The sequence below is a fragment of the Silene latifolia genome, chromosome 7, assembly GCF_048544455.1.
Source record: "Silene latifolia isolate original U9 population chromosome 7, ASM4854445v1, whole genome shotgun sequence".
Classification (NCBI taxonomy): Eukaryota; Viridiplantae; Streptophyta; class Magnoliopsida; order Caryophyllales; family Caryophyllaceae; genus Silene; species Silene latifolia.
The window spans coordinates 124,820,320-124,889,700 of NC_133532.1; the positions used below are offsets into that span (position 1 = coordinate 124,820,320).

The 69,381-nt window shown below is 38.2% G+C and overlaps 9 protein-coding genes and 1 pseudogene across 13 annotated transcripts; 7 read left to right on the forward strand and 3 right to left on the reverse strand.

The window, feature by feature from the left end:
- The first annotated feature begins 4,299 nt into the window (after positions 1-4,299).
- Positions 4,300-6,074, forward strand: LOC141592975 (uncharacterized). The gene has a single exon (XM_074413883.1). It carries the CDS (start codon positions 4,445-4,447, stop codon positions 5,825-5,827), a length of 1,383 nt encoding a protein of 460 aa, XP_074269984.1. The 5' UTR covers positions 4,300-4,444; the 3' UTR covers positions 5,828-6,074.
- Positions 6,075-7,910: 1,836 nt separating this feature from the next.
- Positions 7,911-10,882, reverse strand: LOC141592971 (E3 ubiquitin-protein ligase CSU1). The gene is made up of 2 exons (XM_074413879.1): positions 10,445-10,882; positions 7,911-8,812 (listed from the first exon to the last, which is right to left on the reverse strand). The coding sequence occupies exons 1-2, from the start codon at positions 10,681-10,683 to the stop codon at positions 8,137-8,139; spliced, it is 915 nt and encodes a 304-aa protein (XP_074269980.1). The 5' UTR covers positions 10,684-10,882; the 3' UTR covers positions 7,911-8,136.
- A 4,257-nt stretch (positions 10,883-15,139) lies between these two features.
- LOC141590704 (calcium-binding protein PBP1-like) lies at positions 15,140-15,511 on the forward strand. The gene has a single exon (XM_074411271.1). It carries the CDS (start codon positions 15,140-15,142, stop codon positions 15,509-15,511), a length of 372 nt encoding a protein of 123 aa, XP_074267372.1.
- Positions 15,512-16,285: 774 nt separating this feature from the next.
- LOC141592978 (G-type lectin S-receptor-like serine/threonine-protein kinase At1g11300) lies at positions 16,286-20,236 on the reverse strand. The gene is made up of 8 exons (XM_074413888.1): positions 19,959-20,236; positions 18,655-19,860; positions 18,429-18,548; positions 18,170-18,345; positions 17,878-18,088; positions 17,549-17,789; positions 17,297-17,444; positions 16,286-16,922 (listed from the first exon to the last, which is right to left on the reverse strand). The coding sequence occupies exons 1-8, from the start codon at positions 20,017-20,019 to the stop codon at positions 16,638-16,640; spliced, it is 2,448 nt and encodes an 815-aa protein (XP_074269989.1). The 5' UTR covers positions 20,020-20,236; the 3' UTR covers positions 16,286-16,637.
- Positions 20,237-21,050: 814 nt separating this feature from the next.
- LOC141592977 (G-type lectin S-receptor-like serine/threonine-protein kinase At1g11300) lies at positions 21,051-41,312 on the reverse strand. 4 transcript variants are annotated; one of them, XM_074413886.1, is made up of 11 exons: positions 41,068-41,312; positions 35,506-35,580; positions 31,334-31,397; positions 25,931-26,007; positions 23,626-24,651; positions 23,338-23,466; positions 23,069-23,244; positions 22,688-22,898; positions 22,327-22,564; positions 22,055-22,202; positions 21,084-21,792 (listed from the first exon to the last, which is right to left on the reverse strand). In XM_074413886.1, the coding sequence occupies exons 4-11, from the start codon at positions 25,953-25,955 to the stop codon at positions 21,487-21,489; spliced, it is 2,259 nt and encodes a 752-aa protein (XP_074269987.1). In that variant the 5' UTR covers positions 25,956-26,007; positions 31,334-31,397; positions 35,506-35,580; positions 41,068-41,312; the 3' UTR covers positions 21,084-21,486. The 4 variants fall into 4 exon arrangements, with proteins under 4 accessions (XP_074269985.1, XP_074269987.1, XP_074269988.1 ...); XM_074413887.1 differs by lacking the exon at positions 31,334-31,397; XM_074413885.1 differs by lacking the exons at positions 31,334-31,397; positions 35,506-35,580; positions 41,068-41,312 and adding an exon at positions 27,951-28,027.
- Positions 26,720-30,287, forward strand: LOC141592984 (G-type lectin S-receptor-like serine/threonine-protein kinase SD1-13). Of its 2 annotated transcripts, XM_074413893.1 has the most exons (7): positions 26,722-28,222; positions 28,490-28,597; positions 28,683-28,831; positions 28,908-29,118; positions 29,206-29,443; positions 29,552-29,696; positions 29,788-30,287. In XM_074413893.1, the coding sequence occupies exons 1-7, from the start codon at positions 26,974-26,976 to the stop codon at positions 30,094-30,096; spliced, it is 2,409 nt and encodes an 802-aa protein (XP_074269994.1). In that variant the 5' UTR covers positions 26,722-26,973; the 3' UTR covers positions 30,097-30,287. The 2 variants fall into 2 exon arrangements, with proteins under 2 accessions (XP_074269995.1, XP_074269994.1); XM_074413894.1 differs by lacking the exon at positions 29,788-30,287 and having other exon boundaries at positions 26,720-28,222; positions 29,519-29,598.
- Positions 31,404-35,157, forward strand: LOC141590705 (G-type lectin S-receptor-like serine/threonine-protein kinase At1g11330; annotated as a pseudogene).
- LOC141592980 (G-type lectin S-receptor-like serine/threonine-protein kinase SD1-13) lies at positions 36,165-39,895 on the forward strand. The gene is made up of 7 exons (XM_074413890.1): positions 36,165-37,550; positions 38,033-38,137; positions 38,239-38,399; positions 38,482-38,692; positions 38,823-39,060; positions 39,190-39,334; positions 39,418-39,895. Exons 1-7 carry the CDS (start codon positions 36,296-36,298, stop codon positions 39,721-39,723), a joined length of 2,421 nt encoding a protein of 806 aa, XP_074269991.1. The 5' UTR covers positions 36,165-36,295; the 3' UTR covers positions 39,724-39,895.
- A 10,125-nt stretch (positions 41,313-51,437) lies between the features above and the next one.
- LOC141592982 (G-type lectin S-receptor-like serine/threonine-protein kinase SD1-13) lies at positions 51,438-55,189 on the forward strand. Its single transcript, XM_074413891.1, has 7 exons — positions 51,438-52,926; positions 53,391-53,495; positions 53,612-53,772; positions 53,855-54,065; positions 54,191-54,428; positions 54,557-54,701; positions 54,784-55,189. Exons 1-7 carry the CDS (start codon positions 51,672-51,674, stop codon positions 55,087-55,089), a joined length of 2,421 nt encoding a protein of 806 aa, XP_074269992.1. The 5' UTR covers positions 51,438-51,671; the 3' UTR covers positions 55,090-55,189.
- Positions 55,190-61,416: 6,227 nt separating this feature from the next.
- Positions 61,417-65,148, forward strand: LOC141592983 (G-type lectin S-receptor-like serine/threonine-protein kinase SD1-13). Its single transcript, XM_074413892.1, has 7 exons — positions 61,417-62,733; positions 63,202-63,306; positions 63,423-63,583; positions 63,666-63,876; positions 64,003-64,240; positions 64,357-64,501; positions 64,577-65,148. Exons 1-7 carry the CDS (start codon positions 61,479-61,481, stop codon positions 64,880-64,882), a joined length of 2,421 nt encoding a protein of 806 aa, XP_074269993.1. The 5' UTR covers positions 61,417-61,478; the 3' UTR covers positions 64,883-65,148.
- The last annotated feature ends 4,233 nt before the right edge of the window (positions 65,149-69,381 follow it).

Consider the following 69,381-nt stretch of genomic DNA (forward strand, 5'->3'; position numbering starts at 1 on the left):
ATCGTATATGATCTCTTTTAGGATAACTTAATACAGAGTATTTTATTTGCGTTAACAAGTTGATATGTTCTCATATACATTTATCATAAATGGTGTATTGTATTTGAGCCATTTGAGGATAACTTTATACGGAGTATTTTATTTGCGTTAACAAAGTTGATATGTTTCCATATATATTTATCATAAACGATGTATCGTATTTGAGCCATTTAAGGATAACTTAATACAGAGTATGTTATTTGCGTTAACAAGTTGATATGTTCTTATATACATCTATCGTAAACGGTTGTAACATAGTTCTATCGATAGTAGCAGTTTAATGATAATCGTAATTAAATTATTTCATACTGCTTTCGTTTCGGTCAATTATTTACCTTTAGTTTTAATACAAAAGCCAACGAAAGTCGAAAGGGAAGGGTAGTAATAGCGTCAAATTATAAATTACTTAACTAAAATTCGTATGTATGTAGTGTCTAATACTATTGAAAGGGTTTTATAATTAATAATGATCGAATAATTTTAATAAACGAGATCACACTTAGGCTGATAATTAATAGTTATACAAAATTGGACCGACCAAATAGACACTTTAATAAACATATTATAAAGGAATTTAAATGTAAATGGTCAGCCATATATGTGTAGTCTTGATAAATGGGTATTTTTATATTTTTTCATTATATGTGAGCGTGAGCTTACCCCAATTACTTTCACCACCATAGGTTCATAAAAAGTAATGTATATCCTAAATAAAATATTTAGCATAGTGAGTACACATTTTAAATTCTAAACTATTTAATTCCTGTATCCAATGATAGCGTCTGCTACTATAACAATACGACCCGTGCATTTTTTGCACGGGTTTAAAACTAGTTTTGAACAAAAACGTACTATGATTTTCTTTAGTCCTTGTTTGTTCCTAAATTTAATACTCCTACTTGATTAATTAAACAACTTCTTGAATCAAATCCAACTCTCCCAATTAGGAAAACCAAGCTATAAAATGTTTAATTTAGAAGTACGATTACTTTTGTTTGAATGCAATATAGATCTATCGTGCATGTTCTACGTTAGCACGTCACCATGCAGTGGCGGAACTAAGAAAGGAGAACTAATTATGCCCACAATACTGGAAAAAAAATACAAAAATGAATTTCTTAGTTAATATTTTCGATATAGTTTTCAGATTTTTTGAATAATGAGTTATACCGCAAAATGTTAACCTTACACTGTTACACATGTTATTGACAACATAAAAATATATACTCCGTATTACAAATATATACCGCAAAATCTGTTTACTTTTTTTCTAATTATTATTTGTACGCGCTATTTTAATCAAAGATAAACAAATGATCGAGATAGATGGAATATCTTTATTCACCACCGAATTAAATTTGATTAATTACAAATTTTCTTTTGTTTTACTTTATATAATAAGTATCAAATTAGTGCCGAAATTAATTATTATTATTATAGTGCAAAAATCAAGAGTATATTTGTGATATTCCGATGCCGCCCCCTAATCAGCAAGATTGGGACATATGCTGATTCATCAACAAACGTTAAAATTGAATTAATTATTAGTTAAAATTAAAACATGATTATTCTAAGTACGGTTAAGCCTGTGTAATAATTAACACTCGATATTGGATCAACCAGCTCAGCAGTCAGCATTTGGATTGGAAGCTAATGTTTTAATTTGGCATGCTCAAAGCAAGTGCATTTATAAAACACAAATTCTCATTTGTGACGGGTATATCCATCGCAAGCTTGCGATATCAGTACGGACCAAATACAACTCATATGGGCAGATAAGACAAAAGCAAATTGTCTAGGGAGTAGCATTTTGTTTTGTCTTATCTACCCCATATGGATAATATTTAACCCGTTGTAAGTTTGTGACGGATATACTCGTTGTCATAAGGAGACTTCTTGTTTATATAATGACTTGGGAGTAGTTGTCCTAGCTAGGAACTAGCTCATTAGGTTAGGGGGTAATAATTACGCCTATTTTTCTGGCAATTAGTCTTGCTGAAAATTGGTCGGAGCAAATGACGGATAATGTCACTCACAAAACGAATAGGGGGGACAAGGTGGGGGCACCCCTATGTGCTTCCCTCTCTCCTCTATTTGGGTCATTTGTGAGGGAAAATGGTGTCCGTCACTCCAAAGTGACAGATACGTGTCGTCACAAATAAGATTTTGTGTTTTCTTGGTCTATACCATTTGATTTAGTTTAGATTCGGATTCGTAGGAACTAGCTCTGCTTCATGTGTTTTAGTAACACTATTGCGGTTTTAGAATTCTAACTCGTGACCTCTATAATTAGGCTAGAACAACCACTTACCATCTATAAGCATTAGATCAACTTAGATTAACTGATAAGGGGCTGTTCTAGGTTTATACATGTCATGGATTCGAGTTCTGAAAATGCAGTAATGCTAAAACACATGTGGCTGAGCTTAGTGATGTGATCATCTCGACATCTCTAAACTCACAACCCGTTTATGGTCGACTCGATATTTGAGGGCTTACAGTGGTGTTTACAGATCATCTACCAACATGCCTAAATTTTATCTCAATAAAAATCGAACTCCTGTTCAATCTCAAAGTCAGAAATTAGACTCTTTACCATTAGGGAATCAACCCTTAAAGCCGTTATTGGTAGTTGAACACTTGAACTTATAAGACCATATAATACACATTATATGGTACTCGTTCAGTCCTAATTAAATTTGAATTGTGTAGGTTCGGATTAAATTACTTTTTGTTATTACTTCTCCCATTTATCAGCAAGTCTCATTGAAGACGGACACATCCGTCACAAGCTGAAAACGGGTCAAGTAATATCCAAGTGGGTAGATAAGACAAAAGCAAAATGTCTAGGGAGTAGCATTCTACGTTTGTCTTATCTATCCATTTAGGTATTACTTAACCCGTCTTCAGCTTATGACGGATATATCCGTCTTCAATGAGAATTTGTGCCCATTTATATTACAATTAGACCAATCTATGATTTAATTTTAATAAATTTAAAATTTGTGTTAGTTAGGTGACTAGCTATCTACATCATGATTCATAGTCAGAAACATACAATAATAATGAAGCCGTTTATAAAAAGAACAATTTGTCTCCCTTGTGACGGGTTATCATTTGTGACGGATATTTTGTGAGATAAAATGGTAATAAAATGGGTTAGTGGAAAAAAGGGACCATATAAATAGTGTTGCAGAGAGAGAAAAAGTAGGTACATTGTGAGATAAAATGGTATCCATCTTCAGCTTATGACATATATGTCATGTCTTCAATGAAAATTTGTGTAAAAAGAATGTATACCAAAACATTTAGGTACCCCTCCCACCGACCCTGACGTCCACAGCCCCACCTCTTCTATTCAAAAATGATTACACAAAAGAATCCTCACAAAGTCACAAATCCTATTCATCACACACACAAAAAATACAGTATAATATCACCACAATCAACGAATAAAATCAAAATCACAATCACAATCACAATCACAATCACAATCACAATTAATTACTAACCATAATAATATTCACTTCCCTAAACCTACTCTAATACATACCTTAAGCACCTCATCTTGTCACCGAACGTGCCACCCAATCTCTTTGCTCTATATCTAGGGCCTAGGGGTGATTAGTGATTACCGGTCCGAGTTAGAGGTTCGGACCACTTTTAAAACCAAATTTTTTATTTGGTGTGGAGCGGAATGAACCAAATATAGGCTTATACATTATGGAAAAAATAAACAAAATTATTTGAGTGACCATTTCTGACTAAATTATTTAAAAATTAGTTTACAATTTGTTAAAAATGAGGTACTAAAATAGGGAAATATAATAAGATAGACACGAACAGTGGCAGAGTCACGATTCCGTTAGGAGGGAAAATGAGTAATTTTAAAAAGGAAATTTGAAAAAAGTTAGAAAATTTAACGGAGTTTTAGGAGCCATTTTTTTTAACACTCTTTGGTATCAATATTGGTAGTACTTATATCCCAAAAAAATTTAAAAAATTGTAAACTAACCGTAGTCATCATCGTATAACTCATTTCTATAAAACTATTTTACGAATGTTATTATAAAACGAGTGATAATTTACTTAGGTGATTCTTTAAAATAACTTTTACCAGCCAGTGCTTTTCATGATAGGAGCATCAACATCTTTGTAATATATTTTTTTTGTTCTATTATAAAACTGTTTTACACTTTTAGAAGAAACCGTATTTAATTTCTTTTCGATATAATTATATAAAAATCTCACAATAATTTCATCGTATATAAAAGGTCTCACAATAATCTTATCATAACACTTAAATTAAGACACTTATAAATAAATAAATCCCCAAAAAACCAACATCCACATTCCACACCTATCAATCAACCAATTCATTCTCTTCATTCGTAACCTTTCAATCATGGAGGTCGACTCGGGAGCAGACTCAGTGAGTTCAACTCCACGAGCCACCAACAAACTCGCTAACGACGACAACAAATCAATAGTACGTCTCATGTGCAGCTTCGGTGGCAAAATCGTTCCTAGACCTCACGACAATCAACTCCGTTACGTCGGCGGCGATACTCGTATCGTCGCCGTTCATCGTACCACGACATACAACGCACTCATCGCTAAATTATCGAAACTCGTAAACGGTATCGATTTTACGGTCAAATACCAATTACCTAATGAAGACCTTGATGCTCTTATCACTGTATCAAATGATGAGGATATTGATAATATGTTAGACGAATTCGACCGTCTAACTATTACCACTACTACTACCGCTGCTACTATTACGTCGAATAATAACATTAATAATAATAATATTAATAATAGTAGCAGCGGTAGTAGTAATAATAATAGGGTTGTGAGGTTAAGGTTGTTTTTATTTCCTACGTCTCTCAGTCGCGAAACGAGTGAAATTGATACTAATTCGAGGACGAGTAGTATCGCGTCGTTGTTAGACGGTTCGAAGAAGCGAGAAAATTGGTTTCTCGACGCGTTGAATGGCGGAGGTGCGGCGTTGGAGAGGCGGAGGTCTGAAGCGTCTTCGATTGTGTCTGAGGTTCCGGATTATTTATTCGGGTTGGATAATTCGGATGATACGGATAAAAGGGTGAAAAGTCGGACCGGGTTGGGTGATGGTGTTCCCGGTTCGGACCCGGGTTCGCCTGCTTTTGGGTCAACTTCTTCTGCCTCGCAATTGCCTACTTTGCCTCCTGTTAAAACTAAGTTGGAGGGTCCGAACCCGGGTCTGAATCCCGGTTTGAGTTCGGGTTGGGGTCCGGGGTCGAACCCGGGTTCGCCGTATCCAGTTCATCATCAACCTCAACCGGGTGTGCAGAGTATTCCGGTTTATTATGTCCCAGCCGGTCCAGGTCAAGGTCCGGGTGTGGTCCCACAAAGGAATTCACATCTTCAACCGGTGCCAGTCCCGGTCCAAGTTCAAGTTCCAGTTCCGGGTCATTTTGTTCAACAATATGGTCCAGGTCCGGTTCAAGTCCCGGTTGGGTATTCAGGTCCTGGACCGGTGTATGGTGCTGGACCGTTTCGGCCCGTTGAAGGGATGGATCCTTTTGTCATGCAAATGCAAGGGAACATGGGTCCAGGTCTAGGTCCGGGTTTGGGTCAGGTTCAAGGGTCAAGTGGCGTGAGTCAACCTTTATTCTACGCGGTAAATAAGCCGGGTATGGATGCAAATTATCCTCCGGGTATGATTCTCCCGGTGTCGGGAGAGGAAATGGGTGGATATGGACAACCCGGGTTGGATGCACCAAAGGGGAGGACTATGCAACCTTAGCATGCACCAGCCGACCATGACCGAAACTAAGATTTAATACTAGAGTCTACTTAAGTCGAATGGTAATAATATTTTGTTTTTTTGGTCAAACAATTAAAAATGTGAAGTGTGTAATAATTTTTTTTTTTTTGCATTTTTTTTTTCTTATTTTGTTTTAATTTTTCTTGTAATTTTGAAGAAAAGAATATAATGTGTAAACAAGGTTTTGATAAAGTTACCTATTGAAGAGAATAATGGCCTTTTGCTCTTTTTGGATGAAATTGGCAAATAAAAAAACAAAGTGAAAATGTATAAAGTGGTTGGAAATTAAAGTAAGTCCAACAAGAATGGTATCATATGAGAGATTGTTAGGTAAAGTAATGTTGTGGTGAGTCATTACTTGCTAGTCACTAACATAACATGCCCCCACCCTATGTTATGTAAGCATGTTTTTTTCCGCAAATTCTTGTTTAAGAAAATAATATCTGTCGTAAACTTAAAATGGGGTTAGTAATTAGTATGTTAGATGAGACAAAAGGAAATTGTCTTAGAATAACAAAAGATTTGTCCTATGTATGTAAGCGGGGGTATTCTTAAGATGGATAGTATCGTTTTAAGAAAGACTTACTGCTTGTATTGGTATTGTTCATATTGGGAGGTTAGATACTTAGATGCCTCAATTTGTTAGGAAAGGTTTTGACATGTAGGCATCATTTTTGTGAGTGTGAGTGATCAAATTGATTTTGATGATGACGGATTTGGATTCGCATTCATCTGACATTTATGAAGGTATAGAATTACTGGTCGTGTCTCAACCATCACTCGGATATGGACGGAGATATACCCCAGCTCGAAGGTCCCCACGGTCCTGGTGTAGGTTAATGTGTGATCTGTGGAGGTTGTTGAACTGACTGGTTCTGGTGGTTAGTTGGTTACTGCTACAACAACCAGTCAATATTAAAATGATTCAAAATCCATAAGGGTATCTGAAATCCATACTCGAAGGCGACCAGTCATGTTCTAAATTGCGGGATAGGGGTTGCCGGAGTAGTGTTAGTTACATATACATATTGCTGTGCCGGAGTTGTGTTAGCTAACCATCGCATATTTATAGGCTTGTAGCACCATAACAGATTAACAGGTTCGGAATTTCATTGATAGAAGGAAACTTTTACTGGAACCTGTCACTTTACAGACGGCACAAGCAAAACTATGAAATGCTATACAAGTATCAATACAGGTGTGTGTCCAAGTGTCGGACATGGCTATTCTATGAATAATCCAAAAGGTTTTTGGTTCAAAATGAAGTGTTTATACTCGGGCTTTGACTGTATAAGGGCATTCAGGTCTAAAACCAACTTTACAGTGAAGAAGTGTAAAGGAGGGTCCATATCAGTAAGACTTCTTCATCAATGTGTTAAATCAGCTGCAATTACATTTCAGGAATGAAGCTCAACAATTGTTTTCACCTTCCTTTTCTGGCATTACTTTGGGTTTATGTAACTGTACCGAAACTAGAGACAGTGGACAAGGTCGACTAACACTTTGACGCCTGCACCAAACGTTCCTACACGTAGTGTGCCTCGACACCCATGCCAACTGTTTTTTTTAATTGTCGATCAGAGGGTTAGCAGATTATTTTGGTGGAAAATGAGATAGTGTTGCCAGGTTATACCGAGTTTCAGTACCATCTCTGACATCTAAAATGCACATAACATTAAGATGATATGCTTCATATAGCATGTGATAGGGTGGTAATGAAACCCGGTACCACCCACCGACGCCACAGCATTGTTGTCTTTTGATGGCTGCTTCTTTGGTTTGGACTGTTTGGTTTGAATGTCTGATGAAGACTGACTGTTGCCATGTGAGATGCATAAATGCATAATGAACAGTGAGTTGATCTAACAGGAACAGCAGATGTTTCGGATTATTCGACGGTTTTTTGGGTCTGAAATTGCAGATAAGACTGGGTGCCAACCTGGTGACCCTACTGAATCCAGCATCAATGGTTCACAAGGTCCAGTATTGTATATATGACGGTTCGACAGTTGGCTTATCATAAAGACGGAGATTTTGTAAATAATACAGACTTGATCAAAAGTTTGAAAAATCATTTTCATTATATTCCCCTGCAGTGTTATATAACCAATAGAGGACATTAGTCCTTAACAGCGGCTTTCGTAACACATTTCTTACTAAAGCAGATTACACAGTGAATATATCCGGTATATCCCCTTAAACAAACATCATACATTGACATAAAATCCGAAAGGATAGAACAAAACTGCATGGTTTAATCGAGTAAAAAACGTACTTGATATTTGAACTCAAACCTTTTCAGCAGGTCTTACTAGCCCTAATCCCGAACCACTTCCCAAATGCTTAAAATCTTTTGCTTCCAGATGATCATCATGAGCTGCGAATCCCGTCCCTCCCTTTTCCAAAGCAACTAAACTCTTAGGTTTACATGGCTTATCACAAACCAAACAAACCTTGTCCACGGCGATAAACTTGTCCGCACATTTCTTACAGAAGACGTGACCGCATGAGCTCGAAGCCACTAGTGACATGGCATTGGTCAAGGTGACTTTGCAACTTGGGCAAATGTATTTTTTATCGACAAAATTGGAGCTTTTGTCATCGTCGTTTTCTTCTATAAAACAAATAGGGAAAAGGGATTTCAACTTAAGCTTCTCGTTTCCCTCCGGACAAGTTGTGCAGGTTGAAGGAGCGTCGACTTTTGCAGGTGCTACTGGAGTGGCAGATGGAAGCCAGAAAGCTTTCATTGTCCTCAAGGCTTCTTCTTCATAAGAAGTGGTCTTCACACTGTTTGCACCATGAAATCCGTTTTTACCGTCAGAATAGTTTTTGTCGCTGTGATGAGGCACAGCACCATGATTTTGCCGGTCAAAGTACTCGAGTTCTTTGGCCTTTTGAAGCATTAATTTCTCATGTTCCTCTTCGGTTTCCTGCTGTTTATGAGCAGAATGTGCCGCTAATTTCCTGCATGTACACCGGAAAGACATTTATTTCACCATCTAACAAGTTCAGAAGCCTGAAAAAATTCAATCCTATGTTACTCAAACACGGGTACGGGGGTCATATTGGTAAGTGTGGAGTACAGATTCCAGATCCATACCCCCAAGGGTCATGTCAGGCACGAGTACCTCCCAGAAAAGAGAGTTTCAAAGTACCATAGCTTCAAATCATTAATAGCCTGAAACCTTTCAAACAAGATTTAAATCCTTTAATACACGAGTATGTCCCCCAAAAGTGAGGAGTCAATGTTACATCGAATCAGTGTGACAGTGCTGCTGAAGACAAGTGTATCACTTAAAGGTCAAGACAGTTAAACATAGAATCCCTAGATGACCACCATGAGCAGAGACAAAGTTAATCATTTCACTAGTAAACCGTTTCATAAATTCAAATCCTAAACATAGTTACTTCTGTAAGCGTTAGCGCTATAAACCCCTAAAATGTTCAGTTCAGTTACTCATTATTACTACTAGTCCTTATTAGCCTTCATGCACAGATAAAGGATTTCATTACAAAATAAAAGCGAACGTTAATATCCTGTATTTTTTTCCCTCAAAAACATTCATATACTAGACACCCAATCCAACATTATCCTTAGAAAACAAGTACCGTAGACTTCCAGCCCAACTGCAAATCTTTGAATAAACACTACGGACTCAAACAAGAACTACTTAAGCATACTTAAGCTCAATAATTACAGTAACTAGCTTACAAGTTATGGCAAAATCAGCAAAAACAAAACCAGTGCACAATCACTTACTTGACACCCTAAATACTATCAATCACAAAACACCACTTATGAGCTCGATAATAAGCTGAAATATGCACAACCTATTGTAAGCTAGTGACGATACTAATTCCAAAAGGAGTTCAGCAATCAAACACCCTAAAACTCCTAAAAACCCTAACTTACTGCAATTCGATACTACCAGAATCATACTATCAAATAGTATCAATCACAAAGCAATAGTATGAATTCGATAAAAAGCCGAAAGGCACACAAGCTACTGTTAACAAGTAATCACCCAATTCTTACAGAAATTCAGCAATCAAACAGCCTAAAACTCCTAAAAACCCTAACTTTTGCAATTCTACACTAACAGATTCATACTATCAATAAAAAAACAACACTACGAAATTCGACAAAAAGCCAAAATCTGCACCAACCTACTGTAACAAGTAATCACACAAATTCTTAATAAAATTAACCAATCAAACAGCCTAACACTCCTAAAAACCCTAACTTGTGCAATTTCCACTATCAGAATCCGACTATCAATCGCAAAACAATGCTACGAATTCGACAAAAAAGCCGAAATCCGCACTACCTATTGTAAGCTAGTAATCACATCATTCTTAAAGGAAAACCCTAACTCTTGTAATTCTACACTACCAGAACCACACTATCAATCACAAAACAACACTACGAATTCGACAAAAAGCCGAAACGTGCATAACCTACTGTAAACTACCAATCACACTAAATCTCAACGAAATTCAACAATCAAACACCCTAAAACCTCAAAATTCCCAAAATCACCAATACCAAAGCTAATAAATCAAACAATTAACTAAAATTAAACACGAAAAGAATACCTTTGAATGTCCTTCTTCTGGGAAAGTAAGCAATTAAGAATACACTCTTTACAAAATATATGACCTTTCAAACAACATAAAGGATCAATCACAGGTTTCAAACAAAGAGAACAAGCATCGAAAGGTTTAATTGAATCTTTCCCTAATCTCTCTTTCTGGGTTCCGTAACCTAATTTTCTCTTTTCATCGTACGTGAAAAAAGCGAGATCGTTGTTGTTTTTCGAGTGTCTTTGCGGCATTTTTGGGGATTAAATTGATGAACCCTAATTTTAATTTTTGCGATTGATGATTGATTGATTAGAAAAGAAGGGAAGGAAAGAGGGGTGATTTGGGGGTGAAATAGTGAAATTTGATGAACCCTAATCCTAATTTGATTAGTCGAGGTTTTTGATGACCAAAATACGACTCCTATCTTTAGTTTGAAGAGGCGTAAGGCGCACCGAGATGGTAAGGAGTCGAGGCGATAAGGTGCAATGTGCGTGTCGGTTGGCCGCGAGCTAATTTATTTTTATTAATTAATTTTGAAAAAATTATTCTATTTAGGAGTATTTAAGTTGATTATGGGAGAAAAAATATGATTAGAGATTTAGAAGAAAAAATATGGAAAGTTCGTACTAATGATCCTCATTAGGAAAGCTTGTCTAAAATAAATTTAGATTATCACCATTTTTTTACGTAATTGCTAAATCCCGCACACACTTTTATTATATCCTACACATTTTTCACCATTATTCCGTTATTGCCCTTTTTATAAAAAAAATAAAAAATAAAATAAAAACCGTTCAATTCCTCACCATTGCCCGACCACCCATTCCCCAGCCCTGACCACCCATCTCCCAACCTCGACAACCACCGTGCACCGTTGACCACCCATCTCGATTAGAATCGTCACAAACCGTCGCCATCTCCCCATATTATCGACAATTAGGGTTTTGATTGCCTTGGGTTGTCGAAGTGGTGGTTGGGGGTCGTTAGGCGGAGTAGGATGGTCGGAGGAGATGGCGTCGAGTGGTAGTGTCAGGCAGGTGTCGCCGGGTATGGTGGTTGCTGCAACCGTTGCAGGCACGGGGATAGGGTTGTCGACTCAGGGATGGTAGCAAGGAGGGGTGGTCGCGCGGGGTTGGGACTGTAGATGGATGGTCGGCGAGGATGGGGTTGTGGAATGGTGGTCGGCGCGCTAGCAGGGTGGTGGGGAAGGAGTTGTCAGGGTTGGAATGGCAGTTTGTTTTTTTTGTTTTTTCTCTCTCTTGTTTCTCTCATGGGGTGAGAAATGAGAGGGGCATACTCGGTATAGAAGGATTAAATGTGCGGGATTAAGTAAAAGGATGTGCGTGATTTAGCAACTCCCTTTTTTTTATCATTGTGGATTTGTGGTAGTCGTAGATGTTATTCTGAAACGAATTAACGGTCGCACTAATGATGATATGAAGGAGAAATAATATATGAATTAATGTTATTAGAGGAAATGAACCTCATTAATTTTGGGAAATATAGAGGATTTTGACTAAAGAAGCCTCAATGAGTATATGAGGGATGAGGCAAATAGAGGTGATACCGGGACCCCCTCTCCACGATACATTGAGGCTATCTGTTGATGGGAGCTCTAAGGCTAATCCTGACATAGTTGGGGAAGGTAGATTATGCCGCAACACTAGCAATATTGTTTTTTTTTTTAAATAAAAAAAATCGGTTGAACCTTAGTTATGTTATAATGACTCTAGCTGAGTTTTGTGGGTTATGATCTTTCCCTAAATTGATTAGAAGATTCAAAGAACGACAACTAATTGTGGACTCAGAGTTTAAGGTTGTGGTGAACCTTGATAATAGTAACATTGAAGATATATAACTCAACTTAGGAGCACTTATCAAAGACTGCAAACAATTACTATCCAAAGATGTGGAGTACGTACTACATCATGTGTATGGAGAGGCAAATTTTAACGCGGGTAAGTTATATAAAATGACATTTGGTTTTCCTCTCGGTGATCATGAGCTTCATGCTCTTTCTCATAAGGTTTGGTCTATAATGCTACGTGATGCACAAGGCCGACTTTAGTGTAGCTCAATCAATAGCTTGGTAATGCGGCCTCAGACTCCTTTCTTAACTTCTAACAAAGGACTTAAGAGTACGGAGTATTAATTAATTTTTTTTTTTTTTTTTTTTTTTTTTTTTTTTTTTTTTTTGTGAAGAAAGAGTCTTACATTATAATAGTACGGCTTACTAAACCATCCCTATAGGCTACAACATAAAACACTAGAGTACTACAAATCACATAAACTAAAACAAGGTAAAGATTGCATCGGTTAAGAACATAGTGCTGATGGCGTAAGACGGAAGTCTGAACACGCTCTTCAAAATCCAAATCTACCCCAATCGCTAATGGATGAGCAACGCCGGCCCAAGGAAAATACCCATCTTTGTTTGTCTTGATAGATGTAGCGTCGGAGAAATACCTACAACAAAACCCAAGGAAGGGTCTCGGAGATTCATCTCCTTGGCTGTGAAAATCTTCCTCAGAAAGCCAACATACCTCCACAAACTCATTGTTACTCATCTTTATTGATACAACTTCGGAGAAATACCTGCAACAAGACCTAAGAGAGCGTCTCAGAGATTCATCTCCTTGGTTGTTATACGCCTTATCTGAAAACCAACTAACCTCTTGACCCAACGAGAGAGAACAAAGTGCACTTACGTCCGAAGGACGTAGAAAGAAAAGGCGGAAAACAGACCACAAAAATCTGTCTCCAAAGGAGAGCAAATTCCTACACTTTAGGAAACAACCCCCGCTGACCAAAACCTCGTAACCAAGAGGAGCGGATAAAAAGGTAGAAAACAAAGGGGGAAACCATATAAATATTCCCCTAATCAAAACCAACTCAGGAGACCGAAGTGAGTTGGGGTATTAATTTTATGATTATGAAAACATTGGGAATGTCTTTTTAGATGTTTAAATGTTTAAACTAAAGTAAGTTGGATTACACGGATCATATTTGTGCTTCAAACGTCTGAAGCGTAAATCATTGGTTGAATTAGCAACTATAACAATTTTCGTTTTTGTTAAGCCGTCTAATGAATGAGCAACATTGGTCCAAATAAACCTAAAATAATTCAATCTTATAATATTAATCTTTCATTTTTTTTTTTGATTCATTTCAATTTTGTTTCATTTCAAAAATAATAACTTCTTTATAGAGTTTTGCAAAAAAACATTTCATAATCTCTTTACCCTTACTCAATTTTAAGCCTTCACATTATAGAAACACACAAATTTCCCGTGTTAGACGAATTTACACTAAATTAACCACCTTACACTTTACTATTATGACTGAAGTCAAAAACCCTTTTTATTATTCTCAAATCGGTTCGTCTCCACTCATTGATAAATAATGATTGGTGTGTATGGCGACTTTACACTAAATTAACATAAAACTACATTACATTTTACTATTAAGACTAAGTCAGATACGCATTTTATTATTTTCAATTCCGTTCGTCTTCACTCATTGATAAAATCATGATTACATTCTTAAAATTCAAAATATTTGTTGTCAGAAAACTGGCTAGTATTTGACAGTTTATTTATGCATTGTTTGATACACTTTTACTATTCTAGTGTTTATTTTAGACTCTTCCAAAAATCATAATAAAATAAGAATGAAAAAAGTTAGAAAAATAAATAAAAGAAACAGAGAATGAAAGATGGAAGAAGGCACATACTGTGACATACATGACCTACTTTGTTGTCACTCATCAAATCTTCAAATTAACGACTTAACGTTAACAAGTCTTTGTCAATGTCATTATCCATCTTTTATCAATGCTAACTTAATAATAATAATAATAATAATAATAATTCTGAAAAAGCTGAGTGTTAAGATAAACTGAAAATTAGGAGCTGATAAGACAACTGATTATATAGAAAAAGTTTGACAAACTAGCTGAAAAATAGTCGATTTTTTGTGAGATGACTTAAAAAGTTATAACAAATGTATTTAATATTATAGATTAAAGAGGTAAAAATGTAAGTGAAATAAGAATCAGGTACTTGATTTCTCAAATGTTATCCTATGTAGCATTTCATTTCAGGTAGCTTATTTGGTTAAAATAATCTACTTGGCAAACACTTGCAAAAAAAATTAAGGTATCTGAAATTTTAATCAAATAAGTTACTTTGATACTGAAACACAATATCGTTTAAAATGGTACTAATAATTTTTTCAAATTTAATTATCAAGAAAACCTATTTTACAATATATTTTGTGATTTATAAAAATTTATTTGCAAAAAAAACAAAGTGAGTAATTCGAGACTTTGTTGCATATAGTACAAGAAGTAGATACTCCGATGATGTTACATTCTTTGTAGTTTCCTAGTACACAATTCAAACAAATTCCCTATAAAATCCATACTAAAAAAACCCAACAAGTTCATAACAAAATGCAACTTCGAGGAAAGCAACTAGCAACCAAACGAAAATACCACCAAAAAACATACATTTTTTAACCTTATTAACTATCTTCTCACTTATACCTCTTTCCTACAACATTTCCTCTTAAATATATTTTCCCTATATATACACCCCATGCAAATCCATAATTTTCATAACAAACTCATATATCATATATCGTATATCATATATCAGATAATTTACGTTCAGAATAAAACATTACTTCATATTTGTTATTATTAAAATGGCGGCTAGTACTAGTAAGAGTGTTAGCAACACAAATGAGGTTGAGTTCGAGGATTTTCTCCCCTCGATGGTTGAAAAATTAGGAGAAGAAGGGTTTATGGAGGAATTGAGTAATGGGTTTCGATTACTTAAGGATGAGAAGAAAGGGATGATCACATTCGAGAGTTTGAAGAGAAACTCTGCGGTTTTAGGGTTAGGTGAGATGACTGAGGACGAGTTGCGAGAAATGTTGAAAGAAGGTGATGTGGATGGTGATGGTTGTTTGAGTAAGATGGAGTTTTTTGTGTTAATGTTTAGGTTGAGTCCTGGTTTAATGGAAGATTCTAGAAGGTGGCTTCAACAAGCACTCGCTACCAGACGTTCTGCCTAGTACGAGCTAGTACTCTCTTCGTTAAAACAAATGACTGGAACAGAGAGAACGTAATAAACTTATAAGTAATAGTTTTGTTATGTCAGTTGTCATTCTTTTACAAGCAACTTCCTTCTTCTATGTAATAGTATTAGACTATATAAGCTTGCATGCATGTTTCATTTTTTTTGGTTGCAATGATATTTCATTATTTTATCCTACTTTTCTTGGAAATGCTAGTGCAATTGTTCATTTTTAGCTTATACTATGCTCCCTCTGTTTCGCAAATACCTTCCCATTTGACTTTGCGCAGTCTTCGAGATGTCACTTTGACTGTTGTGAAACAGATGGAGTAGTAGTTATCTTATGTGACAATTGTTCCATGGTGCTAAACAATACTGCCTCAAAATCGTATTGCATTACCCTTCCACAACTTTGTTAACTTGATCGCGGTGTGGCTTTGCGACAGAGATGACAAACTCTAACGAGAAGCCTCCCCTGCCTTGCCTATATATAAGTGGAAGAATGAATAATGAATGTTGGATGTTAAAAATGTTCAATGTTGAGGATATTTCTCAAGTATGCCTTTATTACTACGCAAATTTCAACCAGCTTAGTTCGTAAAGTCATGATAGATGATGCTCATGACCTGAGTTCAAATCCCATCAACATCAAAATCACCCTTGTAACTCACTTTACATCAAAAAATGCCTTTTATTACTATAACATGCAGATTCACATGAATGCAAACCGTCAGCATCAAAAACGCTCTGCGACTCTCTTTTCACCCAAAAAAATGCCTTTATTACTATAACACGCAGAATTTACATGAATGCAAACCGCCAGCATCAAAATCGCTCTACAACTCTTTTTACAACCAAAAAAATGCCTTTATTACTATAACACGCAAAATTTACATGAATGCAAACCGCCAGCATCAAAATCACTCTACAACTCTCTTTACAACCAAAAAAATGCCTTTATTACTACAACACGCAGAATTTACATGAATGCAAAGTAACTTGCAAATGAATGTGATCGACAAACGTATGATGTGGCTCGAAACCATTACTTAATTTGCTCTGGGTTTTTTTCCACGCGTCTCCAAATCTCCATCTTTTCGCGTCATGTCCCTTTGATTGGAATTTTATCGGCCATTTATGTAGCTTTGTGAAAGATGGTTAACAGAGACGTGTTCGACATGTCGCCCTTCCATAAATCCAGGCTGTGTAGGCCTTGGAAGGCTAGAAGACCCTTCACCATCAAGCATCGAAATGATCATTGAAATGTTAGGTCTGTCTTCAGGGAGTTCTTGGACACACAAAAGTGCGACTTGTATGCACCTCAGTATCTCGTTAGCTTCATAAGTGGATTCCGAAATCAAAGGATCAATAAAAGCGATGATGTTATCTTCATTCCATAATCTCCATGCCTAACACACACACACGCACACACACACCAATGACCGGACCATTAACAAGCGACTCACTCTGTCACCGTATAAAATGCATAATTTACTTCTGATCACAAATAGGATTATACATCTAGTTGCATTGTACAACCAAGGTATAAAAATCTGAGCTTATATGTATTTTTTCTGAGCTAATTCAAAGTTCATGTTTTGAATGTGTAAATGGATGAGTTCAATACTTTCTAATAAAGCTCATATTCTTTAACATAAAGCTCGGATACTTTATCACAAAGCTCAGATTTTACACCGTACAACATATACAACTAGTTGTATAGTCCATGAATTGGAGTCTGATCTATAGTGAAAATTTTGAGATCGTAATGTAGAATACTTACAAGTGCGTAGAGGCTTAAATACTCGTTATCCACAAACTTAGAGCTTCTTCTGCCACTTACTATCTCCAGTAGCAGCACCCCAAAGCTAAAAACATCCGATTTTTCTGAAAAACGGCCTCTCATTGCATACTCCGGTGACATATAACCACTGCACCACAAACATAATAATATAGCCGTTAACTGAAACTCGCAAAGATGAGTTGAGTTGCTAAACTGTTTTTCGGACTGAGTTAAAGCAGGGGTACTACTTACTAGGTCCCGGCAACTGTTTTGCTGATATCAGCTTGATCATCATTTCCTCCAAATATCTTGGCCATTCCGAAGTCTGAAATCTTTGGATTGAGTTCGTCGTCCAACAATATGTTACTTGCTTTGAGATCTCTATGTATAATCCTTAACCTAGAATCTCTGTGAAGGTAAAGGAGGCCTCGACATATCCCTTGTATAATGTTAAATCGCGTCTTCCAGTCTGAAAGCACTCCATGAATTGGACCTGATAATAAACTGTCAATACATCTAAGCAATTATCGTCTAATAGATAGGCGTACTGTAAAATGCTGTTAAGAACCGTAAGCACTAACCAAAGAGAAGCGCATCTAGGCTTTTATTTGGCATGAACTCGTACACCAGTAACTTTTCTTCTCCTTCTACACAACACCCTAAAAGTCGAACAAGATTTCTGTGTTGAAGTTTAGAGATCACCAAAATTTCAGTCATAAACTCTCTAATGCCCTGTAGTGAAACCTTTGAAAGCCTTTTAACTGCGACATCCTCTCCGTCTTCCAATTTACCCTTGAAACAAACATCTTTATTTCAGATTTTCAGCTGTGCTATAGATTTTTATAATTACATTCACCAGTAAGCATTCATTACCTTATACACTGTACCAAAACCACCTCGGCCGAGCTTGTTATCATCCTGAAAGTTGTTTGTTGCAGTTATCAATGTTTTCAACTGAAACATAGGTAGGTCCCCAAACTCAATTTCTTCGCTGTCGTCTTTATTCATGTACTTGTGATGTTGTGGTTCCTTGATTGAAATTCTCCTCACTTTCACAACAACAGAAAATGTGGTGAATATTGGTTAGATATATTCGGAAGGAAAACATAACAGAAAAGGAAAAGATCATCACCATGTCTTCGAAGAAACCAGATACAGACACCAAATATGACAGTTCCTATGATAACCGCCATTGTCAATATAACTTTCCATCTGCTAAATTTCGTTGCAGCGATATCTTGAGGCTTTTGTTCTTACCAACAAGAATAATATATCAAAAAATCGGAAGAGTAAATTTTACAAGGAATTCAACTCGCTAAATGAAGTTCGTAGAAAGAAAGAATCTTTTGACAGATTACCTAGTTCTGAATAAGCCAGGCGAACAGAAAAATCAATGCCTCGGCTAGGAGAAAGTTCCTCGGTATCAATTAAGGTACTGTTCCATATCATACATCCAAGAGTCGAGTCATAAGCGTAAGCTATACATGAGCATTTGCTTAGGCATTCATTAATGCATTGATCCTCGGTTTTTCCTGATAACCACACTGCATTATCTGGTACTTTCACCTGCGTCATATTCCAAAACCCGTCTACTCTGCCTCCTGCAATGCCACACTGCAGTGGAGTTCTCCGAACACATCCACCAGTCCAATCTCCTTTGCTCCATTCTGTTTGGTTCTTTGGCACATACCCTCTCAAACAACCACATACTTGAGGCGAATTTGCTGCTGTGCAGATTCCAAATGGTCCACACTTGCTGTAAACATCACAGTTAGTTCGCGACACCCATTTATTTTCCCATTTCCTACTACCACTGTCCCATGCTCTTTGGATTCTAACTCTGTCATAGGTCAACACAAAGTGTACCAGTTCTGACTCGTATGCCCAAGGAAAGGCGTAGGTTACTTTTCGTGCATCATCAGTTACTAAACTGAGTACTGCTGGATTCGGTCCAATAAAAATAGAGGTATTCCGCGGCTCACTCCTCCAATAAGGGCGATCACCATCCCAAATAAATACCTGAGGTGGAAAGCTAGTCGTAATGCCACATGTTATTTTTCCAAAAGACGGGTCTGAAGGGCTCTTCCAAGCCCAAAACAACGCTTGTTTCTTCGTCAGCATCCCATCAACAGTAAAATTCATACCCGGTAAGAATGTATCTGTAGGCTGGTCGAAACTCTGCCAAATGATCGTTCCACTCCCGTTCAACACAAGGTTACCCGTATCTAAAAGTTGGACAACCGAATTATGCCCCTCATAAACTAGGACATCAGATGACCAAAGGCTCTTGTTTTGTCCATCCAATACCTTAAGATTTCCGTCTTCAAAAACCGTAAGCCTTCCTAAAGAGTCATTCACTGGATTATCCCTGTTGGCTACCCAAACAACTTCCAATTCTCCATCATGTTCATTAACAGTGTACCAAATACCTACATAACGATTGGTCGAATTAGCCGGGCTAAAAAACCCGAGCCTGAAAATGTCATTACTTGACACTAATGATTCAGGATCCCTTAGAGATTGATTTCTGTGAAGATTTGATTGTGCTGAAACGAACCCGGAACCTACCAAACACAAAAAAATAAGGGTGTGCAGGTAAGCCATAGCATTCAAATCTTTGTAAGATGCATGAAATGTTAAAAGGGAAGCAAAGATTAAGTACCTCTTGCATTACGAAGACTTTTCGGTATGACGTAGAGACCTACAGCAGTCTTCTGTGACATAATTTATGAACTAAAATAGTAACAATGTGAAGATTTCATCATTGACTTAAATTGTTTTTGAAACTCTTAAGACCATGAAATTGACACTTGATAACAACAACAAAAACAAAAACAACATCAACATCAGAGCCTTAATCTCAAATAATCTGGAGTCGGCTGGCACAAATCAGAAAAAGAAAAGTGAGAAGCAAATGGAAAGTAAAACATAATACAACAGTCAAGTTGAACTCATAGGTTTAAAAATAAAAAAACTCAATTTTCTTTTATAAAAACTTGGAATTTAGATCTAAAATACAGAATAATTAATAACAATAGTTTTGAAAATAGAAGTAAAATTTAATGTTTCAGAAAATCTTAAAAGTAAACAAAGTATCCATCCATTGTGTTTTTAGGTAAACGTTTGATAAATCTAAGAAGTAAACAAATAATTTTAAAAAATTAAGATAAAAACGATAAATAATTCAAAAAAAGACATTAAAAATCCACAGGTATCATATCCATCCATTGTGCGCTCTTCTCGTCACCACACACTCTTCAATCCTGAGAAATTGACACTTGATAATACCAAGTCAAAAAGAAGCCGTGTACCGATTTTGAGGTGGTATCAGTCTCAATTATGGCTGTGTTACGACCTAAGATAAGGCCATAACAATCGACTGCACGATCAAGACTGAAAACAAAGTTAACATAATCGTTGAAGCAGTCCAGTTTATAGCAGTGCCCAAATCGACAGCTATGAATATCACACAGCAAGTGGGAAATATCATATACATAAGGAAAACAAATGAATCCACATACCTTCATTGACATATTCTTCCTCTGTCTCATTAGATTGTATATGTTTTTCAAATTTCTCCTCACATAATTTGAAAAACAAATACAACTTAATGGAATAGTGGACGTATACATAGTCGCTGAGTACATAGTTCTTGTCCAAAAAAATATCTGTTGCTTATAGACTTTCAACGCAAAGACGCAGTCTACAGCCATCAGGGGAGAGAGAGAGAGAAAGAGAGTAAACAATAATAACTCAAAGAACATTCTATTCGAAAATAATTGGTAATGAGTGGAGTAACTCGGTGGTTCATACAAATAATCAGCTCCAATCAATCACTCTAACAAGCACAGTACACACAATAATAACTAGTAACTTTAATTATGTAAAAAACTGTGGATTCAGATTTTCTCTTTTTACTGCACTGTTACACCATCTCAGTAATAATGATCTGTTTTAAGCCTCTTTTTCTCAGGTTACCCAAAGAAAACTCCAGGGATATATATGTACAGCTTCAGAATCTCAAAGTTTAGTAGACAGTGGACGAAAAACGGTAAATAGTTTACCGTGATCCAAGATGTTTGACGAATCATATTGACAGTAATGTAAATGAGAACCATGACTTGATTTTCTCCCTTCTCCTGTCTTTGGAATCTCCATATCTTAGGGTCATGTCCCTTTTGATCAGACTGTTATCGGCCAGTTATGGAGCTTACTGAAAGACGGTTAACAGAGCCATGCAGAATTCCATTTTCGAAAGCTTCACCATATCGCTTTCGCGTAAAGCCAGGTTGTGTAGGTTGTGGAATACTTGACCAACCTTCACCGTCAATCATGGCAATGATCATTGAAATGTTTGGCCTGTCTTCTGGGAATTCTTGGACGCACAAAAGTGCTACTTGTATGCACCTCAATACCTCATCAGCTTTGAAAGTCGACTCCAAAATCGAAGGATCAATAAAGGAGGTTATCTCATCCTCATTCCATAATTTCCATGCCTAACATACACACATCATTAAATTACAGTCCATAAACAACACAAAAAAACTCCAACAGGGTCCATTGCCAAAATTGACCGGACCTAGTCGACCCATATACATCACCCGATAGGCCGACACTTGAAAACAAAAAACAAATATGACCAAAAACCTGAGACAGTCTGACGTGGATAGGTCTATAATCTGGGCTAAATAACCCGTGTCCATGTCTGGCCCATATAGTGACATTATTAAGATTAAGATCATATTACGGGATACTTACATGTGCTACGAGGCTTGAAGACTCGTCATCCTCGAAGTTAGAGTTTCTTCTGCCACTTACTATCTCCAGAAGCAACACCCCGAAGCTAAAAACATCTGACTTTTCTGAAAAACGGCCTTCCATAGCATACTCTGGTGACATATAACCACTGCATATCAAACATAACATAGCGGTTACTAAAGTTAGAAATGCTGGATTAGAATCTTGAACTGTGATTGGCAAAGATGACTTGCTAAAGTGTTTGTTTGTGAATTGAAGCAGGGGGTACTTACTAGGTGCCAACAACTGTTTTGGTGTCGGCTTGATCTTCATTTCTTCCAAATATCCTGGCCATTCCGAAATCAGAAATCTTTGGATTGAGTTTGTCATCTAACAAAATGTTACTTGCTTTGAGGTCTCTGTGTATAATCCTTAGCCTAGAATCTCTATGAAGGTAAAGAAGGCCTCTGCATATCCCCTGAATAATGTTTAATCGCGTCTTCCAGTCTAAGAGGTCTCCATGACGTTGATCTAAGACCAAACCAGAAAGTAAATGTCAATCCAAAATTTTAAAATGCTGGCTAATTTTATAAGTTCCCAAAAGAATTGTTGTCGAATTGGTGTAAATTGCTCTCAAGAATTTAGGGCACTGACCGAAGAGAAGCGCATCCAAGCTCCTGTTTGGCATAAGTTCATACACCAATAACTTTTCCTCTCCTTCAACACAGCAGCCTAGAAGGCGGACAAGGTTCCGGTGTTGAAGTTTAGAGATCACCAAAACTTCAGTCATAAACTCTTTAAGGCCTTGTCCAGAAACTTTCGAAAGCCTTTTAACTGCAACATCCTCTCCATCTTCCAATTTACCCTTGAAATATACATCACTTCTTCAGTAATGCTATCGATACAGATAATTACACTAATATTCCATTCTTGAGTAATGCTATTAACCGACTCTTCGGGTTCCATAAATGTCAAAAAAAAAATTCTGGACAACAAAGTAAATTAGCATACATCTTGTCAGAAAGCATTCATTACCTTATACACTGTACCAAAACCACCTCGGCCTAGCTTGTTATCATCATCAAAGTTGTTTGTTGCAATTATCAATTTCTTCAATTGAAACATAGGCAAATCGCCAATTTCAATTTCCTCATTGTTGTCTTTGATTATGTATTTTCCGTGTCGTAGCTCCATGAATGGGAGTCTCATCCCTTCCACAACAACCGATATAAAGTTAATATGGCTAGATGAATCACAGGGGGAAAATGCAAAGAACAGAAAAAAAATAAAAACAAGATCATCACCTTGTCGTCGGAGCAACCATATGGCGACACCAAATATAACAGTTGTGATGAGAACCACTGCAATTACTATAACTTTCCATCTGCTAGATTTCCTTGTTACCATATCTGGATGGTTTTGTTCTAACACATCTGAAAAATATATCAACCATTAAAAACATTTAATATGCAAGGAATTGGCTTCACTATCTGATGAGTTATGATGCAAGCATGCAACAAAAGAGTACAGGGATGATTCTATAATTATAGGTAAAGGAAGTTAAAAAAAAGAAACAATCTTTGATTTATTACCTAGTTCTGAATGAGCCAACCGAACAGAAAAATCAATGCCCCTATTAGAGGAGAATTCCTGGATGTCGATTAAGTTACCATTATTCCAAATCATGCACCCAATACTTGAATAATAAGAATAAGCAACACAGGAGCAGTTGCTGAGGCACTGACTGACACAATCATCCTCGGTATTTACAGATAACCACACTGTATTGTCGGGTACTTTCACATTCGACAAATTCCAAAACCCGTCTGCTTTAGCTCCAACAGTGCCACACTGCAGTGGAGTTCTCCTAACACACCCACTAGTCCAATTTCCTTTGCTCCATTCTGTATTGTTCTTTGGTACAAATCCTGTCAAGCAACCACATATAGGTGAGTTTGCTGCATTACAGCTTCCAAATGGTCCACACTTGCCATAGAAATCACAGTCAGTTTGTCGTGCGTTCCATCCATTTTCCCATTTCCTACGACCACTGTTCCATTTTCTTTCGACTGCATCTCCATCAAGGGTTACCACAAAATGTATCAATTCTGACTTGTTTGCCCGGGAAAACCCATACGATATCTTTCCTGGATCCACAGTAACTAGACTAAATACAGCTGAATTCAGTCCAATATAGATGTTGCCATTCCATGGCTCGTTTCTCCAGTATATGCGATCACCATCCCACACCATGAGCTCAGGAGGAAAGTTAGTCGTAAGACCACCTGTTACTTTTCCACGCGATGGGTCTGATGGACTCTTCCACGACCAAAATACTACCTGTTTATCTGCCACTGTCCCGTCAATAGTGAACGTCATCCCTGGCATAAACGTATCTGTGGGGTGGTCGAAACTCTGCCAAATGGTCATTCCATTAACACTTGATTTCAGTACAAGGTTGCCACTATCCAAAAGTTGAGCCACTGAATTATTTGCCTCATAAGGTGCAACATTCGACGACCAAAAGATCTTGTTCTGTCCATTCGTGATTCGAAGATTTCCATCCTCTGAAATCACGAGCTTTCCAGAAGAGTCGCTTAGCGGATCATCCCTGTTAGCTACCCATATAACTTCCAACTTTCCATCAGATTCACTAACATTGTACCAGATACCAACATAACGTTTTGTCGAGTTAGTCGGGCTGAAAAACCCGAGATTGAAAATAGCATTATTTGACACTAGTGATTCGGAGTCTCTTAAAGATTGGGTTCTGTTAAGGTTGGTTTGAGCAGAAACAATACCAAACCATAACAAAGAAAGAAAGATAATATGAGTGTACATGTACATGAAAGCCATAGTTTTTAACATTGTTTTTCTATCTTTGTTAATATGGTTTTCTTATACTTGTATGATGGAATTTTTTGAGGAAAAATAGTGACCACAAATTATTTTTAAAGACGCAAATATCCATCTTAAACTTAAAACAGGTCAAATGTAGGATAGATAAGAGAAAAACGGAATGTCTAGAAATTAAAAAAAAAAGTTATTTTATCTACGCAAGTGGGATGTTATTTAGCCCGTTTTAATCTTAAGACGGATATGTTGGTCTTAAGAGAGACTAATGGATGATTAAGTGGGCATTAATCTTCCATAATGAAAGACTTTGGCGTATGACATATAGAATTTGTGTAGAATTATAGACCCACATTTGTCAACTCTCTGACCAATCACGTAGAACCCAAGTTTGATTTTGATTTGCACTTTGGAACCAAATCAAGTAATTTATTTTCTAGAAGTATTTTGCTACGTATATACCTATTCTATGTTACTTCAATTCGGCTAGAAGGGTCGGACATGAGTGCATAGTGTCAGACTCGGTTATTTAATGAAAAATTAATAGGTTTTTGGTCTAAAATGAAGTGTCAGGGTGTCATACCAATATTCATGGGTCGAGTGTCGGACATGGGTACGTAAGCTCATCGAAGTAACATAGTACCTATTTGATATAGAATGTATATTCTGTTTCTAATTCATCGTGCATCCTAGTTTAAGAATATTCCACTGCTTTGATTAAGAAATCCTGAATAATAAATAATCATGTAATTTATCCATACAAACAAGTCATGACAGCTAAACAAAGTTGACTGAATGAAAACATTAAATTCTGAAATAGGAGAAAATGGTTGTGCAGGCATATACGTCTTTTGTTTGCCACAAATCATTGTTTGAGACAAGTATATCCGTCTTAAACAAGAAATCGGGTCAAATAGATAGATGAGACAAAATGCAAAAGGCCTAGGGAATGACAAAAATCTTGTCTCATCTACCTATATAGGATAGTAATTGACCCGTTTTAGCCTTAAATAATATAATATAACCGTTTTAAGGAAGACCAACCTGTTGTTTGCAATGTGATCATCATTACCGGTGCATTGCATCAACCACTCTGGTTTATAGCATAATTACCAAGTCAACTGCAATAAAAAAAAAAAAAAAAAAAAAAAAAGTCAAAGTCAAAGTCAATGGAATGTACATGTACACTATCTGTTGCTTTACCATATCAATGCGAAGTTGCAACCTACTTTCCATAAATTCCTCAATAAAATGTCAATAAGGAAATTGGCAATTACTACTAACCTACACATTACACATTTTCAACAGTCATCTTATAAAACTTTTTTCGACGAAAAAATAAGAGTAAAATATTCTTAAAAGTGCATATTACTCTTAACATTGGTGACTTAAAATATAATCTTTGGGTATAATTCTAAGACCGTAACCGTGTATCATGATGTTATAATTTTAAAGTTCACCACGACCACGTTTTGAGGTGGCAACCACCACCTTAATAAAGCGATGATACAGAACAGGCCGTGGCGAGCGAGACTCACCGTGACAACGGACTCCGAGATTGTGTTGATTTTGTAACATGTGGTTGATCAATCATCAATCACATGATGCAAAGTCTTTCACTCAAGCCGACTCATATACTCATATAATATGTAGTCCCAAATTGACCGCCACATCAATAGTTTACTTACACACACACAACCTATCAAAGAAAAACAACCCACATGATATCCTTAGAATGTGACATCAGAATCATTTAATTTCACACATTTTGTGTATTTTGACATTGGACCAACACCTACCCAAATTCTTATTTAAGACTCACATTTCCGTGTTAAATAATAAAACGGGTCAAATAGGTGGATGAGACAAAAGGTAAAATGCCAAGGAAATAGCAAACTTTTGTCCCCTCTACGTATATGGAGTACTATTCGACCATTTTACACTTAAGACGGATATGTCGTCTTAAAGGAGACCGACTGAAACAACTATTATTCCTGCAGTCCTGCATTCCTGCCTATATTCTGAAATACAAAGGATCAGTTGGTTCATCTTTTCCTAACATCAGATAACAGCAGAAACAAAAACCAATGTCATTTCTAAGACTACTTTTCTTCCTGCCTTTATGTTTAAGAATTTGTGATGCTTTAGACAGTATTACAACCACAAACTTCATCAATGATTCCGGGTCAATTGTCTCCGACAATGGTACCTTCAAACTGTCGTTTTTCAGTCCACCAAACTCTACAAATCGCTATGTCGGAATTTACTACAACAAGCTTCCTGTGATTCATGTAATATGGGTTGCAAACAGGAACAACCCATTGACCGACTCTTCGGGTTCAATCCAAATTTCCGAGGGTGGAAATGTTCAGGTAGTAAATGGTCAGAAACATATCCTTTGGTCATCAAATATTACACAGGTGGCCACTAATTCAACCAAAGCTCAACTTCTCGATTCTGGGAACCTCGTATTGCTTGCGCCGAATAATACGATTATATGGCAGAGTTTTGATCATCCCTCTGACACTATTTTGCCACATATGACTCTCATACATCACAAAGATACTCGTGAAAATGCTGTTGTTCGGTCATGGAAAAGCCCTTCAGATCCTTCTGACGGAAGGTTTTTCCTAGACTTTGGTCCTACTATTCTTCCTGAATTATATATTTGGGACAATGATCGCCGACATTTTAGAGGCGGACCATGGAACGGTAACATGTTCATTGGAATCCAAGTTAATTTCCCTGACTTCCAAAGTCTTAGCATTCAGAATGACGGTCAAGGCAATATCACTGCAGAGTATTCTCACCCTGTGTTTCCGTTGTCAAACTATGAAATATCCTACCAAGGAACGCTCCTGCAACAGTATTGGGATGATAGTAATACTAAGGGAGATTGGAAAGTCCTATTCCAAGCCCCAGACAATGACTGTGATTTTTATGGCAAGTGCGGAGCTTTTGGAAGCTGCAACTCTAAGAATTCTCCAATCTGTAAATGTCTGAAGGGGTTCGAGCCAAAAGATAAAGAAGAGTGGAAAAAAGGAAACTGGAGTAGTGGGTGTACCCGGATGAAGCAATTGCTCTGTGGAATAGAAGGTGCAAAGGAGGACGGGTTTTTAAGGCTCCGACAGATGAAAGTACCTGCAGATAATAATTGGTTACAGGGATTAGATCAAGACACCTGCAGAAGCCAATGCTTGGCAAACTGTACATGTTCTGCTTATGCATATACAACTGGCGTGGGATGTATGAGTTGGACTGGAACGTTGATCGACATACAACAGTTTTCAACTACTGGCGTGGATCTTTACCTTCGGCTACCACATTCCGAGCTAGGTATGTTTTCTTTTAAATATTAAAATTTACATTCAGAGATATGTACATGTTTCTGTAAGTATTAAAATCCAGCCGAATGGCACACTACTGACACTAGACTCTCTACACCTCTTATGCTATGAAGTAGGGTCATTTTGACACAATCTTTTTGCGTAACACAATATAAGGGTACTGCCGGTACTCATGGGTGGGGTTATTTTTGGCGCTAGGGTAATGTTGTTATAGTTTAAGAGAGTTTTGATGCTGAAATGACATTCTTTTCTACAGGTAATAGCAAAAAAATAAAAATAATTGTCGGAGTCACAGTCGCTTCAGGAATTGCCACACTAGTTGCTATAGGGTACTTCTACTACTACAGGAGGAAAGCTAAACGAGGTGACATCAAAATCAAAACCCTTATTATATACTCCAAGCCTTGGATATAACTAACAGTAACTTGCGTTTTTGAAATGATATGCAGAAAGGAACAAAACGTTGTTAGATATCCTAGAGGGCGATAATAGATTTGAAGAGCTACCATTGTTTAAATTTGGAGAAATTGCAGTTGCAACGAACAATTTCCAAGAGAGTAATAAGCTTGGACAAGGAGGATTTGGTCCAGTGTACAGGGTAGGGGTTGCCTGGAACTGTGTGCAAACTATTCATGCATCTCTCTGGAGGAGCCTAATTATCTGTTTAATCGCAGGGGACGCTGGAAAATAAACTGGAAGTAGCAGTAAAAAGACTATCAGGAACCTCTAGGCAAGGGGTGGAAGAATTCATGAATGAAGTGCTGGTGATCTCTAAACTTCAGCACCGAAATCTTGTCAAACTATTAGGCTGCTGTGTGGAAGGCCAAGAAAGACTGCTCATTTATGAGTATTTGCCCAACAAAAGTTTGGATGCCTTTCTTTTCGGTATGTGACATCTTGCCATACTACTATAACTTTCCTGAATATTTTCATCTCATACTACAAATGGGCTCACTAGATGCGACTGATCAGATCCCCAGAAGAAAGGAATCCTTGACTGGAAGAAACGTTTCAATATCATAGAAGGGATATGTCGAGGCCTTCTTTACCTTCATCGAGATTCCCGACTGAAGATCATTCACAGAGATCTCAAGGCTAGTAACATTTTACTTGATGAGAAACTAAACCCTAAAATTTCGGATTTTGGCATGGCACGGATATTTGGAGGTGACCAAAATCAAGCTGATACCACAAGAGTTGCTGGAACATAGTGAGTTTCTCATATACCGTATTCTTTGGTTCTTAATCATCTTATCCCCGAGACTAAGGAGAGTGTCCACTATAGTTCTCAGATTCACAGCCTCATTACTTAATGCAGCGGTTACATGCCTCCAGAGTATGCAATTGAAGGGCGTTTTTCTGAAAAATCAGATGTTTTTAGCTATGGAGTAGTATTGCTAGAGATAATAACTGGCAAAAAGACTCAATGGTATGATGAGGAGTCCTCGAACCTTCTAGGATATGTAAGTCCTGCCTAGAACTATGCCCTTATTTATTCTTCACTTTCCCCTCTTATATACCTCATTAACTGACATTTAGACTTCTAATATGTAGGTATGGAAGCAATGGAGTGAAGACAAAGTCCTTTCCTTGGTTGATCCATTAATAGACTTTCAAGGTTTTGAAGCACAGATATCAAAATGCATACATGTCGGGCTTCTTTGCGTACAAAAATATGCTGACGATAGGCCGGACATATCTGCTGTCATCTCAATGCTTACTGCTGAAACTACTGCACACTTTCGACAGCCAAAACCACCAGGTTTTACTAGATTATTGCGTATTTCAGCAAATACCAGTTCGCAGAGCCACCTGGCAAGTTCCAAGAATGATCTTTCCTTCACAACTATAAGTGGTCGGTAGGGGATGGGTTAAACGGTTCTAAAATAATCAAAGGTTTTGACACAAAAACTTATGATCGTCCTTCACTAATTTGTGTAAATGTGTAGCAGAAAATGTTGATTATTCACAAGTAGTTTAACTGTTTAAGCATGGGGCAATGACTAATGTTTCAACTCTCAACTTCAGAGTATTCCTCATGTACTTTGGCAGGCTATACTTTCAGCACTTCATATAGATACTAGTAAATTGAGTGTTTAATACTCGGTTCATCTAATTTATATTATCCCCTTTTGACCATTAACCTCAAAGGCTACAACAGAATAGCTCAGTAAGAAGGATCGAATATACGCAGCCTTACCCCTCTGCTAACCAAAAGAGGCAGTTTTTAGATGATCTATGCAGAAAACGGCGTTGAACATGAATTTCCCACTGATTCTCAATATAATTGGCTTAGTTCTTTGGATAAAAACACAATCTTTTTTGGAGGTATTCTGATTTCTGATATTCAGGCTTGCCAAAAATTAATAGCCAATCAAGCATGCTAACTTGGTGAGAAAGAAGCGAAAAATAGATAGATACGGAGTGATCAATTATTCCACACTTTAGATCAGGAGTTATCATCATAGATGGTAAATGTAAAGGTACCTCTCCATTTCCGAGGTTGAATCCTAATAATCACATTAACTGAACTATTTTACACTATGTTACTCCGACTGCATGTGCTGCAAAAGCCTGCAAGTGTCGGATACAGTTATTTTACACAAACTTTTCAATTTTTTATAGTCTAAAATGAAGTGTCAAAGTCTGTCATGTCAGACACTTCAAGTATCGGATACGCAACACGTGACCAAAGTGAAGTGTTGGAGTAACATAGAAGGAACATACTCTTAGAAAACTACTTGTATGAATGTATGGAATGCCTTGCCAAACCAAATAAGATCCTTTTCAGCAATGTCTGAAATATCCATCAGAGAAAGACATACCCCACACAAAACTATTTGACCATTGACCTTCGGATTTCACATCAAACTATTCAAGCTTGGCAGCTCACAGACTTAGTTGAATCATGTTTACATTCACTAATATTTGACCCTCAGTTTCTCCAAATATATATAAAGTTACAATGTAAACTTATTACCAACTATATTTTATGCTATCATAATTGTGAGAAAAAATTAGTTACTGTTGACATTGTTTGACCAATCAACGATCGCAGTCAAATGAGATAATATAAATAAGACAGAGTATAAATTAAAACCTGATGAATGAACCTAACAAGCCATCTGCAATTCTGGATAGACTTGATTTCAAGCTTCTTTTACCTGCAAACCAACAAGCATGGTTTTACCATAAAGGCTTCGGAGGAGAACACGGCCGATATTTAATACTATGCGATCAAGCACTTTCAAATAATATCACACCATATATTCATAGGGAAAAAAAGTATGATACAATGCAATATCACATCAAAGACTATATAATTCAATCATTTTACTTTGAACTATTGAACTTTCAAGTTTGTCAGCTCACAGACTACATTAACCAATTGCTGTTATACACTTTTACTTATCTAACACCAGAAAGAACCTCAAACTAGAGATCATGTCATCTCTGAGAGTATTTATCTTTCTGTATTTCTTATTTTTAAGAATTTGTGAGGCTTCAGACAGCATCAAAACCACAAAATTCTTAAACGATCCAGCATCAATTGTCTCCAGCAATGGAACTTTTAAACTGACATTTTTCAGTCCACCAAACTCTACAAATCACTATGTCGGAATTTATTACAACAAGCTTCCTGTGGTTAATGTGGTCTGGGTTGCAAACAGGAACAGCCCATTAACCAATTCTTCAGGTTCATTCCAGATTTCCAAGGATGGCAATCTACGGGTACTAAATGGTGAAGAGCATATCCTTTGGTCATCAAATGTCACACTCACACGTGGCCGTTAATGTGTCAAAAGCTCGGCTTCTAGATTCAGGAAACTTAGTGTTGTACAGCTCTAATAATAGCATTATATGGCAGAGTTTTGATCATCCGGTCAACAGTCTTTTGCCCTATATGAGCCTCAATTATAACAAATATACAGGCAGAAACTCTGTGCTTCAAGCATGGAAAACCCCTTCAGATCCTTCTCAAGGAAGATTTGTCGCTGGCCTTGGTCCTAGTGTTCTTCCTGAGTTCTTTATTTGGGACACTGGTCGTCGGTATTATCGAAGCGGGCCGTGGAATGGAAATGTATTCCTCGGATTGGAAGTTAATATCCCAAACCTTCAAAATCAGGGGATTACCATTCAGACTGACGGTCAGGGAAATACCTCCTTAATGTTTCCTGATCCCCCATACCCTTTGTCAAATTATGAATTATACTACCAAGGAACTGTAAAACAACAATATTGGGATACTGCTAAAAGAGATTGGAATTCCACATGGCAGGCCCCAGATAGTGAGTGTGAGTTTTATGGAAAGTGCAGAGCATATGGAAGCTGCAACTCTCTTAGTTCACCCATTTGTACGTGTCTGAAGGGGTTTAAGCCAACTATTAGACAAGAGTGGGACTCAGGAAACTGGAGCAGTGGGTGTACCCGGATGAGGCAATTGCTATGTGGAACAACGGGTGCCAAAGAGGATGTGTTTTTTAACCTCCCACAGATGAAACCCCCAGCAGATACAAACTGGTTGCAAGGAGTAGATCAAGACACTTGCAGGAGCCAGTGCTTGTCAAACTGTTCATGCTTAGCATATGCATTTGATATTGGTGTCGGTTGCTTGACTTGGAGTGAAAAGTTGATAGATATACAGCAGTTATCATATAGCGGGGGTGTTAATTTGAACCTACGGCTGGCATATTCTGAGCTAGGTGAATGCTTTCTTCTTAGTAACAAAATCCTGCAAGACACATAATGCAGAAATATCTTATTTCCAGGCAGACATTTTTAATATGCCACTGATGTATACTATTAGGTGAAGCCGTGAGGGGGTGGGGGTGGTTCTGGTGGTACGGCCGGGTTAGGGAAGGTGGTAGGTACTCATGGGGGAACGGTAACTGCAGGGTGGTCTAAGGGGTCAATGACATGATATCATTACTATAATATACTCCGTGAAAAGAAAGTTTTTACTTTCAACAGAAAAATTTATAATAACAAAGTTTAACCCTACAACTACTCTTCCAGGTCATAACAAAAGGCTAAAAGTAATTATCGGAGTAACAGCAGTTTCAGTGACTGCCACACTGGTTGCCATTTACATCCTGTGCAGAAGGAAAGCTAAACAAGGTGACAAATAAAATTCAAAACCCTCGAGTATAGCCAACAGGATGATGGGAAATCTGCATATCTTATGATTTTTTTTATTTAATAAAGAAACTAATAGTAACTTTGTTGAATGACGAGCAGAGAAGAACAACATCTCATTCGGTATCTTAGAGGAAAATAAAAGCCTTGACAAATTTGAAGAGCTGCCATTGTTCAAGTTTGAAAAACTTGCAGTAGCTACAAACAACTTCCAAGGCAGTAATAAGCTTGGACAAGGAGGATTCGGTCCAGTGTATAGGGTAGGAAATTATGGTAGCCTAAAGAGCTTAAAATATATCGTTGAATTGCCTGACAGAACCTAATCAGATATTTAACTGCAGGGAAAGCTGGAAGATGGACAGGAAGTAGCAATAAAAAGATTATCAGGAACCTCTAGACAAGGGGTAGAAGAGTTCATGAACAAGGTGTTGGTGATTTCTAAACTTCAGCACCGAAATCTTGTCAAAATTTTGGGCTGCTGTGTAGAACGCCAAGAAAGAATGCTAATTTATGACTACATGCCCAACAAAAGTTTGGATGCATTTCTTTTTGGTTTGTACATCTTACAAAATCTTTCAGGACTCTTGTCCTAGAGAAACGAACTAATACTTTTCCCCAATAATTGTACTTCATCATTTTTCAATTTTATTCAAAAATATTTTGAGGCTCATTATTGTATTTCTTGACCAGATCCTGAGAAAAAGGGAATCCTTGATTGGAACAAACGTTACCATATCATAGAAGGGATATGTCGGGGCATTCTCTATCTTCATCGAGATTCCCGACTGAAGATCATTCATAGAGATCTCAAAGCTGCCAACATTTTGCTTGATGAGAACCTCAACCCAAAAATTTCAGATTTTGGCATGGCACGGATATTTGGAGGTAACCAAAGTGAAGCTGATACCACAAGAGTTGTAGGGACATAGTGAGTTTCTGACATATATTCTTGGTTGGTTTTCAATCATCCTGTTCTAAGACAACAGCGGAAGTATTTACAATATATGTTGGCTTAATGTTCTGGAATTACTTCATGCAGTGGCTATATGCCTCCTGAATATGCAATCGAAGGGCGTTTCTCTGAAAAATCAGATGTATTTAGCTTTGGAGTCTTGCTATTGGAGATAATAACTGGTAAACGGATTCAATGGCATGATGAATCGTCGTTGAGCCTTCTAGGATATGTAAGTCCTGCCTAGAAATATGACCTTAACTTGTTCATGCTTTGCTTTCCTCTTATAATCTCATTTATGTAGGCATGGAAACAGTGGACAGAGAATAATGTCATTTCATTGATCGACCCAGCAATAGCTCATCAAGGTTTTGAAGCAGAGATATCAAAGTGCATACATGTAGGGCTTCTCTGTGTTCAGGAATATGCTCAAGATAGACCAGATATATCTGATGTCATCACAAAGCTTAGTGCTTCGGGTACTGAAAGCTTTCAACTGCCCGAATCACCAGGTTTCACTCGGTTTATGCGTGATACATCAAGTACTCGTACGCAAAAAAACCAGACAGGTTCCATGATTGGCCTTTCCGTCACAAATGTTAGTGACCGATAGGATCAAGGGTTCTAAGAACATCAGGAGTTTGAAACTGCACACTTACGAGCCTCCTTCGGGTAACATACACGAGAATATCTAGAAGAGAGCTTGATAAATACAGGCAATGATGAGTTCTATAGTTAGAAAAACTAAAAAAATTTATAGCAAGCACTTCATACATGCTTAAAAACTGTTGTAAACAGACACTTCCTGTATAAATCTTTATATTCTGTTTCCAGTACCATATTTTTCACACACTATTTCTACTGATGTATATATGAGTGAAACAGTAAAATCTTAACTCCTTAACCGCTGAAGGACCTTAAAAGGGTTGGAAACGGGCATGCCCCCCCCCCCCCCCTAAATATTACGGAGTACATTTTTCACTAATGGCCACAGTAAGTCTAAGTCTCCATTTCTGAGGTCAGCTCCGAATAATCACATTAGTTAAAGCTATTGTACATAACACTTAGAAAAACAAACATATGACTGAGGTCCTCCTATAGAAACATCAATTAAAGCTCGAAGGATGAAGATACATATATAGAATGAAAAAAATGATAGTATAGGTTTGCAGTGTTATTCTGACCTGCAATGTCTTGCAAACTCCCCATTGATTGCAACAACACATTATTTACGCAATAATACCTTCCCAGCGACGTATCTGACATAACCATCAAAGAAAAACACATCACATAAACATTTGTTCAACCTTTGGATGTCATATCAGAATAATAAATTTGTGTCATAAATGTTACTTTGAACTTTCAAGCTTAACAGCTCGAGATTTAACTGGGCAGTTTTACATTCACCATATTTAACCTGGAATAATGATCTACTAAAAAGAAATTAGCATGTGACTATGTGAGACATGTGTCACAGGCACGTCAATGTAATCACCATACTGTCTATATCCTATTTATATAGTCTCCATTTAACTTTGTCATTCAATTCAGATCAACTACTTTTCTATTATGAATTTTTAAAAGTTGTTATTGTATATTGTGAGAAAATAGAGATCAAAATTAATATCATTCGAGCATGAAAATCAAACGAGATAATATAAATGGGATGGAGGAGTTGAAACTATGACTTGAAGGATGAACATACATGTAACATCGCAAATGACTTGATTTGAAGCTTTTATAGACCCACAATCGAAAAATTTAATGCAATACAACCATACAATTCGATGTCACATAGAAAAATTTAATGCAATACAATCATACAATGTTGCTTTAAACTTTCAAATTTGTCAGTTCACACTCTACGGGGAAGTTTCTACATTAGCCAATAATTGATGTACCTAACCACAGTTTGTACTTTTAATACGAAAAAATCAGCTCATATTTTCTTAAACACACCAGAAACTCAAACCAATGTCATCTTTTCAAGTACTTCTGTTTCTGTTTTTCTTAAACGTAATCTGCAATGCTTCAGACAGCATCAACACCACAAACTTCCTCAAAGATGAAGAATCAATAGTCTCCAGCAATGGAACTTTCAGGCTGTCATTTTTTAGTCCACCAAACACTACCAATCGCTATGTCGGTATTTACTATAATAAGCTTCCTATGATGAAAGTAGTGTGGGTTGCAAATAGGAACAACCCATTAAGGAACTCACTTGGTTCATTTCAAATTTCCAAGGATGACAATCTTCAGGTACTTAATGGTCAAAAGCATATCCTCTGGTCATCAAATGTCACTCTCTCACAGTTGGCCACTAACATGTCAAAAGCTCAGCTTCTAGATTCAGGAAACCTAGTGTTGTTCAGTTCCGATAATAACATTATATGGCAGAGTTTTGATCATGCAGGAAACACTCTTTTGCCCCATATGAGCCTCGTTTATAACAAAGCTACTGGTAAAAACTCTATCGTCCAAGCATGGAAAAATCCTTCAGATCCTTCTCAAGGACGATTTACCACTGCCCTCGGTCCTAGTGTTCTTCCGGAATTCTTTATTTGGGACAACGGTCGCCGGTATTATCGAAGTGGGCCATGGAATGGTAACTGGTTTCTCGGAATTGAAGTTGCAGTTCCTAGCTTTCAAAGTCATGGGATTATTATTCAGACTGATGGCAAAGGTAACACCTCCCTAGAGTTTTCTATTCCCCCATTTCTTTTAACAAACTATGAGTTATCCTATCAAGGAACTGCAAGACAACAGTACTGGGATGATACTAAGGGAGATTGGAATGCCCTATGGGAAGCCCCAGATAATGAATGTGGGTTTTATGGAAGGTGCGGAGAATACGGTAGCTGCAACTTTCTGAGTTCTCCGATTTGTGAGTGTCTCAAGGGCTTTGAGCCAAAAGTTAGACAGGAGTGGGAATCAGGAAATTGGAGTAATGGGTGTACCCGGACAAAGCAATTGCAATGTGGAGCAAAAGGTGCCAAAGAGAATGTGTTTTTTAGCCTCCCACAGATGAAGCCCCCCGCAGATACAAACTGGTTGCAAGGTCTAGATCAAGACAGCTGTAGGACCCAGTGCTTGTCAAACTGTTCATGCTCGGCTTATGCATTTGATATTGGTGTGGGATGCATGACTTGGAGTGGAAACTTGATAGATACACAGCAGTTTTCGTCAAGTGGCGTGAATTTATACCTCCGGCTGTCACATTCAGAGCTAGGTAAGTGTTTTCTTCTTAGGGTCTCAGCATTATGGTAACATAGGTAAACATTTTCTTCTCATGCCTTGCTTGGGATGAGGACAATTGTAGACAAATGTTTCTTCTCAGGCCTTGCTTAGGTTGAGGGTAATTCTTATATGAGTAGTAGACTAGTAACTACTCAAAACAAGAGGTAAATAGAGGAAAGTGATGGTGGTAAAGGCGGGAAATAATTAAAGGAGTGTACAGTTTCTCTATATAGGATTAGAGGAGGTAACAGACTAATAGTGACCCAACTTTCTTTAGATTAATGCATTCCTCCATGTTTGGAGTAATTTCCGTCCCTCCCCATCCCCTTTTTCCACCATCTATTACCATCATTTTCTTCATCGTCCCTTTGGTTCTAAATATATTACCTCGGTAATAATTACCTTATCCCAAACAAGCCCTTAGGATCAAAACACAACACAACATCAGATTCACAAATACATCTTTGTTTTCAGGTAATAACAAAAGGCTGAAAATAATTGTTACAGTAACAGCAGTTTCAGGGACAGCCACACTAGTTGCCATAGTGTACTTCTTGTGTAGAAGAAAGGCTAGAGAAGGTGACAACTCACTTTCAAAACCTTTGGATATAGCTAAATTTTCAAACCTTAAAAGAAAATTTTAAAAGCTGGCAGTAACTTGTGATTGTTGAAATAATCAGCAAAGAGGAACAATACATTGTTGGATATCTTAGAGGTGAATCCAAGCCTTGATAAATTCGAAGAGCTACCATTGTTCAAATTTGAAAAACTTTCTGCTGCTACAAACAACTTCCAAGAGAGTAATAAGCTTGGACAAGGAGGATTCGGTCCGGTGTACAAGGTAGGGTTTTAAAGATTTCTAAAACAGTTTGGAATATATTGATCCATTATCGGATACAACCTTATTGTCTGTTTAACTGCAGGGTACACTGGAAGATGGACAGGAAGTAGCAATAAAAAGATTGTCAGGAACCTCTAGACAAGGGGTAGAAGAGTTTATGAATGAGGTGTTGGTTATTTCCAAACTTCAGCATCGCAATCTTGTTAAACTTTTGGGCTGCTGTGTGGAACTCCTTGAAAGAATGCTCATTTACGACTACATGCCCAACAAAAGTTTGGATGCATTTCTTTTTGGTTCGTGCATCTTACAAAATATTTCATGACCTTAGAAAAATCAGGACCCTTCTTGTCTCTCATTATTTCTCAACTCTCAAGTATCATATTATATACTACTGAACCGTTCACTATTGTACTTCTTGACCAGATCCTCAGAAAAAAGGAATCCTTGATTGGAAGAAACGTTACAGTATTATAGAAGGGATATGCCGAGGCATTCTCTATCTTCATCGAGATTCCCGTCTCAAGATCATCCACAGAGATCTCAAGGCTGCCAACATTTTGCTTGATGAGAACCTCAACCCAAAAATTTCAGATTTTGGCATGGCACGAATTTTCGGAGGTAGCCAAAGTGAGGCTGATACCACAAGGGTTGTAGGAACATAGTGAGTTTCTAATATATATTCTAGCTTGGTTTTCAATAATCCAGTTCTAAGAGACCAACGGAAGTACTTGATTCCTACTCCATATTATATAAATATATTGGCTTAATGTAGTGTAATTACTTAATGCAGTGGCTACATGCCTCCTGAGTATGCAATCGAAGGGCGTTTCTCCGAAAAATCAGATGTATTTAGCTTCGGAGTCTTGTTGTTGGAGATAATAACTGGTAAAAAGACTCGATGGTTTGATGAGTCATCATTGAGCCTTCTGGGATATGTAAGTCAATACTTAAAAGGCTAAAAATATGGGATGAACTTGTTCATTCTTTCCTTTTTCTCTCATAGATCTCATTAATGTAGGTATGGAAACAGTGGAACGAGGACAATTACATTTCCTTGATTGATCCGGTAATAGCTTATCAAGGTTTTGAAGCAGAGATATCAAAATGCATACATGTGGGGCTTCTTTGTGTTCAGGAATATGCTCAAGATAGACCAGACATATCTGATGTCATCGCAAAGCTAATTGCTTCAAGTACCGCAGACTTTCAAAAGCCCAAGCAACCGGGTTTCACTCGATTTATGCGTGATACGAGTTCTAGTACCCAAAGCCACCAGACAAGTTCCACGAATGGCCTTTCCATCACAAAAATCAGCGGTCGATAGGTTCAAGGATTCTAAGAACATCAGAATTAGTTTTGAAACTGAACATGTATGAGCCTCCTTTATACAACATTTGAAAATTTTACAGCAAACTTCATAAAAATAGTAGAAACTATTGTAAATTTGTAAGTTGACATTTCCATATTATACTACAAACAATTTGTTTTTAGAACCATATTTTTCTCATACTGTACTTCTAGAGTTCTAGTAATGTATATAGAAATGCAACAAAAAATCTTAACTTATTAACCAAGTGTGTTTTAAACAGTGGTGTAGCGGTGCTAGAGTGTGGCGTCAGTTTTAATGTAATTGTTATGTATTTGTTTTTATTATGGGATTTCAAAGACGTAAAATTTATAAATCAGAAAAATTAACAGCGTAATACGTCAGATAGGGTCTGAATACCCCACTGGACTCTTGGTGACATAATTAAAACGGGTGGACAAGTCCCTGCCCCCCCTAAATATTGCATTCTGCAGCAATCCTCCTTAACTCCTTAACCTGTTGAGGACCTTAATAGGGTTGGACAAGGACCTCGACCTCGACCTCGACCTCGACCTCGACCTCGACCTCGACCTCTCCCTCCCATTCAACTAACTCTTTACGTTTTCATTCTTTTCTGAGGAGTACTTAATTCAAATGTAAAGAACTAGTTGAATCGGAGAGAGAACATTTTTCACTAGTACATCAAATTCAAGTCTATCCTCCTTAGCATATACTCCATTCGTCCCGGTCAATTGTTGTCCTTTGGTTTTGGCACAAAGACCAGGGAAAGGGGAAGGGACCAATTACTAAATAACAAGTGGAATAAATTGAGTGTGAATGATCAAATTCCTCATCAAGTTCATTCTTAAAATAGAAAGGACAACAATTGACTCAAACCCCCCAAAATGGAAAAGGACAACAAATGAGCGGGACAGAGGGAGTAAACTTTTTCTACCGGGATTCAACTTTGTCCGTTCGTCCCCCCTAATATTTTAATCAAGATCCGCTATTGTACCACTTTCCCTAATATTATCGAAACATCAGAGGCGTTACGGTCATCCATATCCCACCCTAAACTTTGAGAAAAATCGTCATTCATATCCAACCCATTAAATTTAGGATAAACGGATATTCACGGGTAATTATGAGACTGTCATCCTTAATATTAGCACAGCTTATATGCATGATCAAAATCGCGATTGAAGATCGTAATTGAAAATTTGACAGAAATCCAAAAATTAACAAAAAAAAAAAAAAAACACGACCTAATTGCATAAACTTGCAATCAATAATTAAAACATTCTATAGCAATGTGAGAAATCAGTTAAATCATGCGTAAATTAAGAGGAATTAGGGAAGAACCTGGTAATAAGAGTCTGGATTTCAATTGCATAACCAACAATTAGGGTTTAGGTATGAAATTAACGGCATTGTAGAGGACATTTTGACGGCTGTTGTGTATTGCGCGCCAAATATTCGAGGGAAGTTGATTATGTACCCAAGGCAACTCGGGCCCTCTTCTCTTCGGTTCTGAAACGGGTTGAACTGAATTAAATGGAAATCTGAATTGAACTAAATTGAATGGAGCTGAGCTGGGATGAATGAAACTAAGGTGAGAATTAATTGTGTAAATAGATGAGTTGAACAAAAATGACGAATTTTGAACTAGAGTTGAACATAACTGACTGAACCTGAATTAAACTGAATTAAATAGAGCTGAGCGAAACTCGGATGAGCTGGAACTAAATCAGAAACAATAGGGGCTTAATGGGGATAATTTGTGTAAAGCGGGTTTTTCTAGCCGCTTTTTTAATTTTGTAATCATATGATTTATGGATCCGTTTTGCATTATAATAGGAGTTTTTTTTTTTGTCAAAAACTACCTAAAATTTACCTCATTTTCATAAATATTACCTAAAGTTTTTTAATTTTGCAAAAACCTATCTACATTTTCTTGACTTTTGTCGGACACTACCAAATTGAAAAATCCGATCAAATTAGACAAAATTCTAACTCGAAAACATTATTTTTGGCATTGAACATACATTATTTACTATACTTAACCACCGCCAACTGTTTTGATTAACTACTAACACATTTATTTCAATTTGTTTTACTACAATTTTGACTATTTTGGCCGAGATTGTGGCTAATTTGGACAAGATTATGATTAATTCGATTGACATTTTGACGGAATTTTAGTTAACTTGGAAAAACAATTGTCGAATTTGCTCATTAATTTTAATTTGGTTGTTTTCGACAAAAGTAAAAAAATATCAAGTAGTTTCTCGCCAAATTAAAAACTTTAGATAGTATTTATGAAAATGAGGTAAATATTAGGTAGGTTTTGACAAAAAAAACTCTTATAATAAAGTAAAACCATCTTGTAGAATATCAATTGAATTTTTTATTAAGTTTGTTGCTTTTCGATAAATCTGAGTACTCTTTTGAAAGTTATCAAGTCTTTGTTATTCATACCCTAGGTAGCACCAAAACGGACACGACACGGACACTTGACATGGCATCCCATAAAAGTTAGGACACGGGACACGTTATTTAAATTAATAAAATATATATTTTGTAGTTATATGTGTGTGATTTTATTTTTGAAAAAGTATTTGATATTAAATTTAAATAAATGAAGGTAAATTTTGACGTTAAATATAACTTATTCTCATTTCTAAAACCAAAACTAACTTATAATCAATCTATTTCGACATCCCATTACTTGTCTAAGGAACATCATTCGCCCACCAAATTCAACCATATTAAGAAAGTTATTTGGCTTGATCCTCCATAACATAGGAGGTAAACTATATATATGAGAAAATATATGAGTTACAAGACTCTCGAGTATCCTTGGGTTACATTATTACAAGACCCTTGGGATACATTACATTATTACACCCCCTCAATCTATGCGGGGGGGACAACGCGGAGATTGGATCGTAAAAATTCAAAACGTTGACCACTAAGACTCTTAGTAAACAAATCGGCTAACTGATATTGAGTAGGTACATAACGAACTATCAAGTCACCATGTGCAACCCTTTCACGAACAAAATGATAATCAATGTCGATGTGCTTGCTGCGATCATGTTGAATTGGATTCACGACAAGATAAGAAGCAGAGACATTATCGCAAAATAGGGTGACAGGACGAGGAAGAAGAATACCCAACTCAGCAAGTATAGACCGAATCCAGATAGTTTCTTGAACCGTGTAAGCAACAGCTCGATACTCGGCTTCAGTCGAGGATTTGGAGACAGTCGGCTGCTTTTTGGAGCGCCAGGAAATGAGATTGTCCCCAAAAAATACAGTGTAACCTGTGGTCGAACGGGAGCTGTCAGGACAGCCTGCCCAATCTGCATCAGAGTAAGCAACAATAGAGAATCGTCGGGAGGGTCGAAGTTGTAACCCATGGGTGCACGTTCCCTGCAATTACCTGTAGATACGCTTGACAACCAACAAGTGAGATGTTCGAGGAGCATGCATAAACTGAGACACCAAATGCACAGCAAATGTAATATCAGGACGTGTCATAGTTTTTGTTTGAAGGTGTGTCCAAATACCATGGACACGGCTCAAAATACCATGGACACGCGTCGGACACGTGCCCAAATAAAAGATGAAAGTTAGACACGGCTTTACAGGTGTCCAACACGTTTTGACGTGTGTCCGACGAGTGTCGTGTTGAACACGGGTGTCTGACACGGGAACACCGATTAGGAGGAGTGTCCGTGCAACCTAGTTCATACCAACAGATTTCATGAGGCCATGATTAAACTTTTATTGAAGAGTTTAAATAAGGAAGATCGCCGCTCTAATAGTTTTGAAAGCATACTACAATAAGTATTTTAAAACTCATACGTTGAGTTTAATGATTTTTTTATGCTTGTTTGATTGTTTCTCTTTCGATTGCACGAGTACAAATACAATTTTTTTTTTGGCAACGTTGAAACAAATAATTACATTCTCATGGCCCTTTTAGCTAGACCATGAGCACACTTATTTACATCTCCAGGGATAAAATTACAACTTATTTTTTTTTTTTCTTTTTTTTGACAATCGGGTTAACGAGACCTACAAATTAATAGCACGCTTAGCTATCCTATGAGCGGCTTTATTACAAATTCTAGGAACATAAGCAAAAGTAACACAATGAAAGTTTGCCGCTAGATCGGTTATATCGTCAATAGTGTTCCTTGTCCAATGTTTGAGTTGAGATAGCCGTAGGATTTGGGCAAGAACCTGAAGACAATCAGAGAAAATTACAACTTAAACAGTGAAAGAAAGGCAACAACATATCAAATCTCACTTAAAGCCGCCCCGTTAGGAGATGCTGCTTTTTAACTAAACCTGCCACCTGCATCAAAAGTTGAAGGCAATCCGTTGAAATTACAAATACAAATTTAACACTCCTACTCTACATATTTCGGAAATGTCGTAACGTCTTTTATTAACCAATTGATCATTTCGGTAGAACAAGGAAGAGCATCGCCTGTGGTATGGTAAAGTATTTTTCAAGACATAAGAGTCGAGCAACATACACAAAGTTAACCAAGTGGTGTTAGTTCAGTGGTAGCTGGGTTAAACCTTGAAGCTTGCAGAAATGCAGGAGTTGAGAGGTCTCAGGTTCGACTTACCAGCTGAGGCGATGATCACTTGGCCACTGCAGCTCCCGAAGGGGGTGGCTTACATGGTCCATGTGGTGATGCGGGAATGCTGTTGGGTAACAGGCGTAAAAATTGAGCGGAAGCGTGGACCTATTACCCTCTTGCGGGAGTGTAATTATAAAATGGACAAGACGATAATAAATACGTCAACAAAAATAGAGAATATGGACACCGATTTTCTACGTGGAAAACCCCTTTGAATAAGGGTAAAAACCACGGGACCCTTAGGCCGCTTAATATCTCCACTATAAGCAAAATAATGGGAACACAATGTCTTTCCTGGTACTCACTAGGAGATTACAAATATTATTCTGACTACCCGGATAAACACTCGGGCTCTCAGAAATAATATTCTAAATGTGTGGGACTCAGTCGGAGATTTTATGCCTTTCCGACTGGATACCGTCTTGTGAGGATTATTTGAGAGCGTACCACACCAACTCTCAAACTCTCTCGTATTTTTCTCTCACACTCTTAGTAAGTGGCTCTTATTTCTCACTTACTAGTTTATGTGTTTCTTTGGGGATGTGTGTTTGTTGTTTCTTTGAAGCTTGCCTTTTATAGTACTCACGGACATCGCACATTTTGCAATCGAGCACACTGCACATTTTGCAATCGCACGCTAAGTTTGACAAACATGTACACTACACACTACTTTTTCAACAACTCCAGCACTCCCAACTTTCTTTCCTTTATTTAATGAATGTGGCCCCCACTTGGAGGGACCACACTATTCCAACAATTCTCCCCCTCCCGACTAGGTGGGGACACTGACATACCCGCCTTCTTTCGACAAACGTCGAGCTTCTCCATGGGTAACGTCTTCGTCATCATATCCGACCCATTATCGTCGGTATGGATTTTCTCGAGCTCTAGGAGATTGGAATCTAACACATCTCGGATCCAATGATATCTGACATCTATATGCTTGGACCTGGAATGGAAGGTGGGATTCTTCGCGAGATGAATCGCACTCTGACTATCACAATATAGTCGATACTTCTCCTGTTCCTGACCTAACTCTTGTAAGAACTTCTTCATCCATAAAAGTTCCTTACAAGCTTCAGTTACCGCAATGTACTCCGCCTCTGTAGTGGACAAAGCTACACACTTTTGTAACCTGGATTGCCATGATACTGCTCCCCCTGCATAAGTCATCGGGTATCCGAAGTTGATTTTCGGAGTCGAATCTCCGGCTAGATCGGCATACGTATATCCATCTAGCACGTGGTCGCCTTGACCAAAACATAAACACATCTTGGAGGTACCGCGCAGATACCTGAGGATCCATTTGATGACTTCCCGGTGCGCTTTTCTGGATTTGAGAGGAACCGGCTAACGACACCAATCTGCATAAGCTATGTCTGGTCTTGTGCACACCATTGCGTACATAAGACTTCCAACTGCAGATGCATAAGGAACTTTCTGCATCTCTTGTTCATCGGCCTCACTTTCAGGACATTGTCGAGAGCTCAACTTGAAATGACCAGCTAGTGGAGAACTTACCGGCTTCGCCTTATGCATGTTGAACCTCTCTAATGACTTCTCAATATACCTCTCCTGTGACAACCATATTTTCTTATTTTCCCTGTCACGGGAGATTTTCATTCCAAGGATTTGTTTTGCAGGACCCAAGTCTTTCATAGCAAAGTACTTGGTCATCGCCTTCTTCAAATTAGCGATCTTCATAGTATCACGACCAACGATCAGCATATCGTCAACATATAACAGGAGGATAATATTATCCCCGTCGGGAAACTTCTTCACGAATACACGGTGGTCCGCATGATCGTCTTCGATAGCCATGATCTATCATGAAGGATTCAAATTTCTTATACCTTTGTCTTGGAGCTTGTTTTAGACCGTACAAGCTCTTGTTCAACCGACACACTAAGTGTTCATTTCCCTTCTCCTCAAACCCCTCAGGCTGCTCCATGAAAATTTCTTCTTCCAAATCACCATGTAGGAAGGCTGTCTTCACGTCGAGTTGTTCGATCTCCATATCCATGCTTGCGGCCATGCCAAGCACAACTCGGATCGAAGACATTTTCACGACCGGAGAAAAGATTTCATCGAAATCTATTCCCTTCTTTTGACTGAACCCTTTCACAACCAACCTCGCCTTGTACCTTGGTTGTGAGCTATTTTCTTCAGTCTTCAACTTGAACACCCACTTATTCTTGAGTGCTTTTCTGCCCTTTGGCAACTCCACCAGATCATATGTGTGGTTCTCATGCAAGGATTTGATCTCGTCTTGCATGGCTATTTTCCACTTTTCCTGGTGAACATCCGCAATAGCCTCATTATAAGACTACGGCTCTCCCCGTCACTAAGCAATGCCCATATATCAGGTGAAAGGAGGGAGTTTGGCTTTCGATGCCTATCAGATCTCCTCACTTCTTGAGGTTGTTGTTGAGGCTGTTGGATCACTTGATCTTGTGGTGGCTCTGGCACATCACCGTCAAAATCATCATTGTGATTTTCTCCCCCATGATCATCATTCCCTTCAGGAGCTTTTGGGTCCACATTAGCTGGACTCATGGGGTCAGACTTTGGTTTTCTTGGCTTCTCAAAGTCTTCTATCGTCTGATCTTCAAAGAATACCACATCTCTACTTCTGAAGATCTTCTTATCTACCGGGTCCCATAGACGATAACCGAAATCTTCTTCCCCATACCCAACGAAGATGCATTGCTTCGTCTTCTTTGTCAAGCTTGGCTCTTTCGTCTCTCGGGATATGAGCAAACGCTCTGCATCCGAAGACTCTCAAGTTCTTGTAGGAAACTTCTTTTCTGTCCGGACTCTCTCAGGGATATCACCATCCGAGGAGGGCGAGGGGGATCGGTTAATCGGGTAGACAATTTGTCCTTAGTGCTTCTTTCCAAAACGTTTTTGGAAGCTTCGCGTGAGAGAGCATGGACCGAATCCTTTCTCCGATTGTCCTATTCATTCTCTCTGCCACACCATTTTGTTGTGGTGTCTTGGGAACCGTTTTCTCGAGCCTAATTCCATGGCCTCGACAATATTCTTCAAACGGACCCCGATACTCACCGCCGTTATGCGCTCTAACGCTCTTCAACTTCATGCCAGTTTCTCTCTCAACTTTAGCATGAAACACCTTGAATGATTCTAGTACTTGGGACTTGTTCGCCAAAGCAGAGGTCCAGATTTTTCTAGAATGATCATCAATGAAAGTCACGAAATACAATGCACCGTCATGTGACTTTTCTGTTATGGAACAGACATCTGTATGGACTAAATCCAAAACGTTGCTACGCCTTTTCCGAGGCGTTCTTTGAAATGCCACCCTATGTTGTTTCCCAGCCAAACAATCAACACAGGGTTTTAGGGGCACACCTTTTACTTCAGGGAGGATTTGCTTACGAGCGAGGATTTGTAGGCCCTTCTCGCTCATATGCCCGAGCCTTTTGTGCCAAAGCTCGGTAGAGGCATCTGGTGCAACAATGTTTGCCTCTCCATGACTCACTTTCGCTTGAGTCATATAAAGTGTTCTCTGCTTCTTTCCTCGCGCCACGATCATAGAACCTCTAGTCAACTTCCACTTGCCATCATTGAGTTGATCGCAATAACCTTCATCATCTAACATCCCTGCAGACATTAGGTTTTAGCAGGATGTCGGGAACATGTCGGACATTCTTGATGTACCAACTTATGCCCAGTGTTGGTTTGCAAACAGACATCTCCAATACCAATGATTTTGGAGGAACCATCATTTCCCATTCTTACACTACCGTGATTTAGCAGTATAAGTATAAGAGAAGAAGTCGACATTTGAGGTGATGTGGTATGACGCGCCAGAGTCAACAACCCACATACTATCCTCACATGCCACATTTAGGTAACCATCGTCACCTATGAAAAATACTTGAAGACTAGCAGCTACGGCCTTTGGTTTCACCTTGGCTTTCGTGATCATTGTTGCGAGATTTTCCTTTCGCTAGATCACGTTTCCTTAACCGACATTCATTTTGCTTGTGGCCCGGCTTCTCGCAATAGTAGCAGGTAACTTCTTTTCTGGCCTTCGATCTCCCCCTGGATTGATCGCGCTTTTGCGACCCTTTGCTTTTACCTCTTCCACGAGAGGTTTCTGCAACATGGACTTCCACAGAGTTGGAAGTACCAAATTCTTTTCTTCTAGCTTCTTCATTAAGCAAGCTATCTTTCACAATTGTCATTGTGAGGTTTCCTTCTGGAACGGAGTTGCTTAAAGACACTACAAGCGTTTCCCGGTGTCCGGGAGGAGCCGAGAAGTAAGAGTGCTGAACCTCATCTGCGAGACTTATCTTCATGCTTGTTATCTGGTTTAACAAGCCCTGGTAGTCATTGAGGTGCTCCACCATGCTACGACCGTCTTTGTACTCTTGTCTCACTAATCGTCTAACTAGAGAGGCTTTGTTGAGAGCCGTCTTGCGTTCGTACATGGACTCCAATCTATTCCAGTGTATTAGCCTTTGTGTCACCGGCTACATCTTTGAAAAACACTCGATCGATAAATTGACGGATCAATCCGACAACCTTTCGATTTAATGTATTCCACGCATCTTCCGTTTTATCAACGGGTTTCGTCGAAGATGCGACGACATGGTACATGTCCTTACAATAAAGAATATCCTCCATTCTTGGCTTCCATATTGGATAATTGGTCGCCGTTAATTTTATCATGCCACTGATTGTGACGGTATCCTCCATTTTTATAAATTACACAAAGTATACCGAGAGCTACCAGAGCTCTGATACCACTCTGTTGGGTAACAGGCGTAAAAATTGAGCGGAAGCGTGGACCTATTACCCTCTTGCGGGAGTGTAATTATAAAATGGACAAGACGATAATAAATACGTCAACAAAAATAGAGAATATGGACACCGATTTTCTACGTGGAAAACCCCTTTGAATAAGGGTAAAAACCACGGGACCCTTAGGCCGCTTAATATCTCCACTATAAGCAAAATAATGGGAACACAATGTCTTTCCTGGTACTCACTAGGAGATTACAAATATTATTCTGACTACCCGGATAAACACTCGGGCTCTCAGAAATAATATTCTAAATGTGTGGGACTCAGTCGGAGATTTTATGCCTTTCCGACTGGATACCGTACTGACAGGATTATTTGAGCAGTACCACACCAACTCTCAAACTCTCTGTATTTTTCTCTCACACTCTTAGTAAGTGGCTCTTATTTCTCACTTACTAGTTTATGTGTTTGCTGGGGATGTGTGTTTGTTGTTTGCTGAAGCTTGCCTTTTATAGTACTCACGGACACTGCACATTTTGCAACTGAGCACACTGCACATTTTGCAACTGCACGCTAAGTTTGACAAACATGTACACTACACACTACTTTTTCAACAACTCCAGCACTCCCAACTTTCTTTCCTTTATTTAATGAATGTGGCCCCCACTTGGAGGGACCACACTATTCCAACAAATGCATGGGCCCCGGGGGGACTCAACCCCCTCGTCATCAAAAAAAAAAAAAAAACATACACAAAGTTGACCCTCACCATCCAGATGTTCCGGTTTTGCACAAAATGTAAGCGAGGTAATCCTGATAACAACATAGGGTCTTAAGGATGAAGGGAGCCGAACCTCTTGAATGATACCCATACCAAAGAACGGGTAATTCTCTGTCTTCCGGTCCTTAACCAGCTACACAGTTACAATGTCGAGGAACTTGTAGATTGGTGTTTCTTGTCATCTTCAGAAGGCGTCAATGATGAAGTCGACATTGCAGCATGATCTGATGATGATGCAAGCTGAGCTAAGGCTGGAACTGCACCACCTGGACAATTAACACAAAACTCATTCAAAATCAAAACCCTGTTTGGCAATGTTTTCAAATTCCGAAACCACCTCAAAATGTCGCTTCTTTCTAACCAGAGAATCCGTTTTCTGTTACTTTTGGCTTATGATAGATTGATGGAATAAGAGCAAAACGCCGCACTAATGGGTTGCACTTATGATAGAATAAAGCAAAATCATCAGTCGAAATTTACGACAAATTTACCATTATGGGTCACATACATAATGAACCTGTGTGTTGTTAACGCATATAAAAGGTTGCATACATTCAAACCCACTTACCCAAACATTTACAGGTGCCCTCCAGACACTAAGATAATATTGTTATGTTGTTCTTATACTTTGTTACTCCGTATTAAAAAAAAAAAGGGTAAGCAAGCGCTCAAGCCATGAGCTTGCTATGGCATACTAGAACTATAATCCTCCAGGATTTGAGATACTGGTTCTATAGAAAAAAGAAACGTATTTTTTAGAGTCAGAGACATTGGCAGCAGGCCAATATGGACGATTTCTTTTCCGTTTGAGTGCGTGGGTGTGAGATACGGGAAGAAAGCACTAACCTGCCTGGCCAGCACAAGCTGAAGAGAAAACAATTACAGGAGGACCCTGAAAACAATCAACATAACAAAGAACAAAATTAGACTCGGAATCCAACTTGGTGAAGACCATTTAATCCTAATGACTCAGGAACAACACAATCACGTAACATCAATCAAATTACTAGTTCACATTGTTCGAAGTTTGATATGCTGAGAAAAACATGGAGAGTTTAAAGCATCATAGTATGATAATCTTTGAGCAGAAACAATCCAGCAAAACATGCAAAGGTGTTGAATATCGTTCATCTAGACCGTAATAGGAAATAGGTTCTTACAACTATGCAGCAAAGTATGTTAATTCTGCATCGTTTTGACGTCATTAAAAATATCCCCGAAGAATGAAGATACATATAGAATGATACAAATGAACTAGGTTTGCAGTGTTATTCTGACCTGCAATGTCTTGCAAATTCAGGTAATACGATACTCCGGACTCCCCATTGATTGCAACACCATTCTTTATGCAGAATAGCTTTCAAGCGACGTATCAAAGAAATACATATCACGTGTTCAACCATTGAATGTCAGATCAGAATAATCAATTTGTGTCATATTACTTTGGAACTTTCAAGCTTGACGGCTCTAAAGTCAACTCAGCAGTCAACTCGACCAGTTTTACACTCACCAACAGTTATACTATTTCCATTTGACTTTGTCAGACATGTGTCACAGGTATGACATTATACTCTCCGTCTCGGTCAACTAAGACTTGAAGGACGGGCATACAAGTAACATCCAAAATTATTCATGAGAACTTCACCGCCCTAGTGAATGTACCCGGCTTGAATCCGAACTAAACTGGATGGTATACATAAAAAGAAAAACAAAATCAGTTCATTTTTTCTTAACACCAGAACCTGAAACCAATGTCATCTTTGAAAGTACTTCTATTTCTGTCTTTCTTAAACATAATCTGCAACGCATCAGACAACATCAACACCACAAACTTCCTCAAGGGTGAAGAATCAATAGTCTCCAGCAATGGAACTTTCAGACTGTCATTTTTCAGTCCACCAAACAATACAAATCGGTATGTCGGTATTTACTATAATAAGCTTCCTGTGATGAAAGTAGTGTGGGTTGCAAACAGGAATAACCCATTAAACGACTCATCTGGTTCATTTCAAATTTCCAAAGATGGCAATCTTCAGGTACTAAATGATCGAAAACATATCTTGTGGTCATCAAATGTCACACTCTCACGGGTAGCTACTAATATGTTGAAAGCTCAGCTTCTAGATTCAGGAAACTTAGTGCTGTTCAGTTCCAAAAATAGCATTATATGGCAGAGTTTTGATCATCCAGTTGACACTATTTTGCCCCCTATGAGCCTCATGTATAACAAACGTATTGGCAGTAACTCTATGCTCAAAGCATGGAAAAACCCTTCAGATCCTTCTCAAGGAAGATTTGTTAATGGCCTTAGTCTTAGTGCTCTTCCTGAGATATTTATTTGGGACATGGGTCGCCCTTATTACAGAAGTGGGCCGTGGAACGGTAACATTTTCCTCGGACTCGAAGTTAAACATCCAGACTTCAAAAGTCGTGGGACTACTATTCAGACTGATGGCCAAGGAAATACCTCAGTAAATTATTTTAATCCCCCATTCCCTTCAACAAATTTTGAGTTATCCTACAATGGAACTCTAAGACATCAGCACTGGGATTATGCTAAGGGAGAATGGAATGTCTTATGGGAAGCCCCAGATGATGAATGTGAATTTTATGGAAAATGCGGAGAATATGGAAGCTGCAGCACTCTGAGTTCTCCGATTTGTAAGTGTCTGAAGGGCTTTAAGCCAAATGTTAAACAGGAGTGGGAATCAGGAAATTGGAGTAATGGGTGTACCCGGACGAAGCAATTGCTATGTGGAGCAAAAGGTGCCAAAGAGAATGTGTTTTTTAGCCTCCCACAGATGAAGCCCCCAGCAGATACAAACTGGTTGCAAGGTCTAGATCAAGACAGCTGTAGGACCCAGTGCTTGTCAAACTGTTCATGCTCGGCTTATGCATTTGATATTGGTGTGGGATGCATGACTTGGAGTGGAAACTTGATAGATACACGGCAGTTTTCGTCAAGTGGCGTGAATTTATACCTCCGGCTGTCACATTCAGAGCTAGGTAAGTGTTTTCTTCTTAGGGTCTCAGCATTATGGTAACATAGGTAAACATTTTCTTCTCATGCCTTGCTTGGGATGAGGACAATTGTAGACAAATGTTTCTTCTCAGGCCTTGCTTAGGTTGAGGGAAATTCTAATATGAGTAGTAATAACTCAAAACAAGAGGTAAATAGAGGAAAGTGATGGTGGCAAAGGCGGGAAATAATGGAGTGTACAGTATCTCTATATAGGATTAGAGGAGGTAACAGACTAATAGTGACCCATCTTTCTTAGATTAATGCATTCCTCCATGTTTGGAGTAATTTCCGTCCCTCCCCATCCCTTTTTTCAACCATCTCACCATTTTCTTCATCATCCCTTTGGTTCTGAATATATTACCTCGGTAATAATTACCTCATCCCAAACAAGCCCTTAGGATCAAAACACAACACAACATCGGATTCACAAATACATCTTTGTTTTCAGGTAATAACAAAAGGCTGCAAATAATTGTTACAGTAACAGCAGTTTCAGGGACAGCCACACTAGTTGCCATAGTGTACTTCTTGTGTAGAAGAAAGGCTAGACAAGGTGACAACTCACTTTCAAAACCTTTGGATATAGCTAAATAGTATAACAGGAAATTTTCAAACCTTCAAAGAAAATTTTAAAAGCTGACAGTAACTTGTGATTGTTGAAATAATCAGCAAAGAGGAACAAAACATCGTTGGATATCTTAGAGGGGAATCCAAGCCTTGATAAATTCGAAGAGCTACCATTGTTCAAGTTTGAAAAACTTTCTGCTGCTACAAACAACTTCCAAGAAAGTAATAAGATTGGACAAGGAGGATTTGGTCCGGTGTATAAGGTAGGGTTTTAAAGTTTTCTAAAACAGTTTGGAATATATTGATCCATTATCTGATACAACCTTATCGTTTGTTTAACTGCAGGGTACACTGGAAGATGGACAGGAAGTAGCAATAAAAAGATTGTCAGGAACCTCTAGACAAGGGGTAGAAGAGTTCATGAATGAGGTGTTGGTTATTTCCAAACTTCAGCATCGCAATCTTGTCAAACTTTTGGGCTGCTGTGTAGAAGGCCAAGAAAGAATGCTCATTTATGACTACATGCCCAACAAAAGTTTGGATGCATTTCTTTTTGGTTCGTACATCTTACGATATATTCCATGATTTAAAAAAAAAAATCAGAATCCTTCTTGTCCCTATTATTTTTCAACTACGGTATTATAAACTATTGAGGAGCTCACTATTGTAACTCTTGACCAGATCCCCAGAAAAAGGGAATCCTTGATTGGAAGAAGCGCTACGGTATCATAGAAGGGATATGCCGGGGCCTTCTCTATCTTCATCGAGATTCCCGTCTCAAGATCATCCACAGAGATCTTAAGGCTGCCAACATTTTGCTTGATGAGAACCTCAACCCAAAAATTTCAGATTTTGGCATGGCACGAATTTTCGGAGGTAGCCAAAGTGAGGCTGATACCACAAGGGTTGTAGGAACATAGTGAGTATCTAATATATATTCTAGCTTGGTTTTCAATATCCAGTTCTAAGAGACCAACGGAAGTACTTGATTCCTACTCCATATTATATAAATATATTGGCTTAATGTACTGTAATTACTTAATGCAGTGGCTACATGCCTCCTGAGTATGCAATAGAAGGGCGTTTCTCCGAAAAATCAGATGTATTTAGCTTCGGAGTCTTGTTGTTGGAGATATTAACTGGTAAAAAGACTCGATGGTTTGATGAGTCATCATTGAGCCTTCTGGGATATGTAAGTCATACCTAAAAGGCTAAAAATATGGAATGAACTTGTTCATTCTGTCCTTTTTCTCTCATAGATCTCATTAATGTAGGTATGGAAACAGTGGAACGAGGACAATTACATTTCCTTGATTGATCCGGTAATAGCTTATCAAGGTTTTGAAGCAGAGATATCAAAATGCATACATGTGGGGCTTCTTTGTGTTCAGGAATATGCTCAAGATAGACCAGACATATCTGATGTCATCGCAAAGCTTAGTGCTTCAAGTACCGCAGAATTTCAAAAGCCCAAGCAACCGGGTTTCACTCGATTTATGCGTGATACGAGTTCTAGTACCCAAAGCCACCAGACAAGTTCCACGAATGGCCTTTCCATCACAAATATCAGCGGTCGATAGGTTCAAGGATTCTAAGAACATCAGAATTAGTTTTGAAACTGAACATGTATGAGCCTCCTTTATACAACATTTGAAAATTTTACAGCAAACTTCATAAAAATAGTAGAAACTATTGTAAATTTGTAAGTTGACATTTCCATATTATACTACAAACAATTTGTTTTTAGAACCATATTTTTCTCATACTGTACTTCTAGAGTTCTACTAATGTATATAGGAATGCAACAAAAAATCTTAACTTATTAACCAAGTGGCTTTAAACAGTGGTGTAGCGGTGCTAGAGTGTGGCGTCAGTTTTAATGTAATTGTTATGTATTTGTTTTTATTATGGGATTTCAAAGACGTAGTATTTATAAGGGCTTGCTTGGGATGGGAGTAATTATTAAGGGAATAATAGAGCTAAAATGAACTAAAAAATGGAGGGAAGGGATGGGGGTTGGAGAGAGAAATGGATAGAAAGGGAGTAATTGTTCCCTACCTCTCCCCCCAAGTAATGCATTACCTCCATATGGAGGTAATAATTCCTCCCTCACCTCCTCTTTCCATCCTCCACAATCACCACAAAGCACCAATCTCCTCCTATTTCTTCTTATTTTAGTTCTCATTATTCCCTTAATAATTGCTCTCATTCCAAGCAAGCCCTGAATCAGAAAAATTAACAATGTAATACGTCTGATGGAGTCTGAATACCCCACTGGACTCTTGGTGACATAATTAAAATGGGTGGACAACTAATTCGTTACGTTTTCATTCTTTTCTGAGGAGTACTTAATTCAAATGTAAAGAACTAGTTGAATCGGAGAGAGAACATTTTTCACTAGTACATCAAATTCAAGTCTATCCTCCTTAGCATATACTCCCTTCGTCCCGGTCAATTGTTGTCCTTTGGTTTTGGCACAAAGACCAGGGAAAGGGGAAGGGACCAATTACTAAATAACAAGTGGAATAAATTGAGTGTGAATGATCAAATTGCTCATCAAGTTCATTCTTAAAATAGAAAGGACAACAATTGACCCAGACACCCCAAAATGGAAAACGATAACAAATGAGCGGGACAGAGAGAGTAAACATTTTCTACCGGGATTCAACTTTGTCCGTTCGTCCCCCTCTAATATTTTAACCAAGATCCGCTATTGTACCACTTTCCCTAATATTATCGAAACACCAGGGGCGTTACGGTCATCCATATCCCACCCTAAACTTTGAGAAAAATCGTCATTCATATCCAACCCAATAAATTTAGGATAAACAGATATTCACGGGTAAAATTGAGACTGTCATCCTTAATATTAGCACAGCTTATATGCATGATGAAAATCGCGATTTGAAGATCGCAATTGAAAATCTGACAGAATCAGAAATTAACAAAAAAAAAATCACGACCTAATTGCATAAACTTGCAATCAATAATTAAAAACAGTCTATAACAATGTGAGAAATCACAGAAATCATGCGTAAATTAAGAGGAATTAGGGAAGAACCTGGTAATAAGAGTCTGGATTTCAATTGCATAACCAACAATTAGGGTTTAGGTATGAAATTAACGGCATTGTAGAGGACATTCTGACGGCAGTTAGTATTGCGCGCCAAATATTCGAGGGAAGTTGATTGTACCCGAAGCAACTTAGGCCCTCTTCCCTTCGGCCGAAACGAGTCGAACTGAATTGAAAGGAGTTCTAAGTTGAATTAAATTGAATGGAGCTGAAATAAGAGTTAATTTTGTGAATAGATGAGTTGAAGAGACGGGGATGTAGCAAATTACCCCTATAACTTATGAACTACGTGCAAATAAGCCCCTAAGTTTCACTTCTAGCAAATTAGCCCCACAACTTTTCAAAAATGTGCAATTAAGCACAAATCAAGTTTTTTACCATTTTTTTAACCAAAACCTCTTTTTTTCTATTATAAAAACTATTATAAATATATTTCTTAAATAATTAAATATAATATTTACATATTCAACGAAAAATGCGAAGCAGTTTTAGTATACACAAAAATTCGGTCATGTAGCTTTTCATTGTAACATCATTAATAGTTATCATATTACGAACATTTTTCGCCAAAATAAATAAATAAAATATTTGAACATGTTTTTTAATAAACAAGAATTTTAGGATTAAAATCTAATCAATAATTTTGATTTTCAATAATAGTAAAATATTTAATTAACAAATTTTATTATTAAAAATAAGATATGTGGTTAATTGCACATTAAGAGAAACTTATGGAGTTGATTTGCTACATTTATAAGTTAAGGGGCTTGATTGCACATGGTATCAAACTTATGGGGGTGATTTGCTATATTTCCCGTTGCCCCGAGAACTATTAAACCTGAATTGAACTGAATTGGATAGAGTTGAGCTGAACTTATTAGATGAGCTGAAATTAAACCGGAAACAATAGGGCATTTATGGGGAATTTGGGTAAAGCGGGTTTTTGGTAGCCGATTTTTTAATTTTGTAACCATAGTTTTGATTTGTGAATCCGTTTTGTACTATAATAGAGCAAGGCCATGTTTGGTAAACAACGAATTAATATTAGCAGAAGCAGATTTGACTAGCATAATGATTTAGCACGTTTGACTAGCAGATTTATTTAGTAAAATTGTTTTAGAGGTGTTTGGTAATTGACAGTTTTAGATTAGCAGATTATTTATATCCTTTGTAAAATGACAAATAAGGATATGAATAAATTATTTATTAAATATATAAAAGGAAGGTTAATATTTTTTAAGGGAATAAAGAAGACAATTTTTCTTCTTTCTAATCTGATAACCTAATGTGCTAGCATATTGCAAAATACTCCCTCCCAGTCGTCATAATGTTCCCCTTTGATAATGGCACGATACTTAAGGAAAAGTATTAAAATAGGAGTAAAAGAGTTGTGTGGGGTTGGTGATAGGAGAGAGGGATGAATTATTAGTAGTTAAATAAAGAATTGTGGGGCCAAAACATAAAAGAAAGTAATAAAATAGGAGTAAAAGAGTTGTGTGGGGTTTGGTGATAGGAGAGAGAAATGAATAAAATAAGAGTAAAATTTTCTAAAAATAGAAAGGGGAACATTACTTGAATAATCCGTTTTGGGAAAGAGGGAACATTATAGTGACTGGGAGGGAGTAGCATATTGGACCCAAATATGCTATTTCAATATGTCATTAACCAAACGCTCTAAATAGCATATTCGTAAGTCAAACATACTAAACTTCTCCAATATGCTGAAATTTGGCCAATATGTCAGTTACCAAACAGAGCCTAAAACCGTCTTGTAGAATACCAATTGAATTTTTTGTTAAGTTTGTTGCTTCTTGATAAATCTGAGTACTCTTTTAAAAGTTATAGTCTTTATTATTCATACCAACAGATTTCATGAGGCCATGATAAAATTTTCCATAGGAACAACTAACAACAAAGTTAAAGATTAATTTCACGTAATTTGTTCAATTGAAAGAAGTTCCAAAGGCTAAAAGTATACTCATAAGATAGACACCTAATTACCTAATTATATTCGTTATATTTTTCTCTAATAATTGTCTAAAATTTGAAGAAAAGTCTATTCTTGTTAAAGGTTTAATTATTTATATTGAAATAAATTATACTCCCCGGTATGTTTCATAACAATTGGTTAATTTAAACTTTTATTGAAAGAGTTTCAATACCGAAGATCACCGCTCTAATAGTTTTGAAAGCATACTACGACTAGTATTTTAAAACTCATACGTTGAGTTTAATGATTTTTTTATGCTTGTTTCTCTTTCGATTACACAGAGTACAAATACAATTTTTTTTTTGGGCAATGTTAAAACCAAATAATTACATTCTCATGGCCCTTTTAGCTAGACCCTGAGCACACTTATTCAGAGTTCTAAGGATAAAATTACAACTTAAACAATGAAAGAAAGGCAACAACATATCAATATCACTTAAAAGTTAAAACCCCCGTTAGGAGATGCTGCTTTTTAACTAAACCTGCCACCTGCATCAAAAGTTGAAGGCAATCCGTTGAAATTACAAATACAAATTTAACACTCCTACTCTACGTATTTCGGAAATGTCGTAACGTCTTTTATTAATCAATTGATCCTTTCGGTATAACATGGAAGAGCATCGCATGTTCATCAAGTATAAAAAGATCATGTGGTATGGTAAAGTATTTTTCAAGACATAAGAGTCGAGCAACATACACAAAGTTGACCCTCACCATTCAGATGATCCGGTTATGCACAAAATGTAAGCGAGGTAATCCTGATAATAACATAGGGTCTTAAGGATGAAGGGAGTCGAACAAATGCCCCTGAATGATACCAATACCAAAGAACGGGTAATTCTGTCTGTCTTTCGGTCCTTAACCAGCTACACAGTTACAATGTTGAGGAACTTGTAGATTGGTGTTTCTTGTCATCTTCAGAAGGCGTCAATGATGAAGCCGACATTGCAGCATGATATGATGATGATGCAAGCTGAGCTAAGGCTGGAACTCCACCACCTGGACAATTAACACAAAACTCATTCAAAATCAAAACCCTGTTTGGCAACGTTTTCAGAATCCGTTTTCTTTTACTTTTGGCTTATGATAGATTGATGGAATAAGAGCAAAACGCCGCACTAATGGGTTGCACTTATGATAGAATAAAGCAAAATCATCAGTCGAAATTTACGACAAAATTGCCATTATGGGTCACATACATAATGAACCTGTGTGTTGTTAACGCATATAAAAGGCTGCATACATTCAAACCCACTTACCCAAACATTTACAGGTGCCCTCCAGGCACTAAGATAATATTGTTATGTAGTTCATATACTTTGTTACTCCGCATTAAAAAAAAAAAAAAGGGCAAGCAAGCGCTCAAGCCATGAGCTTGCTATGGCATACTAGAACTATAATCCTCCAGGATTTGAGATACTGGTTCTATAGAAAAAAGAAACGTATTTTTTAGAGTCAGAGACATTGGCAGCAGGCCAATATGGACGATTTCTTTTCCGTTTGAGTGCGTGGGTGTGAGATAGGGGAAGAAAGCACTAACCTGCCTGGCCAGCACAAGCTGAAGAGAAAACAATTACAGGAGGACCCTGAATACAATCAACATAACAACGAACAAAATTAGACTCAGGAACAACACAATCACGTAACATCAATCAAAGTACTAGTTCACATTGTTCGAAGTTTGATATGTTGAGAAAAACATGGAGAGTTTAAAGCATCATAGAATCATAATCTTTGAGCAGAAACAATCCAGCAAAACATGCAAAGGTGTTGAATATCGTTCATCTACTAAGAATCCCAGACCGTAATAGGAAATAGGTTCTTACAACTATGCAGCAAAGTATGTTAATTCTGCATCGTTTTGACGTCATTAAAAATATCCCCGAAGAATGAAGATACATATAGAATGATACAAATGAACTAGGTTTGCAGTGTTATTCTGACCTGCAATGTCTTGCAAATTCAGGTAATACGATACTCCGGACTAGAGCTGATCAAATGGCCCAAGCCCATTGGCCCTACCCGGCCCGACCCGCTTTTTTGAAGGGCTTGAGCCTTTAGTTTTGGCCCAAAAAAGCCCATGGGCCGGCCTAAAAAGGCCCAAAATATTTTGGGGCCAGGTTTGGGCCAAGTATTTGGCCCAAATTTTGGCCCGGCCCGGCCCATATTTATTAATAATGAATATTTTTTCTAATAAAACATATTAAAGTAGCGTAAACGTTATACCCAACTCTTTACATACTCAAGTATATTTTTTTAGATTTATAAAACAAAGTATACATAACATAAATCATATATACCAATGCATTATTAAGCATTCTGAGGTGGCGATGTTTGTCTTTATTTTATTTTAGTGAGCAATTCATATGCATTTCATCATATTTTGTACAATTTTATACACTATGTATATTTTAAAAGTTGTAACTAAAGGTATTACACTAATTATTTCCTAAGGTAAGTCGTAAATTTTAGGGCCCGAAAAAGCCCATTTAGGCCCATAAGCCCGCATTAGCCCATAAGGGCCGGATTTGGGCCATAAGGTATTACACTAATTATCACTTGTTCAACCATTGAATGTCACATCAGAATAATCAATTTGTGTCATATTACTTAGAACTTTCAAGCTTGACTGCTCTAGAGTCAACTCGACCAGTTTTACACTCACCAATAGTTATACTATTTCCATTTGACTTTGTCAGACATGTGTCACAGGTATGACATTATATTCTCCGTCTCGGTCAACTAAGACTTGAAGGACGGGCATACAAGTAACATCCAAAATTACTCATGAGAACTTCACCGCCCTAGTGAATGTACCCGGCTTGAATCCGAACTAAACTGGATGGTATACATCAAAAGAAAAACAAAATCAGTTCATTTTTTCTTAACACCAGAACCTGAAACCAATGTCATCTTTGACAGTACTTCTATTTCTGTCTTTCTTAAACATAATCTGCAACGCATCAGACAACATCAACACCACAAACTTCCTCAAGGGTGAAGAATCAATAGTCTCCAGCAATGGAACTTTCAGACTGTCATTTTTCAGTCCACCAAACACTACAAATCGGTATGTCGGTATTTACTATAATAAGCTTCCTGTGATGAAAGTAGTGTGGGTTGCAAACAGGAATAACCCATTAAACGACTCATCTGGTTCATTTCAAATTTCCAAAGATGGCAATCTTCAGGTACTAAATGATCGAAAACATATCTTGTGGTCATCAAATGTCACACTCTCACGGGTAGCTACTAATATGTTGAAAGCTCAGCTTCTAGATTCAGGAAACTTAGTGCTGTTCAGTTCCAAAAATAGCATTATATGGCAGAGTTTTGATCATCCAGTTGACACTATTTTGCCCCCTATGAGCCTCATGTATAACAAACGTATTGGCAGTAACTCTATGCTCAAAGCATGGAAAAACCCTTCAGATCCTTCTCAAGGAAGATTTGTTAATGGCCTTAGTCTTAGTGCTCTTCCTGAGATATTTATTTGGGACATGGGTCGCCCATATTACAGAAGTGGGCCGTGGAACGGTAACATTTTCCTCGGACTCGAAGTTAAACATCCAGACTTCAAAAGTCGTGGGACTACTATTCAGACTGATGGCCAAGGAAATACCTCAGTAAATTATTTTAATCCCCCATTCCCTTCAACAAATTTTGAGTTATCCTACAATGGAACTCTAAGACATCAGTACTGGGATTATGCTAAGGGAGAATGGAAGGTCTTATGGGAAGCCCCAGATGATGAATGTGAATTTTATGGAATATGTGGAGAATATGGAAGCTGCAGCACTCTGAGTTCTCCGATTTGTAAGTGTCTGAAGGGCTTTAAGCCAAATGTTAAACAGGAGTGGGAATCAGGAAATTGGAGTAATGGGTGTACCCGGACGAAGCAATTGCTATGTGGAGCAAAAGGTGCCAAAGAGAATGTGTTTTTTAGCCTCCCACAGATGAAGCCCCCAGCAGATACAAACTGGTTGCAAGGTCTAGATCAAGACAGCTGTAGGACCCAGTGCTTGTCAAACTGTTCATGCTCGGCTTATGCATTTGATATTGGTGTGGGATGCATGACTTGGAGTGGAAACTTGATAGATACACGGCAGTTTTCGTCAAGTGGCGTGAATTTATACCTCCGGCTGTCACATTCAGAGCTAGGTAAGTGTTTTCTTCTTAGGGTCTCAGCATTATGGTAACATAGGTAAACATTTTCTTCTCATGCCTTGCTTGGGATGAGGACAACTGTAGACAAATGTTTCTTCTCAGGCCTTGCTTAGGTTGAGGGAAATTCTAATATGAGTAGTAATAACTCAAAACAAGAGGTAAATAGAGGAAAGTGATGGTGGCAAAGGCGGGAAATAATGAAGGGAGTGTACAGTATCTCTATATAGGATTAGAGGAGGTAACAGACTAATAGTGACCCATCTTTCTTAGATTAATGCATTCCTCCATGTTTGGAGTAATTTCCGTCCCTCCCCATCCCCTTTTTCAACCATCTCACCATTTTCTTCATCATCCCTTTGGTTCTGAATATATTACCTCGGTAATAATTACCTCATCCCAAACAAGCCCTTAGGATCAAAACACAACACAACATCGGATTCACAAATACATCTTTGTTTTCAGGTAATAACAAAAGGCTGCAAATAATTGTTACAGTAACAGCAGTTTCAGGGACAGCCACATTGGTTGCCATTGTGTACTACTTGTGTAGAAGAAAGTCTAGACAAGGTGACAACTCAATTTCAAAACCTTTGGATATAGCTAAATAGTATAAAGGGAAATTTTCAAACCTTAAAAGAAAATTTTGAAAGCTGACAGTAAGTTGTGATTGTTGAAATAATCAGCAAAGAGGAACAATACATCCTTGGATATCTTAGAGGGGAATCCAAGCCTTGATAAATTCGAAGAGCTACCATTGTTCAAGTTTGAAAAACTTTCTGCTGCTACAAACAACTTCCAAGAGAGTAATAAGCTTGGACAAGGAGGATTCGGTCCGGTGTACAAGGTAGGGTTTTAAAGTTTTCTAAAACAGTTTGGAATATATTGATCCATTATCTGATACAACCTTATCGTCTGTTTAACTGCAGGGTACACTGGAAGATGGACAGGAAGTAGCAATAAAAAGATTGTCAGGAACCTCTAGACAAGGGGTAGAAGAGTTCATGAATGAGGTGTTGGTTATTTCCAAACTTCAGCATCGCAATCTTGTCAAACTTTTGGGCTGCTGTGTAGAACGCCAAGAAAGAATGCTCATTTATGACTACATGCCCAACAAAAGTTTGGATGCATTTCTTTTTGGTTCGTACATCTTACGAAATATTCCATGATTTAAAAAAAAAAAATCAGAATCCTTCTTGTCCCTATTATTTTTCAACTATGGTATTATAAACTATTGAGGTGCTCACTATTGTAATTCTTGACCAGATCCCCAGAAAAAGGGAATCCTTGATTGGAAGAAGCGTTACACTATCATAGAAGGGATATGCCGAGGCCTTCTCTATCTTCATCGAGATTCCCGTCTCAAGATCATTCACAGAGATCTGAAGGCTGCCAACATTTTGCTTGATGAAAACCTCAACCCAAAAATTTCAGATTTTGGCATGGCACGGATTTTCGGAGGTAGCCAAATTGAGGCTGATACCACAAGGGTTATGGGAACATAGTGAGTTCTAATATACATTCTTGTTTGGATTTCAATCATCCTGTTTTAAGAGACCAAGGGAACTACGCGTACTTACTATTAACTATATATTGACTTAATATTCTTACCTATTGCAGTGGCTACATGCCTCCTGAATATGCAATCGAAGGGCGTTTCTCTGAAAAATCAGATGTATTTAGCTTCGGAGTCTTGTTGTTGGAGATAATAACTGGTAAAAAGACTCGATGGTTTGATGAGTCGTCATTGAGCCTTCTAGGATATGTAAGTCCTGCCTAGATAAATGAATATAACTTGTTTATCCTTTGATTTTTCCTCTTATATATCTCATTGATGTAGGTATGGAAACAGTGGAACGAGGACAACGACATTTCCTTGATTGATCCAATAATAGCTTATCAAGGTTTTGAAGCAGAGATCTCAAAATGCATACATGTGGGGCTTCTTTGTGTTCAGGAATATGCTCAAGATAGACCAGACATATCTGATGTCATCGCAAAACTAAGTGCTTCAAGTACCGCAGACTTTCAAAAACCTAAGCAACCGGGTTTCACTCGATTTATGCGTGATAAAAGTTCTAGTACCCAAAGACACAAGACAAGTTCCATGAATGATCTTTCCATCACAAATATCAGTGGTCGATAGGTTCAGGGTTCTAACAACATTAGAATTATTTTCGAAACTCAACACTTGTGAGCCTCCATTATGTAACATCCACAAGAAGTTCTCAAAGAGAACATGAATATAGGCATTGATGCCTTTGCCTATAATTATATTATAAAGTATTTGAAAAGTTTACTGCAAGTACTTAATACATTATATTAGAAACTAGTAAACTACCGTAAATTTGTAAATTGACATTTTCTGTATATCAGTAATCTCATATTGATATACAGAAAATTACTCATTGACCAAGTGGATGTCCTAGAAACAAGGGCGTAGTCAAACCTCAAAAGTGCTAGCGGGTGAGGTCAATTTTAATGTAATTGTCAGTCCGTATCTGTTTGTTTCTACTATGAGGTTTCAAAGACATGAAATTCACGAATCAGACGAATTTAACAGCATAAAACGTCAATTGTCTGAAAAGACAAGCGGTCTGAAGACAACACTGGACGCATAGTGGCCTAACTAAAAGGATTGGACAGATCCACGAATTTTTTGGATAATGAGTGTTTATTAGCAAATTAATTAGGTAATTAGCTTTCGTTTGAAACTATTTTGGTTCATAGTGTCCACGTCATCATTTGTATTTTTTTTTTTATGTTTTTATATGAAACCGCTAAGATTGTTAGCGGCTTTACTATTTTCATAACATTCTATAAGGCTAGTAGATTAAAAATTCAAAAAAAAAAAAAAAAAAAATTAAACCATGAAAGCCGCTCAAATTATTGGCGACTTCCCACAAACATCAATATTTTGCTAGCACTCACAAGATGTTCAAGAAAATATGAAGGGCCGAAACCGCTAAGAACATTAGCGGCTTATCCTTTTACGATTTCTAATACTTGCGGTATGTTTTGAAAAATAAGAACAATTAAAACCGCTAACTATCCTAGCGGCTTAATATAAAAACACGAAAAAAAATACAAATGATGACGTGGACACTATGAACCAAAATAATTTCAAACGAACGCTAATTACCTAATTAATTTGCTAATAAACACTCATTATCCAAAAAATTCGTGATCCACGGCCTCCTTAAAACAGTAGATTCTCCAACAATAACAGTTAACGGAAAGGATCACAAATTCTTGTCTAAGATGGGGTATATCCGTTCTACCACTAAAACGGGTCAAATAGCTAGCAATTAATAAGCCAAGTTGCCTTGGAATTAGCAAAACTTTGTCTCCACTCCCTACCTCTATCCTATGCTAGTATTTGGATCCGTTTCAGAAATAAAACGGATATGTCTATCCTAATTAAGACCAACTGTAAAAGGATTAGGCCGTCATCCAAATTAAACCCTAATTCTTTAGAAAAATCGTCATTCCTTTGACGATTATCCACGGGTAAGAGTGAGACTGTCATCCCTAGCTTATTACCGCAACTTATATGCATGATGAAACCTAAAATATTCTTCTTTCACATTCAATCAGATGAGCAATGTCTAAATAACATTAGAATTACGACAGAAAAATTGACAGGAATTCAAAAAAATCACGACCTAAATACCTAATTGCAGAAACTTGCATTCAGTAATTAACAACAGCATTCCATAACAATGTGAGAAATCGCGTAAATCAGCGCAAATTAAGAGAAATTAGGGAAGAACCTGGTAATTAGAATCCGATTGCAATTGCATAAGCAGCGATTAGGGTTTTGAAATTATCGGCATTTTGACAGTCGTCGAGTATTGCGCGCCAAATATTCGATGGAAGTCGTAGACTTTCTACACTTTAATGAAACCGTTTTACAACTCTTTTATTTGGGGGTGAGGCCGTTTATTTTTGGATTTAATTTGGGCCTATTTGGTTCAGTTTTATTGATTCGGCTCTTTTTAGTTGAAAAGAATAGGGTTAAAAGTCTTTAGAGGTGGCAATCGATTAATTAGGTCAAATTTTGGTCAGGTTATATCGGGTTCAGGTTTGTTCCGGGTGTAATTCCAGAGCAGATATTCGTTACCACTCGTAGCTTGTAGAATGTCGTCTTTGGTTGAATCCTTCTTTCCTTAATTGTTCCTCTCGGCCTCTCCTGCAACAATGAACGAACTGAGGGCTTGGTTGTGTGCCAAGCGTACTCACTCCGACGCTCAAGTCAGTAAACTTAAGGGATAAGTTGTTACTTGGCTCAATGTATATTGTAGAGAGATAAGGAAGATAATACCAGATGAATAGTGTTTCTTAGGTTAAGTTCTGGATCCTTTCCTCAATGAAGGTTGAGGAGTATTTATAGGCTTTCACCTTTTGTCACGTAGTGGCCAAGTGGCCAAGTGGCTAGCAGGTGGAAAGAGGGACCTATGGCAGGCCGGCGGGCCCTGTTGACTCACCGCCGAGGGGTCTTGGATATGAGTACGCGGGTATGTGTCCATTTGGCGGGTTGCCATGCCGAGACCAGCCGACAGTAGCCGATGGGTCGATCGGCTAGGTGTCTAAGTCGTTGACTTCTTTGTGGGTATCTTTGACCTTGCTCAATATGTTGACTTGGTCGCGGTGCGTGAATATGCCCCATCAATTTGCCCCGGCGTAGTCTATGCCGTGGTATGGGCTCCGATGTACGTTTGAGCGTATATTCTGCGTAAGTAATTTGTAAAAAAATTTCTGCATCGGCTTCTTCTGCGGCGGCTTCTTTTACCTCGGCCTGGTCTTTCTTAGGCCGTACCATATCCCCCCTCCACATCGATGCGTAAAGGGCATCCGATGTGGAAAAGAAAGTGACGCTGGCCGAGACCAGGGTTGAGAGTGCCGGTTGTTTTTGATTGCCCCCGGCCGGCGCTACTTAGCTTGGTTGATCATGTGGCCGGCGGAGAACAGATGCTTGGGAATTTGTTGAGGAAGGTGAATAGGCGGAGAGATATGAATGGGCGTGTTGAAGACGCTTGGTCACTGTTGCATTGATTGACGTTCAACTGTTGCAACGATTGACATCCCGTGGTTGCATGTCCGACACGTGTCTGCACGCTGATTGGTTGACGCTTCATGGGTCGTTCTCGATTGGTCCTTCTTCATGGGCTTTTCCCTATAAATAGGGCGGTTATCCCGTGAAATTGGCCACCAATTTCATTCTCCAAAATTTTCCTCTCTAAACTTTCAAGGGTTTCATTGCCTTCTAATTTTCAGAGTTGTTACTCCGGCGGGTGTTTTTCTTCAAGGTAAACGAACAAACTTCCCAATTTCTTAACTTTGTAAGTTTTTATTGTAAACATGTCTTCTGCTGACGCCGGGCCTAGCAAACCGGCGCGGGGGTTCCGTCGTCGCGTCTTGATGAGGAGGAGAAGTTGGACGCCCTCCCGATAAGGCACGGGGGCCCTAGGTCTCCTTCTCCTGAAGTTGATCCTCGCGTTTTGGAGGAATGGGAGGATGACGATGATGTCGATGATGACGCTGACGATTTTGGTGATGATGCTGAAAGGGCTCGTCCCAAAGAGGGGAGCGAAGACGTTATGGATCACGGTGACGCCCGTAAGGTACGCGTTGACCGAGCTTGGACCCATAAGTTGGCCAGTTGTTCCGGTGAGACATTTTTCGAGGGCCATTTCTTCTTTGGCAGGGGATACAAGATTGTTATCCCTGAGGAGGGTCAGGCCGTCTGTTGCCCTCCACCGGGCCATACCGGCGTATACATGCGACACTTGGAGTACGGTCTCCGGTTTCCGCTGAATGAGTACGTCATGGCCATTATCAAAGCTATGAACGTCGCTGTGGCCCAACTGCATCCGTTGGCCATGAGGACGATAGTCGGCTTTGTGTGGCTTTGTCTCTTCAAGGGGGAGGCCCCGACGGTGAATTTATTCCGCCGGCTTCATTATCTCCACCGTCAATCTCTCGGCCGCGTCGGTTGGTACGGTGTGCACACGGAGAAGGGTTATGTCTCGTTGACAAACTTACTTCTTGCAAAGACCGGAGAGATCGGTGGGTGTACGTTAAGGTCGGATGACTATCCACGCCCATTGCCAAAGCACCAAGTTAACTTGCGGTGTGAGACTAAGGCGGAACATGACAGATGGGTCACCCGGAAAAAGCTCAAGATGGATGCCAGCAAGGTCCTTCTTAAAGAGGATGAGAAGCTGGCGATGAGGCTTTTTGAGGCGGACAAGAGTGGGGTGCCGAAAAGATGGATTCCCCCGACGCAGATCATTCTTCAGGATGAGCCGTTCTGCCATGTCGGTCTCATACCGGCCTTAGCACAGGGTGAGTGGGGTCGGTATGAGGCCCATCACCGCTGTCAATGTTCTTGTTTTTCGAACTTCGATTTATTTCTACTTAATTCTTGCTTTATTTCCTTCGCAGACTACTTTGGACCGGATTTGTCTGAGGATATCCTCCGGAGAATGGGGCTGCACAAAGACAAAACCGTTGCTAACTTGCATCCCAAGGCTCTGACCCATGACCGCAGGACGTCGCCGAATGATCTTATGGACCAAAGAACGGTGAAAAGCTTGAATGTGGTGGAGGCCCAGGCGAAGGTTGTTAGTAACATGCCGCGCC

What these genes read in the sequence shown, in the direction of transcription:
- LOC141592975 (XM_074413883.1), top strand. Translation starts at nt 4,445, where the DNA reads ATGGAGGTCGACTCGGGAGCAGACTCAGTGAGTTCAACTCCACGAGCC.
- LOC141592971 (XM_074413879.1), bottom strand. Translation starts at nt 10,683, where the DNA reads ATGCCGCAAAGACACTCGAAAAACAACAACGATCTCGCTTTTTTCACG. An exon ending in CAGAAGAAGGACATTCAAAG is followed by an intron (nt 8,813 to 10,444) that starts GTATTCTTTTCG and finishes GTGTACATGCAG; the next exon opens with GAAATTAGCGGCACATTCTG.
- LOC141590704 (XM_074411271.1), top strand. Translation starts at nt 15,140, where the DNA reads ATGGCGGCTAGTACTAGTAAGAGTGTTAGCAACACAAATGAGGTTGAG.
- LOC141592978 (XM_074413888.1), bottom strand. Translation starts at nt 20,019, where the DNA reads ATGTCACAGAAGACTGCTGTAGGTCTCTACGTCATACCGAAAAGTCTT. An exon ending in CCTAGATGCGCTTCTCTTTG is followed by an intron (nt 17,790 to 17,877) that starts GTTAGTGCTTAC and finishes GTTTATTATCAG; the next exon opens with GTCCAATTCATGGAGTGCTT. An exon ending in AAAACAGTTGCCGGGACCTA is followed by an intron (nt 17,445 to 17,548) that starts GTAAGTAGTACC and finishes TTTGTGGTGCAG; the next exon opens with TGGTTATATGTCACCGGAGT.
- LOC141592977 (XM_074413884.1), bottom strand. Translation starts at nt 24,901, where the DNA reads ATGTTAAAAACTATGGCTTTCATGTACATGTACACTCATATTATCTTT. An exon ending in ATGGTTGCTCCGACGACAAG is followed by an intron (nt 23,245 to 23,337) that starts GTGATGATCTTG and finishes TTGTTGTGGAAG; the next exon opens with GGATGAGACTCCCATTCATG. An exon ending in CTTCAAGCCTCGTAGCACAT is followed by an intron (nt 21,793 to 22,054) that starts GTAAGTATCCCG and finishes TGTGTATGTTAG; the next exon opens with GCATGGAAATTATGGAATGA.
- LOC141592984 (XM_074413893.1), top strand. Translation starts at nt 26,974, where the DNA reads ATGTCATTTCTAAGACTACTTTTCTTCCTGCCTTTATGTTTAAGAATT. An exon ending in ACAAGAGTTGCTGGAACATA is followed by an intron (nt 29,444 to 29,551) that starts GTGAGTTTCTCA and finishes TACTTAATGCAG; the next exon opens with CGGTTACATGCCTCCAGAGT. An exon ending in CCTCGAACCTTCTAGGATAT is followed by an intron (nt 29,697 to 29,787) that starts GTAAGTCCTGCC and finishes TCTAATATGTAG; the next exon opens with GTATGGAAGCAATGGAGTGA.
- LOC141592980 (XM_074413890.1), top strand. Translation starts at nt 36,296, where the DNA reads ATGTCATCTTTTCAAGTACTTCTGTTTCTGTTTTTCTTAAACGTAATC. An exon ending in TAGAAGAAAGGCTAGAGAAG is followed by an intron (nt 38,138 to 38,238) that starts GTGACAACTCAC and finishes TGAAATAATCAG; the next exon opens with CAAAGAGGAACAATACATTG. An exon ending in CATTGAGCCTTCTGGGATAT is followed by an intron (nt 39,335 to 39,417) that starts GTAAGTCAATAC and finishes TCATTAATGTAG; the next exon opens with GTATGGAAACAGTGGAACGA.
- LOC141592982 (XM_074413891.1), top strand. Translation starts at nt 51,672, where the DNA reads ATGTCATCTTTGAAAGTACTTCTATTTCTGTCTTTCTTAAACATAATC. An exon ending in GCTGTCACATTCAGAGCTAG is followed by an intron (nt 52,927 to 53,390) that starts GTAAGTGTTTTC and finishes CTTTGTTTTCAG; the next exon opens with GTAATAACAAAAGGCTGCAA. An exon ending in TAGAAGAAAGGCTAGACAAG is followed by an intron (nt 53,496 to 53,611) that starts GTGACAACTCAC and finishes TGAAATAATCAG; the next exon opens with CAAAGAGGAACAAAACATCG.
- LOC141592983 (XM_074413892.1), top strand. Translation starts at nt 61,479, where the DNA reads ATGTCATCTTTGACAGTACTTCTATTTCTGTCTTTCTTAAACATAATC. An exon ending in GATTCGGTCCGGTGTACAAG is followed by an intron (nt 63,584 to 63,665) that starts GTAGGGTTTTAA and finishes GTTTAACTGCAG; the next exon opens with GGTACACTGGAAGATGGACA. An exon ending in CATTGAGCCTTCTAGGATAT is followed by an intron (nt 64,502 to 64,576) that starts GTAAGTCCTGCC and finishes TCATTGATGTAG; the next exon opens with GTATGGAAACAGTGGAACGA.